The sequence below is a fragment of the Nicotiana tabacum genome, chromosome 6 (genome assembly GCF_000715075.1).
Source record: "Nicotiana tabacum cultivar K326 chromosome 6, ASM71507v2, whole genome shotgun sequence".
Classification (NCBI taxonomy): Eukaryota; Viridiplantae; Streptophyta; class Magnoliopsida; order Solanales; family Solanaceae; genus Nicotiana; species Nicotiana tabacum.
Genome location: NC_134085.1, coordinates 9541609 through 9613697, shown reverse-complemented (window position 1 = coordinate 9613697; position 72089 = coordinate 9541609). Strand labels below are relative to the sequence as shown.

Here is a 72089-nt window from a genome sequence, read left to right as displayed (position 1 = left end):
GAAGACATGGAAGAAATATAGAGTACATGACTCAACCTGTAAGTCTGGACAACTCTATAAATCATGAAATACTTATAGTGTCATGCATATGCATATGAATATCATGTCGTGCATAGGTACATGTGTTCATAATATCATCAAGCCTCTGAGGGCATCACATCATATCATCTCGGCCACTGTGAGCAACATCATCAACGTGTACGAGCTGATCAGGTGGTGGTATGTATATAACGTCGCAACCTTTTCACATATCCCATATACATATATATATACATATATATGCATATATAACGTCATCTGGTCGTGGGTCAATGTACATGTATAAATGAATGCAATGCATGAGAAGTACATCAACAAAATCTTTTGAAGTTTCATAAGACAATTTTGCCTTTGATTAATATCATAAAATCATTTTACGTATTTTCTGAGACCCATAAACATATAATGGAATTATAGGACATATGGGAATTCAAGAACATAGGAACTTCAAACACTTCAATGAATAGAGTCATTTATGAAAGTTGTGCATTTGCTCGTTTAATTTGTATTGGATGGATTATTCCAAAAGAAAGAAGGGATAGACTTAACATACCTGAGCCATTTCTCTTAACAATGTCTCTAACATACGTCAATTGTGACAAAACACGTAACAGCAGATTGAAGTACGGAAAAATACGTATGATATTTGTTTACCTAAAAAAATGTGAGTAACAATTAAAGGTGTTTACTGGTTTTAAAGATATGTGATATATTCTAATACTAGTGATTATACAAGTAATATTGAGCTTATGTAAGAAGAAATTGTAAAGCCCTCGTGATGTCGGGTATGCTAACTATATTTTTTTGTGTGCGGACGAGGACTAATAATATATTATCGTGTATGAGGCATATTATAAGTGATTTGGGGTCTAAGGAGAGGCCTAAGTCTAAGCCAAGTTGAAAAATTACATGATAGACAAAACAATTCCAAATGAGTACGCACAAGACTACACTTTGGATGAGCATATCTTCATTTAAAGAGTTATGTGATGCACAACCTATCAAATTAAATCTCTTTGAGTCTAGTTTCCAATGCATCAAACCATTACTCATTTAGATATATATATATAGAGAGAGAGAGAGAGAGAAAGTTATGGCCATTTTATTGGACCTATGTCATATGCGCGATTGCGCATATTTGAAAGTTTCTGCCTTGTGTGCGCGGCCTATGCTCAGCCCGTGCGCGGCCACGCATGTAGCAGCCCCATAAATACCCCCAAGACCGGGTATGGAGAGTCTCTAAGTCATTTTTTTGAGCTTGGGTTTGCTATATCAAGGGGAATCCATCCCATACTTCCCTCCTATGATCTAAGGTAATATTTTTGGAGTATTTTGAGTTGATTAGTACTCCTAAACACTTATATTAACAAGGATTAATCTTGAAAATCCACAGATCTCCATTCAAATCCCTAAATTGGTCAAGAATACTACAAGTGGGGATTCTCAAGATTCTTAGTTCAAAATGTATGTCTATCATCTCTAACCACTCTATGTTAATTATTTATGTATGAAATATATGTTAGGACTTATGGGATGGTGATTCGAATCCATAAGTGCCTAACCTAGGTTGTGTTGGTGTTGTAGAGATTGTGAAACGGGTTAATTAAGGATATTGATGGTTTGGGTGTGTATTGTTGGGCATGCATGTGCTAATGCAAGTTATGGATGGCCTAGAGGCGATGGTAAGGTGGATCATTAGAATGGAAGGTGGTTGTTAGGTGAAGAAGTTCCGTTGAAGGAGGTTGTAGAAAGATATGCATGATAGTTGTTTGATAAAAAATCTAAATGACTTAAAGTATAGAAATCCTACTAAAATAGTTACTATGTGTTGCATTATTGTAGATTGAAGTTGTTTAGTGTGATGGACGCGGTAGTATTATTAAGGGGCGAATTTCATGTATGTATGGCTAAACCTCTTTCTTCTTAGAATCGGACCCCTGGTGTTCGTGTAATTGGTGTAAGTTCCTAAATTTATCATACTAATATCGTTGCCCGAATGTGTTGTGTTGAAATATTTATGTTCAATTTTTATTCTAAATGTTTATCATGTCGTCATGCAATTCGATAATGTGTTTAAAATGAGGAATATATGTGTTGAGAAAGGTCAAGAATACATGTCAAGAATCGAATAAAGCTTGCTATGCTAATTTTTATGTAAAGCCTCCATGTGATTAAGATTTTCCATGTTTCCCCTTATGTACGAAATGCCTCATATGATAGGCCTTATTGATGTTAATGATAATGCTATTTGAACATTTAAGAAAGGAAACTTGAATTGTAAGATGCAGCCAAGCGCCAAGAATGACTTAATAAATGAGGCTACTCGTGCCATGCAATAAAAGATGGGGAAAGAGTGTGCATTGAGATGAACGATTGAAAAGATGATGTCTCAAGTGAGATGGCCTAGACGATCAGGCCATCGGACATCATGCCGCACACATGGTGGTAATTGTGCTGAATTGGTTGATTGAAATTGTGGAAATGGATGATGTCTCTAACGAGATGACCTAGCCGGTCAGGTCGAGATCAGACTTCGTGTAGGAACACGGTGGTATTGTGGATTGTGGCACATGGAACTGAGATTATCAAACCCAAATAAGATGGGAACTTGACCGGAAATTATGTGATCCTTACTTGATGTGTTTATATGTGTTGAAGCTCTTATTGTATATCATGAATGTCTCATTTTTGTTTTCTTTTTGTTTCATTGTTCGTTCTATTAAGATTGGTTTTTAGCTTTACATATTAGTACTATTCCACAGTACTAACGCCCCTTTTGCAGGGGGCGCTACATCTTTTAATGGATGTAGATGGTTCCATAGCCGACAATGTTGATCGCAGCTAAAGGTGCTTTCCTTCATCTTCCCAACAGTCTTGGTGAGCCCCATTTCTTCCTGGGATCATGTGATACATTTTTTGCTTATATGATTACCATGTATTGAGGTATAGTTGCGGCTTTATTGCTGGCACTTTTGTAGTACCTTCTTTTGTGTCTACTTAGAGGCTCCGTAGACATTATGTGGGTTGTATATAGGTGTTGGGAAGGTCAAAGGATGATGTTTTGTTTGGATTATTTTTTCACTAAATAATAAGGTGTATGTATTTTGAAAACCCAACTACGATGTAATTAATGAAATGTCTTAGTAATGTACTCGTATGATCTCCTAGTGTCTAATTAATGAAATCGCGTATTCTCTCAAGCGTAAGTAAGGTGGGGTAGGATGTGTCTAGTAGGATTACTCGGTGGGGTACACTCGGCTGAGCGTCGGTCGCGCCTCCTGAGCTTGGTGCGTGACAAACTTGGTATCAGAGCCTAAGGTTTTAAAGTGTCCTAGGATATCTCGGAGCCGTATCTAGTAGAGTCCTTATCGGTGTGTAGTTGACCATATCTATAAGTTTGAGACTACTTCGACATTTAGGAATAATACCCTTCTTTGTTGATCTGTATCATGCAATAGAACTAAACGTGAGGTTGTTCTCTTCTAACACATGCATTGTTATAACTTTCAGTAAATGGCACCTAAGAAGAAAGAGAGAATTGGCCAAGGAGCCAATGCCACCCCAGGAGTGGTTGTTAATTCCCGACTTAATTATGATGAAGAAGATATTTCCCCAACTATTTCACTACTTGATTCTTCTACACCAGAACAGACTGCCCCAGCCCCTACATCTACTTAGGGTGCAACTATCCCTCCCACCGATATTCCTATTCCACCTCCAGCCCCAGCTTCCGATTCTGGTACTTCTTATGGGGATCTTAGGGGAGCTATCTAGATGCTGACACAGTTAGTCACTTTTCAGGCCCAAAGGTCAAATTTTGCACCCATATCTTCTAGTCATCAAGGGGATTTTATGGGTTCTAGGTTGAAAAGATTCTTCCAGTTAGATCCGCTGGTGTTCATAGGTACTGATCCCGAGGTAGACCCTCAGTATTTCATTGATGAGATGCATAAGACTCTTTGGGTTATGCACACTACTAAGATAGAAGGAGTGTAGTTGGCCACCTATCGCCTAAAAGGGGTGGCATATTCATGGTTTGAGACGTGGGAGGATTCCCGTGATGAGGGGAGCCCCCCGACAAGGTGGAGCGAGTTTGCAGATGCTTTCATGGACCATTTCTTGCTTGACGAGACTAAGGCAGCCCGTGCTACAGAATTTGAGAATCTTAGACAGGGTAGTAGGAGTGTATGGGAGTATCACATGGAGTTCACATTCCTGTCAAAGTATGCCATTCATATGATGCCCACCATGGAGGCCAGAGTGCGTCGATTTGTGCAGGGCCTTAGCCCTTTGGTTATTAATGAGGCTACCATAGCTGCTTTAAACTCTGATATGAACTATGGAAAGATAGTGGTGTTTGCTCAAGCTACAGAGACCCGCAAGTTGAAGAACAGGATGGAGAGAGAGGGTAGCAGCAGGGCGCGATCTCCGGGCCATCGTGGTGATTCATTTGGTGGGGGAAGATTAGTCTTTAGGGGAGGATACTCAAGTCCATCTCAGTCCTATGCTCAGTCCACAACTAGTGCATTGCCAGTATGGCACAATTAGCAACAGGTTAGTCGTTTTAGACCCGATCAGGGCAGCATGGGACCCTACCAGTAGGGCTGATCAGAAGGGAGATTCCAGCAGCCGCAGAGGCCCCCATGCCCCGGGTGTGGGGAGATGCACTCAGGGACCTGCTACATGGAGTTACCCATATGCTACGGGTGTGGGATGAGGGGCCATATTTAGAGGCATTGTCGTGTATCCCGCCAGGGTGCAGGTAGGGGCACATTACAGTCATCCAGTGCTGCAGCTGCTACATCTTCAGCACCCTTTCTAGCTTGAGGTATTCCAGCACCCGCAGGGCGTGGTGCATGTTGATACCCAATTTTTTCCTATGTATTTTCATACAAAATACTTTTAAAATAGCATGTACATGCATATATAAGCAGGCCCAAGAGTTTTGGTATTTTTTCTAATTTTTAAATATTTTTTAAAATCAATTTATTGTCTATTTTAGCAGTACAAAATCCATAATTATTCCCAAAATCATCAATTTTGGTGAATAATTTATTTTATTCCCATATTTATACCGAAATATAGCTAAGGTAATTTTTGCAAATTTCTTACAAATTTATTTGGTATTTAAAAGACTAAATTGCATATAATTGCAATTATAACCTATTTTAAGATTAATAGAATTTTATAATTGTAAAATTTGTTTCAGTATTTTTAAATTAATGTTTATATATTATTAACTGGTTCAGTACTTTTAATTTGCTTTTAAAATCATTTTGTATTATTTTATAAAATAAATGGGAAAAATTGGCTATTTAACATTTAGCCTCATTTCATTTCAATTACAACCTATTTACATTTCAATTTTAGCCCTCAAATTGACCTAATCCTAACCCCCGGCTGGACCGGCCCAATTTCATCTTTTACCCAACCCATGACCCAATTAAAAAACCCTTTCGGTTCCCTTTTTGATCCAGGCTGTTGATCATTTTGATCAACGGCCATAATTCCCTCTTTTCTTTTTAATTTCCCAAACAACCCTAACCCTAATCACTTTCACCTAACTAACCGCCCTTGAATCCGTTCGACTCTCAAACTCGCTCAAAGGTTCTTCAGAACCCTAGCCGACTTCCACCCTTTTCAACCGCCACTTCACCGGAATCCATGGCTTCTCAGGTCATGGATGGCCTGTAATCACCCTCTCTCACCAGTAAACCTAAGCTGTTCAATGATTTGAAGCCCGACTCTGATGATCTTGCTCAGATCTGTAGATCTATGGCTTCTCCGGCCATGCTCCGGCATATTCAAGCACTAGAAGCCTTTTCTGACCACTTCGACTCGAGATCGGACCTTCTTCCAAGCCTTTCTCATTTTTTAGGGTTTCTCTGAAACCCTAGCTATTCGAGGTTTTTCTCTGTTTGTTTTCATAGATCCATGCCATATTTGTGTTCTACTTGAGTTTCTTAAACGTTTTCCCCGATTTCCTTTCAAAAATTACTTCTCGTCGTTTTAGGGTTTCTGAAAAAGTTTCAAAATGTTTTCTGACTCTTCTTCTTCTTTTCTTTGTGTGTATCTGCCTATGTTATGTTCTTATGTTTCCTTTTTATGCCTCGCATGATCTTCCCCTGTGTTCTTATGTTTGCCTTATTATGCATGTTCTTCTATTGTGCTCCGTTCTTTCTTTTACTGGTTTCTATATCACGTTTTCAGATGTTTATTTTATGTGTTCATTTAGCTCTGTGTTCCTTTACTGTAATTTCTACTGAGCTCTTAGTTCTTGTTGGCCTTCTTCCGGACTTTGTTTGAGTTCTTTCTAAACATGTTTCATCTGTTGTTCTCTTAAGTGCTATGCTACCTCCTTTCTCTTCTGAACCTGTTTAAGTTCCAAGATTTTCCTAAAACATGTTCTTTATGCTTCAAATCAGTTTCTTCACTATGTTTGCCTTGAACTTGTTATTGTATCTGCTTGTTTTTCTCATAAGTCTCTGAAAGAGATCCCTGAGCATGTTTCAATTACTTGCCTCCTCCTTTTTGTATCTTACTCGAGTTGGAAACCCTAGGATTTGGGGTTTTTGGGCGAGTTTTGATCTGGTATTCGGACTAGGGTTCTACTTTGGAACTCTGGGCTTTCTCAGACTCATTTTAAGTCTATGTACTGAACTTGAATTCCTTTTTTATGACTCTGAACTTTTCTATACTAAATCTTTCTAATTAGCATGATAGTTCTTTCTTGTTTGACATGTCTGTATGCTTTATATATGAAGAATTCTTCATTCAAAAAGGTTTTGCCAACTTGTGATTGATTCAAAATTCCTTTTAATAAGGCTCGATTGATTGTTACTGATTTTCTTTAATTAAACCTTTCTTTACCTTTTCCGCTTGGATTCATTCATACCAAAACTCAATTTCTGATTTTTACTGGTTGTTGATTGATTGTCTTTCCTTATTTGCACAAACTGTGTTGCCATCAAACTTTTTCCTTAAATAGTTCCTATGTATTTGCCCTTCTTGTACTACTTTGGAAAAGATTTAATCCAATTCTTTCCTTAATTGTCTTCTGCCCATTTGAAATCAAAATCTCTTAACTGAAGGGAGATTCTATGTAATTTATTGCAAACTATTCCCTTACCTTTTCGTACTTGTTTTCTGCACTATAAAAGGGGCACGACCCTTCTGCACTTAGACATCTTGAACCTTGAGTTTAACACTTTTACCCATTACTTACTTCACACCTTCAATCTTATACTCTTACACTTCACTCTCAATTCAACACTTTGCTCTCTTCTGAGATTTTTTGACTGTTTGCTTGCAATTTGCCTTTACAAGACTACTACTTTTACTTTCTTGTTTCCCTGAAACTGGTATGTTCTAATTTAGTTTTCAGCCTCATCCCAATGTGTTTATTTTATAGCTTCTATAATCCTGTCTATTGTGCTATCTATGTTTAATGTTAAATATGTATGTTGTTCTCTTTGTACCTGTTTTCTGCCATTAATCCCTGTACACCTATTCCCCTCTTTGTGTTTGAGTTAAAGTCTAAGGAATGGTAGCATCCAAATTTTTGCTCATGTCTAGGCTTGATCCTTTAAAGGATCCTAACTCCCAAACACTATGGCCAACAGGCTGGTTGGGGTGTGCCAGCACTTCTAATTGCTGGTATGACCACCAGCCTATCTTGGTTTTTCCCTAAATCCCCTTCTGCACTTACACTCTCTCTTAGATTCTAAGTTCTGCCCCCCTCCTATGAGCCTTTCTTTGGGACCTTGAGCTCCCTCTGAACTTGGACATTTGAGAGCTGGCCCTTCCACACTACACTATCTTAATTTTGCAATATATTTGGGTTGTAAGCACTGTCCGGAGTCCACTCGAGGCTTTTAGGGAACTTTGACACTTCCCAAATAAGAGAAGGCTTTGGAAATCTGATCTTGGAAGTTGGTTCACCTCATATTGTTTGACTTTGAGTCTGAATTAGGCTCCTTGGTTGTAGCTTAATTTCTGATGTAATTTTACTTTTCTTAATTCATTATGGTCTATAATATGTTTTAATAACTTATGGGGTTCTAGTGAAAAGGAAGGGTCACTTATGTATGCAAAGGGTAGACAGCATGCTCATAGGCGTTACTATTCACACGTTCTGCATTTCTGCATATCATATAAAAATCTTGGTTGTAGGCTTTTCTGTACTTCTAAATATATAGAGATCATGCTCATAGGTGTTACTATTTCTGCACTTTCGCATTTCATCAGAAAAACTGCCTATAAGTTTTTCTGCATTCATGCACGTCATATAGAAAGCCTGTCTATAAGTTTTCTGCATTCATGCACATAATATAGAAATCATGCCTATAAGTTTTCTGCATTCACGCACGTCATATAGAAATCCTGCCTATAGTTTCTGCACTTCTGCATTTTTATCTATTATTAGGCAAACATTCACAGGTTAAGTAATAATCCGTTTCATCCTAGATACCATGTCTATAAGACTCCCTACGTTTTTATAATCATCTTAAAAACCAATAATGCCTAGAAATCATGCCTATAGGAGTAATATTTAAATCTGATTCGTTTATTTCATCTGCGAGTTTAAAATTAGTTGCAATGTTTAACTTTTGTTTTCTATAAGCAGTAAGTCTTCTTTAAAATCAAAGCAATCATTGTTAGACACCATGCTTATAGGTTTCACCTAGGCAAACCATTAGGTAATTGATTAACTGCATCAGTCTTTGATAAATTACAACCAGGGAAGGCTAATTCGGACTCCTCATCTGAGAAATATGTGATGAATCAACCTATCCTACGCTTTAATTTGATTTCAGACCATAACCAGTGATTGTAAGTCATGCTAGCCAATTTGTCTCTTTAAATAAGGAGGCCTGTTTGAGCCCTTTAAACTGTTATGTGTTCTCCCCATACCTGCATTATATGTTTTGATTGTCTCCTTACAATTTTATCGTTTTAAAACTCTAAAAAGCCAAATTTCCCTTCCCTTTAGGACTAGTAGTCCCAAATGCCTCCGGGACGGATAGGATTGGGGTGGGTACTAGCATGCAACAAGTAACGACACCATTCTACGCTTTACTACCTTAATAGGGTGGGAAGGGTAGATATGGATATGATGATCTGTGCACAAATACAACGTGCAACCCCTCTTCTGAGGAGCGATTGCTGGGTATTGCATTGATGTGATCCATATTGTTTGTAAACCTAGGACCTTCTTTCTTTTAACTTGTTTTATTGTCCGAACTATTTCCTTAGAATTTCTCCTCTCTTTATCCTCTTCAAACTTTCAATTTGCTTGCAATAATATGTGAAAATTCCCCATCTATTTGAGGCCCTTAATGGCTTGTTTGATTATGTAAAGTAACAATTGTAACATGGTCGGGAACCACACTAGTGGATCTTGAGGGGTGCCTAACACCTTCCCCTTGAGATAATTTCTAGCCCTTACCCAAACTCTGGTTCTTCAAACTCAAACCCTTCTTAGTGTCCTAATGCACTTAATCATTAGGTGACGACTCTTCAAGTTCCAAAACCCAATTCCCAAAAGGGAACGAGTTGTCCTTCCAAATGTCACAAGCCCAATTTTTGCGAGAAAAAGGGGGTGCGACAGCGTGGCGACTCTGCTAGGTATTTTCTTTTAGGCCTTTACCATTTCATGTTGTTTGTGACTTTGCTGCTTCTTTATTGCCTTTATTTAATGTCTTTATTTCTCTTCTATCTTGAAACTGACATGGATCCTTGTTTATTTTCTTTAATGCTTTCCTTTAATACTGTTATAATTATGAGCAATTATTATAATCATTACTTTATGAACGTGCAAATACATGACAACTTGTTTAATTATTGTAACTGCATATTCAACATCATATTCCACTCGTGCCAAACAAAATACCATAGCAACGCTTATAATGAGTGGTTGCGCCCTTCCGATATCATTACCCCCTAAATTTGGCAAAGGCGTATTTGCGGTAAAACCAGTCGATCAACGGTGTAGTCGACGGTTCCGTGCCTTTTCCTCTTGAGTTGTCCGCTCAAGGGTACCAGTCTAATACCCTATAGAAACCCTACTCTGTTCAATTGTGCATGCATCACTGTCAAAACTTAGTCGAGTCAGTTATGTTGTCCACATAATGACTCTTTAAGATAGCCTTGTCCAAAGTCCATTGGGTTTCCTGAGAACCCAAACGGACACTACCACGTTCTATGCATTTATTTGGAGAATTAAATGCTTTTATGACAATTATTGATATTTAATAGTCGAGTCCGGTAGGGGTAGGGTCTTAATCCTTTTGTTTTGTAGAAAATGAAGAACGAGGTCCCGACTTTGGTATGGTCAACATACCCTCACTCTTGCTGACCTGGTGGAGGAGTCTTCCATCAAATTACCAAATGAACGAGTGGAAAGAGAGAGTCACCAGGGCTAGTGAGAAGCTGGAATATCTGGAATATAGCCCGCTAGAGTTGGAAGGGAAAGTGAGGAAAAGAGTCACCGACTATCAGAACGCTGAGGAAGGCAAAGGAGAACGCCTGGCGAAGGCATTTTTACTAGAAAATCTGCGCGAGCTGGAGGATCTGATCAACGAAAACATCCAACCTGAAGGTCCTTCTGGGACCAAGTAGTTAGGAGTCTTTTCTTTTGCTTTAAAATGTAATAAGGCCAACGACCATTAGTGACATTTTATTTTCTGCAATTTTAGTGTCGTTTTGGGATTTGTCTTATTTTTATCAATAAAATGAGGCATTTAGCATTATAAGTTCTCCCAATAAACTTGTCTCTAGGCCTACCTCGAGCACAACGAGGCTCCCAAATTAGGACACAGTTCATATTCTTGCACTATGTGTTTAAATATTGCAATAATTTCTTCTCATAATCCGCACTAACTTGCTACCTTTTTATTTTTGCCTTTTGTTTATTCCCCTCCCCAAAGGTTAGTTCGTGCACTCTGGAATCGTCATCGTATTCCATCAGAATCACCAGGGCCTAGAAAGCTTCGGGGTAGCAAGGCTGAACAAAGCACCATGCATTATCTTTATTTTTCGCTAGTTGACTTTCTTTCTGCATTTGTAATATTGAAATAAGAGCTCCAATGTTCAAAACAATTATAAAATTTATCAAAGCATTTCAGTTTCTTATAAATCTTTCTCTTATTACTTTTTATTGTTTATTTTATTTACACAGCATTACTATTACTTATCTTGATGAACCGACGATTGTGACGTGCGATGAGGTAACGCAACAAATGGATATGGACTTAGAAGAAGATGATATACTAGAAGAGGTTGTTAAAGAGATTGAGGATTTTGAGAACAGACTTAAGTCTAACCTGGACGAAATTGAGATTGTCAACCTGGGAGATGCAGAAAATGTCAAAGAAACACGAATCTGCGTTCATCTGTCACCATCAGAAAAGAAAGAGTACACTGAATTTCTAAGGGAATATGAGGACATATTCGCCTAGTCTTATGATGACATGACTGGTCTCAGTACATCTATTATAGCTCACAGACTACCAACCGATCCGACATGTCCACCAGTGAAACAGAAGCTCAAGAAGTTCAAACCTGACATGAGTTTGAAATCAAGGAAGAAGTCACCAACCAAGTCAAAGCCAAGGTTTTAGGGTAGTAGAGTATCCAACATGGTTAGCCAATATTGTGCAAGTGCCGAAGAAGGACGGGAAGGTTAGAGTCTGTGTCGACTACCGGGATCTCAACCAAGCCAGTCCGAAAGACGACTTCCCCTTGCCGAACATACACATTCTAATTGACAACTGTGCCAAGCATGAACTGCAGTCATTTATTGATTGTTTTGCTGGGTATCATCAGATATGGATGGATGAGGAAGACGCGGAGAAGACGACTTTCATTACGCCATGGGAGATGTATTATTACAAGATGATGCCGTTCGGGTTAAAAAACACTGGGGCTACCTACATGAGGGCCATGACTACTATTTTCCATGACATGATACACAAAAGATCGAGGTATATGTAGACGACGTCATCATCAAATCCAAGAGAGCCAATGACCACATGGAAGATCTGAGGAAGTTCTTCAATAGACTAAGAAGGTACAACTTGAAGCTGAATCCCACCAAATAGGTATTTGGGATTCCTGCAGGAAAACTACTTGGGTTCATTGTGAGTCATCGATGAATAGAACTGGATCCGTCAAAGGTCAAAGTCATCCAAGAATTGTCACCGCCGAAGAACAAGAAAGAGGTTATGAGTTTCTTGGGAAGGCTTAACTACATCAGCCGATTCATAGCTCAATCCACTGTCATTTGTGAGCCAATCTTTAAGATGTTGAAGAAGGACGCCGCTACCAAATGGACTGATGATTGTCAGAAAGCCTTCGACAGAATCAAGGAATACCTGTCAACGCCGCCAGTTTTGGTCCCGCCCGAGCCAGGTAGACCCCTATTACTCTACCTCGCAGTATTGGATGGAGCTTTCGGCTGTGTCCTGGGGCAACATGATGAAACGGGAAGAAAGAAGCAGGCCATCTATTATTTCAGCAAGAAATTCACCCCATATGAGGCCCGGTATTCTCTATTGGAATGCACCTGTTATGCCCTGACTTGGGTAGCTCAGAATTGAGGAACTATTTCTGTGCCTATACTACTTATCCCATATCAAGAATGGACCCTTTGAAGTGCATCTTTTAGAAGCCCATGCCCACTGGCAAGATAGCCAAGTGGAAGATCCTGCTGAGTGAATTTGACATTGTTTACGTAACTCAGAAGGCAATCAAAGGTCAAGTACTGGCCGATCATCTTGCTGAAAATCCCGTGGATGGAGAATACGAGCCTCTAAAGACGTATTTTCCTAATAAAGAGGTATCTTTCATAGGGGAAGATATTGCAGAACCCTATGATGGTTGGAGAAAGTTTTTCGACAGAGCAGCAAACTTCAAAGGAATTGGCATAGGAGCAGTCCTAGTATCAGAAACCAGCCAGCATTATCCGGTGTCTGCCAAACTCAAGTTCTCGTGCACCAACAATATAACGGAGTACAAAGCCTGCATCTTAGGGCTTAAGATGTCCATTGACATGAACATTCAGGAATTGCTGGTGATCGGAGATTCAGACCTGCTTATACATCATGTCCGAGAAGAATGGGCAACCAAGAACTCCATGATACTCCCTTATCTACATCGTGTACAAGAATTGAGGAAGAGGTTCATAAAGACAGAATTCCAACATGTTCCCAGAGTTCAGAATGAGTTGCCGATGCATTAGCTAACCTATCGTCCATGATACAGCACCCCGACAAGAACTTCATTGATCCTATTCCGGTAAAGATCTATGATCAACCAGCTTACTACACTCATGTAGAAGAAGAAGCAGACGGAAAACCTTGGTTTCATGATATCAAGGAATATTTGACGAAAGGAGAATATCCAGAACTCGCAAATCCTACTCAGAAATGCACACTTCGGAGATTATCTAACAACTTCTTTCATAGCGGAGGAATCCTGTATAGGAGGACTCCTGATTTGGGATTACTAAGGTGTGTCGATGCAAAGGAAGCATCTAGGCTATTGGAGGAAATTCATACAGGGACCTGCGGTCCACATATGAACGGCTTTGTCTTAACCAAGAAAATACTCTGAGCTGGTTATTTTTGGATGACTATGGAAACGGACTGCATCCAGTATATCCGAAAATGCCATCACTATCAGATACATGCAGACATGATAAAGGTTCCCCCAAACGAGCTTACTGCAACAAGCTCGCCATGGCCGTTTGGGGAATGGATGTTATCGGACCTATCGAGCCTGTCGCATCAAACGGGCACAGGTTCATTCTAGTGGCAATTGATTATTTTACCAAATGGGTTGAAGCAGCATCGTACAAAGCAGTGACTAAAAATGTGGTAGTAGATTTTGTCCGCGATCGCATTGTTTGTCAATTCGGAATTCCAGAGTCAATCATCACTGATAATGGTTCCAATCTCAACAACGACCTGATGAAATCCATGTGTGAAACCTTCAAGATCAAACACAAGAATTCTATAGCTTACAGACCTCAGATGAACAGAGCTGTAAAAGTCGCCAATAAGAATATCAAAAAGATACTGAGGAAGATGGTAGAAAAGCATAAGCAGTGGCATAAGAAGTTATCATTTGCCTTGTTGGGGTACCGCACCACAGCCCACACATCAACCGGGGCAACTCCCTATATGTTGGTTTATGGTACAGAAGCAGTCATTCCTGCCGAGGTAGAAATTCCCTCCTTGAGAATTATACAGAAAACAGAACTTGACGATGCAGAATGGGTAAGGAGTCGCTACGAGTAGCTAGCTCTTATAGACGAAAAGAGAATGAATGCAGTTTGCCATGGTTAGATCTATCAGAATAGAATGTCCAGAGCCTTCAGCAAAAGAGTCAAGCCGAGACAGTTTACACTGGGACAGCTGGTGTTAAAGAAGATTTTCCCACATCCAGAGGAGGCCAAAGGGAAGTTCTCTCTCAACTGGCAGGGTCCATACATGGTTCACCCGGTCCTCACTGGAGGAGCCCTCATACTTGCAGAAATAGACGGTGAAGTTTGGCCGAAGCCGATCAATTCAGATGCAGTGAAGCGATACTATGTGTGACTTTTATGCTTTCCTCATATGATGTAATTTGAACTATGCCTGACCTAATTCTCGTTTAAGAGGGGATACGTAGGCAACCCTGTGGGGTCGGTCATAATTCAATAAAATGTTCATTTCCCCCACTATTGGAAACTGGGGCAGAATTTTGAGGAGGACCCTCAAAATTCCGAAGTGATTTCGGCCATTCGACGCAAGTAGCCGTCGGAAGCAGTAGCCTGGTAAATTGGGGCAGAATTTTGAGGAGGACCCTCAAAATTCCAAAGCGAGAAAAGTTGAAGTATCTTGGACCACGTTGCAGTCGTCGGTTCATCTAAAGAAAATTATTCTTAATTATGCACTTATATTATGCTTTTACTAAATCATGCATGTTCATCACCAAAGTTGCTTCGTTTAGCAACACTACCCCAATGATACGCCCAATATCATCGGAATAGAGCTGAGCGGGTCAAGTAGAGCCAACGGGAGTACGAACTAACCTCCCCTCTTTACAAAACTCATGATTTTTCTTTGAATGCAGGCACTTGAGTTGCAAAATCATCAAATATACTATACACTCACGAGACTCAAATTGCTCAGAAATACAACTCTCAGAACCGTTGCACTTACTCATAGCTGCTATCCGCACGCAGTGCTCCTAGTAGACACAGTATCCCCAGCAGTCGCAATATCTCGATCTGCTATTAGCTAAGAAAATTCTATCATCATTTTGCCCTTTTACTCCATGTATAAGGCTACCTTTCTGCCTTCCGAGGTTAAGCTCTACCTCCATCTACATTCTTGCATTGCATAAGGCTACCTTTCTGCCTTCCGAGGTTAAGCTCTACCTCCATCTGCATTCCTGCATTGCATAAGGCTACCTTTCTGCCTTCCGAGGTTAAGCTCTACCTCTATCTGCATTCCTGCATTGCATAAGGCTACCTTTCTGCCTTCCAAGACTAAGCATTATCTCCATCCGCATTCCTGCATTGCATAAGGCTACATTTCTGGCTTCTAAGATAAGCATTGTCTCCATCTGCATTTCTCTGCATTGCATAAGGCTACCTTTCTGCCTTCCGAGACTAAGCATCATCTCCATCTGCATTTCCTGCATTGCATAAGGTTACCTTTCTGCCTTCCGAGACTAAGCACTGTCTCCATCCAGCATTGCTCTGTATCGCATAAGGCTACTATTCTGCCCTCTGAGACTAAGCACTGTCTCCGTCTTGCATCAGCTGAAATATCGCCACCTTTTATTTACGTCTTGCATCGGCTGAAATATCGCCACCTTTTATTTATGTCATGCACCGACTGAAATATCGCCACCTTTTATTTACGTCTTGCATTGGCTGAAATATCTCCACCTTCTACATTTCATGGGCTGAAAGATCGCCAAATTATCCAAAGGCATCATTATTCGGAGACACCATTTGCATAGCCCGAGAACGCCATGCTATGGCCTTAGGACCGCATTTTATCTCTTGCATATCATTATTCAAAGGCATCATAGTTCAGAGGCATCATTCTTATAGCCCGAGAACATCATTTCATAGCCTGCAAATTCTTTATCATACGCTTCATGGCCCAGGACGTCATGGTTCGAGGATGTCATCCTAACCGTCTGAGGATAACATTCATGGTCCAATGGGAACTTGCATCACGTTTAAATTTATGCACAATATATGCTCACTTGTAGGTAAACTGGTTAGCAATGGCCGTCTCAGCAGGAGCGATCCCGCTCTAGTTCCCGCAGCCTATCAGACTCTGACCATCCTTCTTAACCCGAACATCGTGTCCGCTCTTTGAAATCTCCATCGGCATATTCCGCCAATGGATCCTGAACTACATACGGCCTGATTCCTGTAAGACCAGGGATATGTAGGCAGCTCAGGAAGCAGAGCGCAGTCAAAATTCTTCAAATCGTTCGGTCAAAATTGGCCATCATATCTTTACCCGACAACTCTTTCATCCTTCTCAGGTAAAGAGGGGCAGCGTTGTCTATTTTAGCAGTACAAAATTCATAATTATTCCCAAAATCATCAATTTTGGTAAATAATTTATTTTATTCCCATATTTATACCGAAATATAGCTAAGGTAATTTTTGCACATTTTTTACAAATTTATTTGGTATTTTAAAGACTAAATTACATATAATTGCAATTATAACCTATTTTAAGATTAATAGCATTTTATAATTGTAAAATTTGTTCCAATATTTTTAAATTAATGTTTATATATTATTAATTGGCTCAGTACTTTTAATTTGCTTTTATAAAATGGAAGGAAAAAACTGGCTATTTAACATTTAGCCTCATTTCATTTCAATTATAGCCTATTTACATTTCAATTTTTGCCCTCAAATTGACCCAATCCTAACCCCCGGCTGGACCGGCCCAATTTCATTTTTTACCCGACCCATGACCTAATTAAAAAACCCGCCCGGTTCCCTTTTTCCATTTTAATTTCCCAAATACCCCTAACCCTAATCACTTTCACCTAACTAGCTACCTTTGAATCCCTTCGTCTCTCAAAGGTTCTTCGGAACCCTAGTCGACTTCTACCATTTTCAACCGTTACTTCATCAGAATCCATGGCTTCTCAGGCCATGGATGGCCTGTACTCACCCTCTCTCACCAGTAAACCTAAGTTGTTCAGTGATTTGAATCCCGACTCTGATTATCCTACTCAGATCTGTAGATCTATGGCTTCTCCATCCATGCTCCGGCATATTCAAGCACTAGAAGCCTTTTATGACCTCTCCGACTCGAGATCGGACCTTCTTCCAAGCCTTTCTCATTTTTTTAGGGTTTCTCTGAAACCCTAGCTATTCGAGGTTTTTATCTAGTTGTTTTCTTAGATCCATGCTATATCTATGTTCTACTTGAGTTTCTTAAACGTTTTCCCCGATTTCCTTTCAAAAATTACTTCTCGCCGTTTTAGGGTTTCTGAAAAAGTTTCAAAATGTTTTCTGACTCTTCTTCTTCTTTTCTTTGTGTGTATCTGCCTATGTTATGTTCTTATGTTTCCTTTTTATGCCTCGCATGATCTTCCCCTGTGTTCTTATGTTTGCCTTATTATGCATGTTCTTCTATTGTGTTCCGTTCTTTCTTTTACTGGTTTCTATATCACGCTTTCACATGTTTATTTTATATGTTTGTTTAGCTCTGTGTTCCTTTACTGTAATTTCTACTGTGCTCTTAGTTCTTGTTTGCCTTCTTCCGAACTTTGTTTGAGTTCTTTCTAAACGTGTTTCATCTGCTATTCTCTTAAGTGTTATGCTACCTCTTTTCTCTTCTGAACCTGTTTAAGTTCCAAGCTTTTCCTAAAACATGTTATTTATGCTTCAAATCAGTTTCTTCACTATGTTTTCCTCGAACTTGTTATTGTATCTGCTTGTTTTTCTCATAAGTCTCTGAAAGAGATCCCTGAGCATGTTTCAATTACTTGCCTACTCCTTTTTGTATCTTACTCGAGTTGGAAACCTTAGGATTTTGGGTTTTTGGGCGAGTTTTGATCTTGTGTTCAGACTAGGGTTCTACTTTGGAACTCTGGGCTTTCTCAGACTCGTTTTGAGTCTATGTACTGAACTTGAATTCCTTTGTTTATGACTCTGAACTTTTCTATACTATATCTTTTTAATTAGCATGATAGTTCTTTCTTGTTTGACATGTCTGTATGCTTTATATATGAAGAATTATTCCTTCAAAAAGGTTTTGCCAACTTGTGATTGATTCAAAATTCCTTTTAATAAGGCTCGATTGATTGTTACTGGTTTTCTTTAATTAAACCTTTCTTCACCTTTTCCGGTTGGATTCATTCATACCGAAACTCAATTTCTGATTTTTACTGGCTGTTGATTGATTGTCTTTCCTTATTTGCACAAACTGTGTTGCTATCAAACTCTTTCCTTAAATAGTTCCTATGTATTTGCCTTTCTTGTACTACTTTGGAAAAAGATTTTAATCCAATTCTTTCCTTAATTGTCTTCTGCCCGTTTGAAATCAGAATCCCTTAACTGAAGGGAGATTCTATATAATTGATTGCAAATTATTCCCTAACCTTTTCTTACTTATTTTCTGCACTATAAAAGGGGCACGACCCTTCTGCACTTAGACATCTTGAACCTTGAGCTTAACACTTTAACACATTACTTACTTCACACCTTCAATCTCATACTCTTACACTTCACCTTCAATTCAACACTCAGCTCTCTTCTGAGATTTTTTAACTATTTGCTTGCAATTTGGCTTTACAAGACTACTGCTTTTACTTTCTTGTTTCCCTGAAACTGGTACGTTCTAATTTAGTTTTTAGCCTCATCCCAATGTGTTTATTTTATAGCTTCTATAATCCTGCCTACTGTGCTATCTATGTTTAATGTTAAATATGTATGTTGTTCTCTTTGTACCTGTTTTCTGCCATGAACATTTGTACACCTATTCCCCTCTATGTGTTTGAGTTAAAGTCCAAGGCATGGCAGTATCCAAATTGTTGCTCATGTCTAGGCTTGATCCTTTAAAGGATCCTAACTCCCAAACAATGTGGCCAACATGCTGGTTGGGGTGTGCCAACACTTCTAATTGATGGTATGACCACCAACCTGTCTTGGTTTTTCCCTAATTCCCCTTCTGCACTTACACTCTCTCTTAGATTCTAAGTTCTGCCCCTTCCTATGAGCCTTGCTTTGGGACCTTGAGCTCCCTCTGAACTTGGACATTTGAGAACTAGTTAGTTATAAACAAAATAAATCTAGCTTTACGTGGTGTCGATGGTAGGGGGCGATGATGTCCATACCCCATTTCATGAATGGCCATGGGGATAGGACCAAATGGAGTTGTTCACCAGGTTGATGAATTATTGGTGTAAATCTCTGGAATTTATCACAATTCCGAAAGAACTCCTTGGTATCTTTTTCCATGCTATCCTAATAATATCCTGCTCTGATCACCTTACGAACCAGAGAGTCTACACCAGAATGGTTCCCACAAAAGCCCTCATGGATTTCCCGTAGTACATAGTCTGTATCCCGGGTCCCAAGCATACTGCTAGTGGTCCATCGAAGGTTCTTTGGTATAACGTTCCATTTTCATGGAGCGAGAATCGAGCCGCTTTGGCTTAGAGTGGTCTTGACTTCTTTGGGTCCGTAGGGAGCTTCCCATGCTTTAAATAATCGATGTACTTATTCCTCCAATCCTATGTTAAGCTTGTCGAGTTAATCTCTGCATGGCCTTCATCGATCACTGACTTTGATAACTAGATGATAGCCCCGGGGACAATATCGTCTTCTTCGACCGACGATCCCAAGTTTGCTAGTGCGTCAGCCTTGCTGTTCTATTCTCGAGGTACATGGTCTAGTGTCCATTCCTTGAAGCGGTGCAATGTTATTTTATGTTTGTCCAAGTACCTCTGCATTTGATCATCTCAAACCTCAAAGCTTGCGTTTAAATGGTATACCACCAAAAGGGAATCACACTTTGCCTCGATGACCTCTGCTCCAAGGCCCTTGGCTAGTTCAAGACCTGCGATCATGGCTTCATACTCAGCCTCATTGTTAGTCAATTTAGAAGTTTTGATAGATTTTCTAATAACACTACCTATAGGCGGTTTCAAAACTATGCCGAGCCCGGACCTTTTCACAATTGAGGCACCGTCTGTGAAGAGGGTCCGAACCCCCGCCGATGTACCTATTTTTAGCTAGAGTTCCTTTTCTACTTTGGGTATGAGGGCAGGTGCGAAGTTGACCATGAAGTCTGCCAAAATTTGAGACTTGATGGCCATCCGAGGCTGATATTCGATATCATATCCTCTAAGTTTGATGGCCCACTTGGCCAATCTGCCCGATAATTCGGGCTTATGCATGACATTTCAAAGTGGATATGTAGTTAGTACACATATAAGATGGCATTGAAAATATGGTTTTAATTTCCTTGATGCGTTTATTAATGCAAGAACTAATTTTTCCAAATGTGGATACTTGGTTTCAGCATCCCCTAGGGTCGGACTCACATAATAAACAGGAAATTGCGTACCTTGCTCTTCTCGAACCAACACGCCACTTATCACTAACTCCGACACAGACAGATACAATTAGAGTGTTTCATCCTCCTTCAGAGTATGGAGTAAAGGAGGGCTCGAGAGATACCGTTTTAATTCTTCCAGGGATCGCTGGCATTTCGGGGTCCATGCAAAGTTGTTCTTCTTTTTAAGCAGGGAGAAGAAATGATGGCTCGGATCCGATGATCTCAAGATGAATCGACCCAGCACAGTATCTGTCCGGTCAGCCATTGCACAGCTTTCACATTGTTCACCACAGTGATTTCCTCAATGGCTTTGATTTTATTGGGATTGATCTCGATGCCTCTACTCGATACCATGAAGCCCGAGAACTTTCCCAAGACGACTCCAAAAGTGCATTTCCCGAGGTTGAGCTTCATGTTATACTTTCTAAGGATGTCAAATGTTACCTGGAAATGGGTCAAATGGTCCTCTACGTGCAGGGACTTAACTAGCACATCGTCAATATAAACTTCCATGGATTTGCCTATTTGATGTTCGAACATCTTATTAACTAAACGTTGATATATGGCTCCTGCATTTTTTAGCCTGAAGGGCATTCCATTATAACAATACTTTCCATACTTGGTGATGAATGAAGTTTTCTCCTGGTCCTCCAGGTCCATTTAGATTTAGTTGTACCCGTAGTAGGCATCGAGAAAGGTAAGGATCTCGCGGCGAGCTGTATCATTGATAAAACGATCGATGTTGGGCAATGGAAAAGAATCTTTAGTCCACACTTTGTTCAAATCTTTGTAATCTACACACATTCTAAGTTTATTCCCCTTTTTAGGGACTACCACTACGTTAGTTAGCCATTCAGGATATTTTACTTCCCTGATGGATCCTATTTTGAGAAGTTTGGTTACCTCTTCCTTGATGAATGCATGTTTTACCTCAGACTGAGGTCTCCTTTTTTGCTTTACCGGTTTAAATCTGGGATCGACACTTAGTAGATGTGTAGTTATCTCCGGGGGAATCCCTGTCATATCTAAATGGGACTAAGCGAAGCAATCAATATTATCTATGAGAAATTGAATGCATTTTTTCCTGAGTTCGGGGGTTAACCCCATCCCGAGGTATACCTTTTGTTTTGGAAAATGTTCGATCAATATAACCTGTTCTAGTTCTTCGATCGTGGATTCCGTTGCATCTGATTCTTCTGGGGCAACAAAAGTATGAGGGGTGAGGAAATCTTCTTCTTTGTTCTCGGCAACTTGTTCATCGGACATTTGTCCCTCGGGCTCAACCGAGGGCATGAGTTGTGATTGTTATTTGGTTACCTGTTCGTCCTTCGAATTCTCTAATGTGGATGGAGTCATCACCGGTGCTGAGTCGTGAATAGAAAACATTTCTTTGGCTGCATGCTGCTCTCCATATACTGTTTTCACACCATTATTCGTCGGGAACTTCATCATTTGGTGGAAGGTCGATGGTACCGCCCTCATGCTATAGATCCACGGCCTTCCAAGCAAAGCATTATATGTCATGTCACCTTCGATGATGTGAAATTTGGTATCTTGTATGGTTTCATCCACATTGACTGGGAGGATGATTTCTCCCTTCATTTTTTCACTTGCCATGTTAAAGCCATTCAAGACTCGAGATGCCGGTATGATTTGGTTAAGCAGCCCGAGCTGCTCCACGACCCTGGACCTGATTATATTCGCTGAACTACCTGGATCCACAAGAACAAGTTTAACTTGAACTTTATTTAAAAAGATAGAAATTACCAGTGCATCATTGTGAGGTCAAGATAAAGCCTTGATGTCTTCCTCGCTGAATGTGAGGGTGTGCTCAGGTAAGTAATCCGGAGTCTGTTTTTCCCTTGTGATGGATACTTTGGTGCGTTTGAATATTGGTCCCTACAGGGTGTCAACTTCGCCAATTATCATATGAATGACATGTTGGGGTTGTTTTGGTTCACTCTTCTTGCCTGCATCCCTCTCTCTGAATTGATTCTTAGCCTAATCACTTAGGAATTCTCACAGGTGGCCCTCATTGAATAAGCTAGCCATTTCCTCCCTTAGCTGTCTATAGTCCTCCATTCTGTGGCCATGTGTGCCATGATACTTGCACATCAAATTCGAATTCCTTTTGGAGGGATCATTCTATATTGGCCTGGGCCACTTAGTATCTTTGATTCTCCCAATAGCCGAGACGATCCCTGATGTATCTACACCAAAATTTTACTCTGATAATCGGGGGGCTTCCGCGGGGTAGACGTGCTTATCGAACCCATCCTTGCTCATGAGTCCCCAAGAACCTGGACCTTGGTCACTTCTTCGATCGCTCTAAGAGGTAATGTGGTTCACGCCATTAGTTCTTCGATCATATGGTTGATATTATTGAATCTTGATCCCCGGTTTGTGTCCCTCGGGGGCTTAGCTGCGAACCTATTTGGGTGAACTGAGCCCGAGGGCGCTCCCTACTGGTCATCCTCGACCCTAATTTTTGACTGATATCGATTGTGCACATCTGACCATGTCACAACTGGGCACTCGATCAAGTTTTGCTTTAGCTGACGAGATGCTATCGAGCTTCTTTCATTCAAACCTTGCATAAAGGCCCGGACTGCCCAGTCATTAAGATCGAGGGTAATTCCATCCTTTCCATCCGAAATCGGGACACGAACTCCCTTAGCATCTCATCATCTCTTTGTTTTATTTTGAAGACGTCCGATTTTCTCGTGGCCACCTTTATGGCCCCGGCGTGTGCTTTTACGAAGGCATCTGCCAACATCGCAAATGAGTCAATAGAGTTAGGAGATAAGTTGTGATACCAGATCATAGCTCCTTTTGATAATGTTCCCCCAAACTTCTTTAACAATACTGACTTGATTTCATCATTGTTCAAGTCATTTCCTTTGATTCCATAAGTCTATGATGTAATATGTTCATTAGGGTCAGTTGTTTCATTGTACTTTGGTATATCGAGCATGCAAAAATTCTTGGGAATGGGCATCGGAGCCGCACTTGAGGGGAAAGATTTTTGTATGAATTTTTGGCATCTAGACCCTTCAAAACTGGAGGTGCTCCTGGTATTTGGTCCACCCGGGAGTTGTAAGTTTCCACCTTTTTATCGTTGTCTTCTATACTCTTTTCTCCTGACTCAATTCTTTTAGTCAGTTCCTTGAGCATTTTCATGATTGTGGGGTTAGTCCCCGAGCCACTTTCATCGTCGGTATTAGGAGTTCTATTCTAGCTTTAGAGTTAAGTGATGGAGACTTGTTGAGATTGCAACATCTAGAATATCACTTGGAGGCTAACTCCTCTTTCTTCCAGTCCTCGTGTTTCCTGGCCTCTGGCCTGGGCCTTCCTGTGCTCATTCCTTGCGGGGTCTATGCTTGCATCCGTGTTTAGAGTGTTGCGTGAGCTGATATCAACCGGCTCCATGTTAGGCACTCCCCTAGGGTTTATGGGTGGAACACCGACCCCTATGGCACTATTTTCTCCTAGACCTTCCTCCTCGTGAACGGGTGCATTCTGTGTGCTAGACATGATGAAGCCAGAAATCAAAGAATCTTTGACAAGAAAAATTGTGAAGAATAACGTGTGTTATCAAAAAACTAGCACTAAAATAATCACTATTATCTTTAGCCCCACGGTGGGCGCCAAGCTATTTAACTCGAAAAATCAGAGTAACAATTAAAGATGTTTAGTGGTTTTAAAGATATGTTATATATTCTAATACTAGTGATTATACAAGTAATATTGATCTTATGTAAGAGGAAAGAATAGACCAAATCAATATTATTGAAATAGTAGGGGCCTCGAGCTCGTCTATCCAGGGACCTTGAGCTTAGCTAAGACCAATAAAGTATGAACAATAAAGTAAAGGCAATAAAGTTGAAGAATAATTGTTAAGCACGTTCAACAAGAGAAGAATAAGAATGTTCTATTGTAGTGAATAATCTGATCTTTACAAAATGATTGGGGTCCCCTTTATATAAGAAGAGAAAACCCCAATATAGTACCTTGTTCATAAAGGTAAAGAATTCTACTAGTACAGGTGTATAACGACCTAGTACAGACCTGTACCATTTTCGTACAACTCTTATCCTATAATTAATGTCTGGGTCCATGTGTCCTTGAGAAATTTCTGCTCTTTCTTGATTGACTTCGAGATTATGCTGTCCTTGATGCATGTCGTGCCAGGCCTTTAATCAACTTCCTCAAGGTAGGTGTCCTTTAGCCGGATTTGATCCCCACTTCGAGTCTTGTGGGCTCAGACCTATAGCCCGATTTAAGCTTTCAAAATCATGCTCCTCGATTTTGACCGCATACAGATAATATTCTTGAGAAAGATTGCACTGTACTCCCTTAATATTGCCAAGTCTCACGTTGCTACAGTTTTGTACGAAATGTCGAGCTCCATTCTTTACTTAGAAAGCCTTAGAATCCTATTTTTAATAAGATAAGAGACTTCGTAAATTGAAAGTTCCTTCTGTTGCTTGCATCTTGATATGAGCATCTCATTTTGTAATTTGATATGCCTTTTATTTAAGTGGGTCTGGGAGCCACACTTTGTAATGACTAAGACACTAAATGTGACACCTTATCATAAGAATTATGAGTCATTAATTTGGACAAGGTTGGCTTCAACGTTAGGTTCCTTAGTCTTTATCAAAAGTTTCCCCCCTTCTCCTTAATTAACTCATATAATTATCCAAACTTATCCACTAATCGAATAATTAACCAATTACCCTCATAATTAAGAATCATATCAAATTAATTAAAATACCACTCACTTTTAACACACTTTATACATCTTATAATCACAGTCACGTGGTACCTTATATGACACTAGTCCATAAATACGGAGTATTATAGCTTGGAGCGTATTTTATCCCCAAATGACAAACTTTGACGAAATTCATTTTCTTCGATTTACTTACCCTCTTACCTTCACGAATTTACTCATCACTTGTTTGATATAGCATAATACTTATAATCCAAAAATAATCTCATTCTCGAACTTATGTCGATTAACTTACAACGAAACTTGAACGTACGAAAACATGGGGTGTAACAGCAATTTCTTTATTTCTCAGCTTACAGACTTGCCTATCAAGAATGGCAACTAGAATTTCCTCGTAAATCAATTCCTTATTTACCTCAATAGTCTCAACCGGAAAAATGAGCGATGGATCTCCGACCACCTTCTTCAACATGGATACATGAAACCCCGCATGCACTAAAGACATCTCTGGAGGTAGTTCAAGCTTGTAAGCCACCTGACCAATTCTCTGAAATATTCTATACGGTCCAATGTACCTCGAACTTAATTTCTCTTTCTTACCAAACCGCATTATACCTTTCATAGGGGAAACCTTCAAGAATACCCAATCATCATCTTTGAACTCCAAATCCCTGCAACGCACATCCGAATAGGACTTCTGATGACTCTAAGTAGTTTTCAATTATTATGTAATGATTTAAACCTTCTCCATAGCCGGATGCACGAGGTCTGGCCCTATTAATTCTGCTACCCCAATCTCAAACCATCTAATGGGAGATCTACATCTCCTACCATATAAAGCCTCGAACAATTCCATCTGAATGCTAGCATGATAACTATTATTGTAGGCAAATTCTATGAGTGGCAAATGATCATCCCAACTACCATTGAAGTCAAGAACACAAGTGCATAACATATCCTCAAGCGTCTGAATGATTCGCTCTGTCTTCCCTTCGATCTGTGGATGAAAGGTTGTACTAAGATTCACCTAAGTACCCAATCCTTGTTGAAATTTCTTCCAAAAATTAGCCATGAATTTTGCCTCTCGATCAGAGATAATGGAAACGGGAGTGCCATGCAACCTAGCTATTTCCTGATGTACAACTAGTCATATTGTTCTGTTGTGTCGATAGCCTTAACCTGTAGGAAGTGAGATGATTTCATATGTCGATCCACAATCACCCAAATTGAGTCGAACTTGTGAGGTGTGTGAGGTAGTCCCACCACAAATTCCCTATTCATCATCTGCCATTTCCACATTATAATTTCCATGCTCTGTGCCAATCCACCTGGTTGTTGGTCTTCATCCTTCACTTTCTGACAATTTGGACACCTCGACACAAAGTCCACTACATTCCTCTTCATAGAATTCCACCAGTAGTCTTCCTTAAGATCATGATAAATCTTTGAAGATCCCGGGTGCACAAAATATCTAGAAGTATGAGCCTCGATCATGATTCTTTCCCGGAGACCATCGACATTTGGACTACATACCCGCCCTTGGTACCTTAGTGTAACATCATCCATGCCAAGAGAAAAAGCTGTGGTCTTATGTTTATGAATCCCCTCATTCAATTTTACCATCAATGGAGCGTTGTATTGCTTCTCCTTGGCCTCCAACAAAATTGATGATTCAGCCCTATTTTGCACAATCACCCCTCCTTCACTAGAGTCCGCAAGACAAACTCCCAAACTAGCCAATCAATGAACCTCCTTGGCCAACGACCTTTGATATGCCTCCAAGTGAGCCAAACAGCCCATAGATTTCCAGCTAAGAGCATCCGCTACAACATTATCTTGGATGATACATAATATCGATGTCGCAGTCCTTGAGTAACACAAGCCATCTTCTTTGTCTCAGATTCAATTCCTTCTCTTTGAAAATGTATTAAAGGCTTTTATGGTCTATGGATATATTCACATGGACCCCATACAGATAATGATGCCAAATCTTCAATGCAAATACCACCGCCGCAAGTTCTAAATCATGTGTTGGACAGTTCTTCTCATGACTCTTGAGTTGCGCAGAAGCATAAGCGATCACCTTGACTTGTTGCATTAATACACACCCAAGTCCGATTCTTGAAGCATCATAATATTCAACAAACCCATCTGTACCCTTTGGTAGGGTCAACACTGGTGCCGTAGTCAATCTTGATTTTAACTCCTGGGAACTCCTTTCACAAGCACCTTCTGCTTCAATTTAGTCAACGGAGAGGCAAGAGTAGAGGACCCCTCCACAAACTTCCTGTAATATCTAGCTAAACCCAAGAAACTGCGAATCTCTGTTCGGGTTGTAGGTCTAGGCCAATTCTTTACCGCTGCAATCTTCTGAGGGTCAATCTTAATTCATTCTCTAGAGATAACATAACCGAAGATTGTCAGATTCAAGCCAACATTCATATTTCAAAAACTTCACATGCAATTAGTGCTGATACAGGGTCTCTAAAACTGCCTTAGATGATCAACATGGTCTTCTCGACTGCGTGAAGATACCAAAACATCATCAATGAACAATATTGCAAAGGAGTCAAGAAAAGTCTTGAAGACAGGATTCATAAGATCCATGAAAGTTGCCATGGCTTTTCTTAGCCCAAAAGACATTACCAGAAATTCAAAGTGTCCATATCGGGTCCTAAAATCTATTTTAGAATATCCTGCTCCTTGAAATTTTAATTGGTGATAGCCGGATCTTAAATTATTCTTGGAGAAATACTTAGAACCCTGAAATTGGTCAAACAAGTCATTTATCCTTGGCAGTGGGTACCTGTTCTTAATTGAGACCTTGTTGAGCTGCCGATAGTCAATACAAATCCTCAATGATCCATCTTTCTTCTTTACAAAGAGAATGGTGCGTCCCAAGGTGACACACTTGGCCGGATGAATCCCTTCTATAGCAAAGCCTTCTACTGTTCCTTTAGCTCCTCCAATTCTACTGATGTCATTCTATAAGGTGGAATAGATATGGGCTGCGTGCCTGGCATCACATCACTCCCAAAATTAATCTCCCTATCTGCTAGGATCCCAGGGAGCTTATCTGGAAAGACCTCTGGAAGTTCATTCACAACTATTACAGACTCAAGTGTAGGTGCCTTAGCACCAGTATCCGTAACCCGGCCAAATGGTAAATACACCTCTTGTTGATCATCTTGGTGGTCTTAAGGTAAGAAATAAACCTACCTTTCGGTACCACATCATCCCCCTTCTCTTCAATAACCAGCTTATATGGAAATTTAAGTCTAATGGTTCTGGTTCGGCAGTCAAGCTTAGCAAAACATGAATAAAGCCAACACATCCCCATGATTACATTTAAATCAACCCTTCCCAATTCAATGTGGTCGGCCATGTGATGTGCCGTAGAATTTTGGCACATTTTATACCAATTACTTATACCATTTTTAGTTAATTTTATCAAGTTTGGTTGTTTTGTAATACATGAGACTTGAAGACCCAAAAACATGGAAAAGAAGTCAAAAAGTCACAAAAAGATAGAAATGATGCAAGTATGTGACCGCATAAATGAAATGCAGACCGCATAATCCACATGATTACCGCAAACTAAAGCAGAGTGGCTGGCCAAATGAAGAGAAAAATATGCGGCCCATTATGCGGTCGCATAACACTTTTGCGAGCCGCATAATGACCACACAATTTAAATTGAAGAAGCTGCTCAACATATCTGCGATGGGAAAATGTGGTCGAATAACAGATATGCGGACCGCATAATTCATATGGTGTGAACTCCTGGTACATCTGATCTACATATCTGCGACGCAAACGAAGATTATGCGGACCACATACATGGTCTGCGGCCATTATGCGGTCACAGAAGTCGTCTGCAGGGGCAATTTTGTCCTATTTTGACCACGACTTTTGGTCCGCTATAAAACGAATAACTAGGGTTTTTGTGGGTCATCAAGTCAAAAAAAGGGCCTACATTGAGAGCATTGAATATTGCATTAATTTTGAAGCTTGTGAAGAGAGAATCTTGCACTTTTGTAAGCTTTATGACTTTATTAATTGCTTTATTCTTGTTTTCTAGCATGAGTAGCTAGTTTTAAATAATATGGTTGTGGACCCTAAATGGGTGTAATATTAATGGATATTTAACATTGAATATATATATAATGGTTGGTTGATATTTATTCATTTCTTGTGTTTTATTTATGGTTGGTGGTTGCAAACATTAACTTATTCCATTTTACTCTTTCTTTACTTGGAAAAGTGGGTTAGGGTTTGGTATAAATAAATATCAAGAACTCAAGACTTTAAATCTTGTTTAATAGAATCACTTAGGAAAAAGTGAGTTCTACTTTGCATAAATTGGTTCTTCTTAAATTGCAACTCTTTTATATTAGGAAAAATCATAAAGAGAAAATACTACCCAACCATTGAAAAATATTGGGTAGTCATTTAGAAACCATTTGTATATCAAAGGACCTTCCATTAGATATATATTATATTAACACTGATAGCATTACAAATCATTTATGGGGACAAAACTTTGGTTTCCTTAATCAAATTATTCACATTCTCATAACAAAATTAGTCATCTTATTAAATCACAACAATATCATTCTCTTGTTAAGCTAAAGGAATAGAATTATGACCTAAGTCAAGTTTACACTACTCAAGTAATCTTTTAACACCTATTCCCTGTAGGATTCGACCCCAACCTTGTTGGTTTATTATATTTGACAACGACTGCCTTACACTATTTAATTAAAGTGTAATTTGAGCATATTAAATTTTGGCGCTGTTGCCGGGGAATATGATTTTGAAATTACTAATTAGTGTGTGCTTTACTTTACGTCTTCTTCTATTCCATCACACTTTGCTTGTTTTGCTTGGTGTTGATAGGAAAACATGGACGAATATGAAGAAGAAAAAAAGAAAATCCTTTTACGGACATAGATGAGTACATTGAGGATATAAATGCTATTGTACCTCCGAGAGTTGACGCTGCCACTTTCAAGGTGGAACACGGTTTAATCCTAATGCTCAAAGCATAGGGGTTTTCATAAATTCCACCGATGATGATCCGACACAACATCTCAGAAACTTCTTGGGTATGTGTGTTATGCACAAGCAGAACAACATCTCAGATAATGCCCTAAGATTAAGGGTGTTTAAGTACTCACTGACTGGAGAGGAAAGGAAATGGATTCAAAATCTACCACCAAATTCCATCCATTCTTGGCCTGAACTTGTCCGAGCTTTCCTAGCTAAATAGTTCCCGCAAAGCAAGAAATCTAAGCTCCGGGATAAAATTTTCTTTTTCAAGTAATTATCAGGAGAACATCTACATGAGGCATGGGATTGATTCAAGTTATATTTGGTGAGGTCGCCGAATCATGGTTTTACGAATTCTATCTTGTTAGAGAAATTTTACATGGGTTTGGATGCTATGAACCAATCTATAGCCAAGAATGCAGCTGATGGATCTTTTATGGATAAAACATTTGCGAGGATCACACAAATCCTTGACAAAATGACAAAACATAACCAAGCTTGGCACTCAGAGGACACCACGGGTGGAATTGCATATGGTACTCCTTCCTTGGCCAACATGATTAAGGAGAACCAAGAAAGAGACCAAGTAATTGTCGGGCTTGCCACCAACATCAATGTGTTGACAAAGATGTTCACTGAAAGCCAAACAAAAAAGGTGAATATGGTGGAAAATGTTCAACCCATATCAAATGAAGATTATGAGGAAGCAAATTATGTCAACAACTCTCAGGGAGGTTATCAAAGGCAACAATACCAAGGTTCAGGACAACAAAACCAATGGAGGCCTAACCCGTAAGGGCAAGGCAACCAATAGTGGAGGAATGACCAAGGTAGTTCAAATCAAGGGAATTGGAGTAATAACAACAACAAGTTCTCAATTCGGAGTTCAAATCCTTATGTCCCACCGAAAGGGCAATATTCAAATTCTCCGCAGTGGAAGGAAGGTTCTTCAAGTGATTCCAAGATGGAAAACATGCTTGAGAGAATATTGCAAAATCAAGATAGGTCCGACACTTCAATAAGGAATATGACCGAGCTTGTTGGTTCTTATACCGCATCTATTCAAATGTTGCAGATGCAAATGAGAGACCTTTCAAGAGAGCAAAATGCGAAGCAAAAGAGCACAATCCCAAGTGACACAATTACAAACCCAAAAGGTAGTGGGAGTAGTCCAACTTCTCATTGCATGGCAATTACATCTCAGAGTGGGAAAGTACTTCAAACAGAGAATGAACAAGTGGTCGAAGTGGAAGATTTCGAACAAGAAGTGGAGGCACAAGTTGAAGTGCCAATTATTGTTGAAGCTAAAAAGATCCCGGAAGAGTTGAAAATTCAAGAAGTGAGCCAGAAAGAGGTTAAGGAAAAGGTGAAAGAGACACCAAAAACTCTAGCACCAATTCCTAGACCTCCTCCTCCTTTCCCTTAAAGACTTGCTAGGAGGGTTGATGAAAGCAAACTCGAGAAGTTCTATAACATTCTCAAGCAATTACTGGTGAATATTCTATTTGTGGAAGCATTTCAAGAGATGCCGGGTTTTGGTAAGTATTTGAAAGACTTGATCACCAAGAAGAAAACCACCAAGAATGAAGTGGTGAATGTGACTCACCGGGTTAGTTCCATCATTGCAACAACCACCGTTCAAAAGAAAAAAGACCCGAAAGATTTTATCATTCCATGCACTATTCGGGTGCGCGATTTTGCAAGAGCTCTTTGTGATAATGGGGCTAGAATCAACTTAATGCCTCTTGCTATTTACAAGCAAGTGGGTTTAGGTATGCCGAGGCCTACAAGTATGAGGTTGCAAATGGTCGATCGTTCAATAAAAAGATCAGTGGGAATTGTTGATGATGTTCTTGTGAAAGGGGGAAAGTTCTTCCTCCCCGCCGACTTTGTGATCTTTGATTGTACCATTGACAAAGAGATCCCTATCATATTGGGGAGACAATTTCTTGCTATCGGAAGAGCACTTATGGATTCAAAACAAATGAGATCAACTTCCGAGTTAATGATGAAGAGGTTACATTCCAAGTGAGGAAGGATATGAAGTTGCCACATAGATATGAAAACATCTCAATCATTGATGTCGTTGATGAGGTAGAAGACGCAATTGAGATAAAGATGGAAGAACAATGCCTTGGTGAGGCGTTGGGGAAGTTTTGGTAAATTTTGATGGTGAAGACATGGAGGGATACATGGAATCGGTGCATGCATTAGAAGGACTTGGGTCCTACACTTATGCTCCAAAGAAACTTTCTCGTAACTTAGAGATTAGAGTCACTCCTCCTGCCAAGCCTTCAATTATTGAGCCGATATAACTTGAGCTCAAACCACTTCCAACGCACTTAAGGTATAAATTTCTTGGCTCTAATGACATTCTACTAGTAATTGTTTCTTCTTTGTTGAATGATGTGCAGGTAGAACAACTGTTGAATGTCTTAAGGGAGCACAAGCAAGCTATTGGGTGGACAATAGCGGACATCCGAGGGATTCCCGCCATAATTTGTGAACACAAGATACAATTGTAGCAAGAGAGCAAGCCAAGTGTGGAACATCAATGAAGGTTAAACCCTTCCATGCAATAAGTGTTAAAGAAAGAAATCATCAAGTGGTTAGATGCCGGAGTGGTCTACCCTATTGCCGATAGTTCTTGGGCGAGTCCTGTAATATGTGCTGAAGAAAAGAGGCATGACCGTGATTGAAAATGATAGAAATGAGTTCATACCTATAAGAACAGTGATTGGAGGGAGAATTTGCATGGACTACCGGAAGCTAAACAGTGCTACGTGCAAGGACCATTTCCCTATGCTTTTAATTAATCAAATGCTTGATCGTCTAGCGGGAAGGTCATTCCATTTCTTTTTGGATGGATATCCCAACTATAACCAAATCAATATCACATTGGAATATCAAGAGAAGATAATATTCACATGCCCATATGGGACGTTTGCCTTTAATCGTATGCCATTTGGGCTATGCAACACCCCGGCTACTTTCCAATGTGCATGATGTCAATCTTATCGCACATGGTGGAAGATTCCTTAGAGGTGTTTACGGATGACTTCTCTATAGTGGGTGATTCCTTTGAGAATTTTCTTAACAACTTTAGACAAGTGCTCAAAAGATGTAAAGAAACAAACCTTCTGCTAAACTGGGAGAAATGCCACTTCATGGTGGACGAGGGAATTGTTTTGGGCCACAAAATTTCCAGTCAAAGCATAAAGGTTGACCGGGAAAAGATCGAAATCATTTCCAAGCTTCCTCCACCCACTTCAATAAAAGGTGTCCGACGCTTTTTGGGGAACTCCAGCCTCTATAGGCGTTTTATCAAGGACTTCTAAAAAATTGAAAATCCCATGTGCAAACTCCTTGAAAAAGATGCAAAGTTCATATATGATGAGAAGTGTCTCAAAGCTTTTGAGGAATTGAAAGAAAGACTCACCACGGCACCTATTATTGTCACACCCGATTGGTCTCTTCCATTTGAACTCATATGTGACGCTAGTAGTGTAGCTATTGGGGAGGTGCTTGGTCAACGACATAACAAAATCCTTCACCCTGTCTACTATGCAAGAAAGACACTTAATGGTGCTCAAATGAATTACATTGTGACTGAGCAAGAACTTCTTACCATTGTCTGTGCTTTTGAAAAGTTTCGAGCTTATTTGTTGGGGTCCAAATTGATAGTTTACACCGATCATGCTGCTCTTTGCTATCTTATAGCGAATAAGGATGCCCAACAAAGATTTATTCGGTAGGTCCTTTTATTGCAATAGTTTGACATTGAAGTCAAGGATCGGAAAGGGACAGAAAAACAAGTTGTGAATCACCTATCTAGACTTGAAGAGGTAGGGAGACCAAAAGAAGACCTTGAGATCAATGATGCCTTTCCAAATGAGCACATATTGGCATTGTCTAGCACATTCGCTCCTTGGTATGCCGACATCGCTAACTTCTTGGTTAGTGATCTTATTCCTGATGGATTGGAGACTTATCAAAAGATAGAGTTCTTGCGGGAATGTAAGCAATACTACTGGGAGGAACCCTTCTTGTTCCGAATTTGTGCTAACAACATCATTCGGCGGTGTGTTCCGGAAGATTAGGTAATGCCAATTCTCAAAGCATGCCATGATTCTCCTGTTGGGGGTCATCATGGAGGAAACTGGACAGCTGCAAAGGTGCTTAAATGTGGCTACTATTGGCCATCTATCTACCAAGACATAAATCAAATAGTCAAAGCATGCTATCAATGTTAAAGATAAGGGTTAATATCCAAAAGACATGAGATGCCTATGAATTTGGTACTGGAGGTCGAGATCTTTAATGTGTGGGGAATAGACTTTTTGGGCCCTTTCGTGAGCTCTTATGGCATGACCTATATCTTGGTGGTTGTGGACTACGTCTCCAAATGGGTCGAGGCAATCGCCTTGCATAACAATGAAGAAAGGAGTGTGACCGCATTCTTGAAGAAGAACATATTCACGTGATTTGGTACTCCAAGGGCCATCCTGAGTGATGGGGGTTCTCATTTCTGCAACAAGGTTTTCGCCAGGCTGCTTGAAAAGTATGGTGTAAAGCACAAGGTGGATACACCCTATCATCCTCAGTCGAGTGGTCAGGTTGAAGTTTCTAACAGGGAAATCAAAAACATCCTAGCAAAAACTATCAATGCAAACAGGACCGACTGGTCAAGGAAGCTAGATGATGCGTTGTGGGCATATCACACGACATTTAAGACTCCTATTGGCACTTCACCGTATCGGTTGATTTTTGGCAAAGCATGTCACTTGCTAGTGGAGCTTGAACACAAAGCCATGTGGGAATTGAAGAAGTTGAATCTTGACTGGGCCGAAGCTACTAATTTGAGAATGACACAACTCAATGAAGTGGAGGAATTCTGTCTCCATGCCTATGACAGTGAAGCCATGCACAAGGAGAGAATGAAGTTTGTCCATGATAAGAAGATCTTGAAGCGAGAGTTCAATTCTGGTGACTTGGTCTTACTCTTCAATTCAAGACTCAAGTTATTTTTGGGAAAACTCAAGTCCAAATGGTCTGGCCCGGTCAAGTAGAGGAAATGGGAATTCTTCACTAAGGTCCCCGATGAATATAATGAGAAACTTGTGAGGGAATTCTATGCTTCATATGGTGCATCAAGAACTGTTGAGCATAAAAGAAACAGGAAATTTGCACAATCTGTCCTAGTTCGAGGGGTCCAAGTTCTCTGTGATGACACAACTATTAAAGACCTGTAATTTGAGGAGTGGAGGCCAGGCACAACTAAGTATGAGGGTAAGTTAGCTAACAAGAACAACGAGCGTGCCTGGATTGCCTCTGTCATAGCAAAGGGGACACCAGCCTGGATTGACCCTAAATACAAGATCTCATACAGGAGGGTCGATATTGGCTCAGCTTTGTCACATGCCATCTGATGCCGTCTAGGAATGAAACTGGCATCAACATTGAGAAGGCAATCCTCATTGCGTCCATCATGACAGCCATAAAGATTGTTGTGGGAGAGATTATATTCAGGGAGCTGAGAATCAAAGCAAACCAGAAACAAACATAACTTCCCTTCCCATGTTTTATCACTGGTCTCTGCAAAGCTGTAAATGTGCCTCATATGCCAAAGCATGATAAACTTGAGAAAGCTCTCAAGGAAAGTGACACGTGTATTAGTGACGTAGTAGACAAGGAAACTACAAATCAACTAGAGACTTCAATTCCTCCTCCAGCAGACTCAGCAGCACCAGAGGTCCCAGCACTGCCTGACACCTCTCAGGCCCCAGCTACCTCCACAACTACTCCACAACATACCACTGCACAGCCACAGTTCCCCTTACCAGCTCTTTCCAAGATGGGTTTACTAGCTCAGCATGCTAATGCTAAGGTAGACCGGCTAATAAAAGAAATCCAAAACCTCATCCGGCATGCATTGATCCATGTTCAATCCTCAGTGAGTGTTCTTCAACAACAACGTAAAACTTATGAGGATCGCCTAAAGCACTTTAAAGAGCGTCTTGAGAAGGTCGAGCGGGGTAAGGTTGGAGGTATGCCTCGGCTCAGGAAGGATGTTGATGAATTGAAAGCAGAGCTGCAGAAGATGCAAAATTTGGAGTTTGACTTGACACCCTTCCTTCCGAAGGAAGGTGAGCAGGGTGCTTGCACTTCCATTCCAGAAATGGACTTTGATTTCACAAACTTAATGGTAGCTCCAAAGTCACATAGTGTTGAGACCTCAAAGGCTCCAGCTCCTACTGTACACATTGACGTTCCATCAGAGGCGGGATCTGGAGATACTGAGGAATCTAATGAAAGGGATTCAGAAGATGAGGATTCACTGGTATAGGACACTAAGGGTCACTGGGACAAGGGTAAACAAGTTGCTATTTTTACAATTGCACAGGATGAAGAGAAAGCATCTGTGCAGATAGCAATTGCACATTCTTTAGAGGATATGGTCGCCAAGGAACTTTCAACGACCACTCAGCCATCACTAGGTGAGGATAGCAGCTCCCAAGCCCTGGACCCAGCCTTACAGCAGGTAGAGCTTCCTGCTCCAGCCTCACAGTAGGTGAAGCTTCCTGCTCCATCCTCACAGCAGTTGGAGCCTCTTGCTCCAGCCGTGGAGGCCACCACCCAGTTCAAGGTTCCCCCAGTTGCAGCTTCAGTACCAGCAGATGACCCCACAGCTGCCCCAGATGCTTCAGCTCCTCCGAGCGCCTAGTGCGCCCTAGGAAGTCCCTGATATTCCTTTATACATTATCTATGCATTGGGGACAAGGCATGATTTTCGGTTGGGGGTGGGGTAGTCATGTTTTGTACCCCATGTTTTGTGTTAATATTGTACATAAACTCTTTACTCTCGTAGTATAGCTTCATAGTTACTAATGAATTCCCCTTGGTTTTTCTTCGCCGAGTTCTTTTCCAAGGGTGTAATAGTAGAACCACGGCAGTAACATGAAATGTTTTGACTTATTTGGTATTGATTGTTCTAGCTTCAAGCATGTGATAAATTGTGTAAATACATGGTACCCTTCATTATTTTGCGTATATATATAAAAAAAATATTTCTGGTTAGTCATTCTTATATATAAAATATTTTTGGTTAGTCATTCTTGTGAATTTGAGGCTCGCTCTTTGACTTTATGCTTATTCAGAATCTTACATATCTTGAGATGAAAGTTTTGAGTTGTCTTGTATTCACTTGAGCGCTGAAACTATGTTGAGTTGAACAATTCATGCGTTGTGAGTAAGTGAGAATTTTTATAAATAATGCATATGCTTAACTTGTGATGTCTAGAACTTGCCCGGTTGGTTTCTTAGTGCAACTCTCAGGTTAATGATTGGATGCTAAAATGATCTTAGGCCATGTTTGTGACTACTAGCTAGTTTTGCCCAAATTGACCTCCTTGGTACATTAATTACCCTAGTTACCCCCGTTGAGCCTTTAACCTTTCATTGGCTACCACATTACAAACATTTACCCCTTATGTTAAATAATTCCTTCTTTTGAACCCATCCCTCCTTGAATGGGTAAGAATGAGGCTAAAAGCCTATGTTGGGGGTGCCGTTACAAAGTGGAAATTGGTAAGGTTTACTACTGTATGTAGAGAAAAAAAAACACAATAAAATCAAAGTTGTGGCAAGTTGTTCGCAGAAGATGAGACATCCCTGATGCTTTCAAGCATGTACTGACGTACCCAGGCAAACTAGTTGATAGTTATCCTATTTACCAAACAATACAAGACAAACACATCTCTTAGAGACAGAGTACTAAGTGAACCAATACGGGATAACAAAGTGGTAGCGATAATGCGGGCTAGAACACGGTGTTCAAATTTCAAATTTTTTGGACCAATATCAGGAGGGTTTTCAGACAACACTCTTTTGGCTTCCTCAAATGACACTTCAAAATTATCTGTCCAGGAGTGTTATAAAAAGAAATTGTACCCAACAAACTTTGTTGCAAAGATTTTCTCAAACTGATAAAAGTCAAGCATAATACGAGTTCCTAAAACCATGGATTCTAGATCATCTTTATCATTCACAAAGAGATTTGCATAAAACATATGCACATGCTCTTCATAGACAGTATCACCAACAGAGCAAAAAGAGAGACAAGTTTCTGAGTTTTGAAAACAAAAAATGACATCACAGTGAGAGTTTTGCATTGATTTTAAATTTACAATGCGGCCAAAAGCAATCGACTTTCCTTTGAAAGCAACAAACGTAGCCTTCTCTTTTGGGCCCTAGAATTTCATCTTGTCTTCAGGGCCAAACTCCACACTTTCAGTTTTCCCCTTGTTTATGAGAAGATTGTTTGGGTATGGACTCCATTGGACGTTTTCCCGCCCTATTTTGGGAGATGAGAATGTCTTCTTGAGAACTACTGGAATCTTCCTTGGTCAGTAGATGGTCTGTGCTTTCTGAGGATTCTATATCAACAGGATCATCTTTGGTTTTTTGAAGTGATGACTTCTTCTGGGTATGGAGGAGGAAAGAGAGGGTTTGGTTTTGACCATGAGTAAAAGAGAACAGAGAGATAGAGATTGAGTTTCTTTGAGAGAATGTGAGATATGATCGAGGGAGAAGGGGTTAAAAGGGTTTGAGAGGATGCCTCGATTCTCGGAGAGACGTGTGAAGGGCAACTGAAACGTTGTATTCTGCAAGCCCGCCATCAATTCACAATTAATGAATGTACAGACTAATCAAGTACTAAAAGATTTTTGGGGAAAAAATTACAAGAAAATATATGGACCAAAACTAAACTTAGACAATTATAGAAAACATTAAGCAAGTTTATACGAGAATCGTACAAATAAAAATTTTGTTACGAAGGAAATAGAATCTTTCTTCAAGCAAAGGTTTTGTACAAATATCCGCTAACTAATTTTCAGTATTTATGAATTCTAACATAATATCACCTTTAGTAACGTCATCACATATAAAATGATGCTCAATCTCAATATGCTTAGCCCTAGAATGATGCACAAAATTTTTTGATAGACAAATTGCACTAGTGATGATGTAATAGTGCATAATAGGAACACAGTTAAAACGTAAATGATAATCTAATAGTTGATGCATAATCCATAGTACTTGTGTGCAGCAGTTGCCTACTGCCAAATATTCCACTTCAGTAGTGGATAGGACTACACAACTTTGTGTCACGACAGGGATTTTCTGCCCTCAGGATTCGTGATGGCGCCTATTCGTGAAAGCTAGGCAAGCCAACTATTAAGGTTTTAACCCACTAGCCATCAACCCAAACAGATATAAACATACTAAAGTTAAACAGATGAAAAGTTCGGAAGAGTTATAACATATTCAAATAATCCACTACATGTCTACCCACGGATCTGGTGTCACAAATTCACGAACATCTAGGAATTTCTATGAACACTGGTCTAGAAAGAAAAGTACAATTGTTCTCGGAATGAAAAGAGACAACAGAAAGCTAAAACAAGGAAGGGGGACTTCAGGCTATGCGGATGCTAACAGATCTACCTTGGTTTCCCTGTACTGAAGCCAGCTACCTCAGCTACTCACCGGGTCCAGTACCGAAATCTGCACAAAAGAGTACAGGGTGTAGTATCAGTACAAACGACCCCATGTACTGGTAAGTGTCGAGGTAACCTCGGCAAAGTAGTTACAAGTCTAGGACACGACAACCGTATAAACCTGTGCAGTTAAATCATATACAAACAGAATCATAATAACAAGAATCAACAGAATAAGGTGGTAAGAGGACATGTTGCGGGGAATATCAGATTATAAAGATAAACCAATAAAGAAGCATCAATAAAGAAGCATAATGAACATCATATCTATATCAACAAGAATAATGAAATGGTAACACGTGCACGACATCACCCTTCGTGCTTTTACTCTCGTCCTCACCATATGAAACAACAGAAACGGCATGGCATCACCCTTCGTGCATTACCTTTCATAATCATGGCACAGCATCACCCTTCGTGCATTATTCCTCACAATATCGACACGGCATCACCCTTCGTGCATTAACACTCATAATATCGGCAAGGCATCACCCTTTGTGTATTTCACTTACTCACAATATCATGCACGTCATCACCATTCGTGCTTTACACTCCTCCTCCCCCAAACAATATAAATAATACGTCCCGGCAAGGGAATCGACAATATCAACAATAACATCCCGGCAAGGGAATCAATAATATCAACAATAACATCCCGACAAGGGAATCAATTATAATCAATTTTGTTTTCAACAGTTAACTTTACAAAATAAGTCTCAACTGAGCCAGTACTCAACAATGGTCAATTACCAAGAAATTATCATAAGCCTTGTCCAACATCGATAATTATCAATTTAAACATGGACAGTGCATAATAGAGTCATAACAATCATAGTATAAGACTCATGGGAATGCTTAACACCAACGTATAGGTACTCGTCACCACACCAATACGTCGTACTCAATACTAACACATAGAAAATAAGACCACAACTCCTATTCCCTCAAGCTAAGGTTAGGCCAAACATTTTCCTCAATTTCAGGGACAAGATTAAGCCTCAATTACCACTTTACCTCTCGGTTCCACTTCCAATCCGCTTGTATCTAGTCATAATTTACTTAATAACATTAATAAATGCTAAATAAACCAATTCTAATGCATGAAAATAGGTTTCCCATTGTTTTCCCCAAAAAGTCAAAAACTGACCCCCGGCCCGCTGGGTCAAAACCCGAAGTTCGAACCAAAACTCGATTACCCATTCCCTTACGTACTCAAATATGCAATTAGTTTTGAAATTCGACCTCAAATTGAGGTCCAAATCCTCAAAATCTGAAAATCCTAATTTCTACCCAAAAACACCCAATTTTCTCATGAAAACATTAGATTTTGAAGTGAAATTATGTAAAAAGATAGATTAGATGGAAAAAGATGAGTTAGAAATCACTTACTTATGATTTGGAGAAGTTTGAGCCTTTGAAAAACGATGTTTAGGGTTTGACAAAATTGTAAAATGATAAAAAATCCCGACAGAAATCTCACTTAATAGGTGCAATTATCGCAATTGCGATCAGGGGTTCGCAATTGCGAACCCTTTGAAATCTTGCTATCTTCGCATTTGCAAAGGAAACGTTGCAATTGTGATGTGAGGGCCTTCACATTTTCCAGCCCTGAGGTCGCATTTGCGATGAGGGCCTGCCCAGGCCTAGTTCGCAATTGCGACACTTTGGTCGCATTTCCCCCTGACCACTTCACAATTGTGAGATCAGAGGCCTGTGCAAAAATACCAGATGCATAGCTGCATTTTCCTAAGTCCAAATTACCCCGTGGCCTATCCAAAACTCACTGAAGCCCTCGAGGCTCCAAACAAAACTTGCACACAAGTCTAAAAATATTATACGGACTTGTTTGTGAGACCAAATCATCAAAATAACATCAACAACTATGAATTTAACCTCAAATTCATGAAATTCTTTAAGAACATTGAAATTTTCATTTTCTCAACTAAAGGTACGATTTATACCAAATCAACTCCGATTCTTACCAAATTTTGCAGATTCAACTTAATTATTATTTTAAACCTGTACCGGGCTCCGAAACCAAAATACGAGCCCGATACACTCAAGAACACACATCATTTCATTTCAAAAAATCTTTATATTTTCCAGTAAATAATTTTCTTTAAAAATTCTTTTCTCAGGCTTGGGACTTCGGAATTCGATTTCGGGTATATGCCCGAGTCCCATATTTTGCTACGGACCCTACGGGACCGTTAGATCATGGGTCCGGGTCCGTTTACAAAGAATGTTGACCAAAGTCAACTTTAATCAATTTCAAAGGCCAAATTCATTATTTTTCTTAAATTTCACATAAAAGCTTTCCGGAAACATGCTCAGACTGTGCACGTAAATTAAGGTGACACAAAAGGAGGTTTTTAAGACCTCGGAACACAGTTTTGACTTCTAAAACAAGAGATGACCCTTTTGGGCATCATATTCTCCACTTCTAAAATAACTGTTCGTCCTCGAACGGACATAGAAAAGTGTTTGAGTCAGTGAAAAGATGAGGATATTGGCTCCGCATATTAGACTCGGACTCCCAGGTCACTGCCTCAACTAGCTGACCTCTTCACTACACACAAACTAAAGGGAAATTCTTCGATCTCAGCTGACAAACCTACCGATCTAGAATGGCTGCCGGCTCCTCCTCATAGGTCAAGTCCTTGTCCAACTGGACAGTGTTGAAGTCTAACACGTGGGATGGATCGCCGTGATACTTCCGAAGCATGGACACATGAAACACTAGGTGCACAGCTAATAAACTCAGCGGCAACACAAGTCCGTAAGCCGCCTTTCCCACTCGATCAAAAATCTCAAAAGGACCGATGAATCTAGGGCTTAGCTTGCCCTTCTCCTCAAATCTCATCACGCCCTTCATGGGCGAAACCCAAAGCAATACTCGCTCTCCGACCATGAATGCCACATCACGAACCTTACGGTCGGCATAACTCTTTTGCCTGGACTGACCTGTACGAAACCTATCTTGAATGATCCTAACCTTGTCCAAGGCATCCTGTAGTAGATCTGTACCAAACAACCAAGCCTCCCCCGGCTCAAACCACAAAACTAGCGATCGACACCTTCTACGATATAATGCCTCATAGGGAGCCATCTGGATGCTCAATTGATAGTTATTGTTATAGGAAAACTCTGCTAATGGAAAGAACTGATCCCAAGAACCTCCAAATTCGATAAAAATGCTCAGAGCATATCCTCCAAAATTTGAAAAGTACGCTCGGATTGCTCGTCCGTCTGAGGAGTAAATGTTGTACTCAACTCGACCTGTGTACCCAACTCATGATGCACTGCCCTCTAGAAATGCGAGGTAAACTGTGTACCTCGATCATAAATCATAGACACAAGCACACCATGAAGGCGAACAATCTCACGGATATAAATCTCTGCCAACCACTCAGAAGAATAGGAAACTGCCACAGGAATGAAATGCGCTGACTTAGTCAGCCTATCCACAATAACCCACACTGCGTCAAACTTCCTCTGAGTCTGTGGGAGTCCAACAAAGAAGTCCATAGTGATATGCCCCCACTTCCACTCCGGAATATCGATCTTCTAGAACAAACCACCAGGTCTCTAATGCTCGTACTTTACCTGTTGACAATTCAAACACCGAGCTACATACGCAACAATATCCTTCTTCATCTTTCTCCACCAATAATGCTGCCGCAAATCCTGATACATCTTAGCGGCATCCAGATGACTGGAATACCGGGAACTATGGTCCTCTTCTAGAATCAACTCATGAAGTCTGTCCACATTAGGCACACAAATACGACCCTGCATCCTTAAAACTAAATCATCTCCAACTGCAACTTGCTCGGCACCCCTGTGTCGCACTGTGTCCCTAAGGACAAGCAAATGAAGATTATCATACTGCCAATCTCGTATACGCTCAGATAATGATGAACGAGTGACTGTGCAAGCTAGCACACGGCTGGGCTCGGAAACATCCAACTTCACGAACTGATTTGCTAAAGCCTGAACATCCAAAGCAAGCAGTCTCTCACCGACCGGAATATATGCAAGGCTGCCCATACTGGCTGACTTCCTACTCAAAGCATCGGCCACTACATTGGCCTTCCCCGGATGATACAAGATGGTGATATCATAGTCTTTCATTAGCTCCAACCACCTCTTCTGCCTCAAATTTTGCTCCTTTTGCTTGAACAAGTATTGCAAACTTTTGTGATCCGTGAACACCTCACACGACACGCTATATAAATAATGCCTCCAAATCTTCAGCGCGTGAACAATGGGTGCTAGCTCCAAATCATGAACCCGATAATTCTTCTCAATGATCTTCAACTGTCGCAAAGCATATTCAATAACCTTGCCATTCTGCATCAACACTGCACCAAGTCCAATACGTGATGCGTCATAATACACGGTATATGGCCTTGAACCTGTGGGCAAAACCAACATCAGCGTCATGGTCAAAGTTGTCTTAAGCTTCTGAAAACTCGCCTCACACTCGTCTGACCACCTGAATTGGGCACCCATCTGGGTCAACTTAGTCATCGGGGCTGCAATAGATGAAAACCTCTCCACAAACTGATGGTAATAGCTCACCAAACCTAAAAAACTCCAGATCTCTATGGCTGATGTGGGTCTAGGCCAGTCTTTTACTACTACAATCTTCTTAGAATCTACCTGAATACCCACTGCTGATACAACATGACCCAAGAATACAACTGAACTCAACCAAAACTCATATTTTGAAAACTTAGCATATAACTAACTGTCTCTTAGAGTCTGAAGAACGACTTGAAGATGTTGCTCGTGCTCCTATCAGCTACGAGTAAATCAAAATATCATCAATAAAGACAATCATAAAGGAATCCAGATAAGGCTTGAACACCCGATTCATTAGCTCCATAAAAGTTGCTGGGGCATTTGTCAACTCAAATGACATCACTAAGAACTCATAATGCCCGTACCGAGTGCGAAAAGCTGTCTTAGGGCCATCGGATGCCCTAATCCTCAACTGATGGTAGCCAGATCTCAAATCAATCTTCGAAAACACTTTGGCACCCTGAAACTGATCAAATAAATCATCAATCCTTGGCAATGGTTACTTGTTCTTTATGGTGACTTTGTTCAACTGCCGATAATCTATGCACATCCTCAACGATCCATCCTTCTTCTTAACAAACAACACCGGTGTACCCCAGGGCAAGACACTAGGTCTGATGAAGCCCTTATCAAGCAAGTCTTACAGATGCTCCTTCAATTCATTCAGCTCTGATGGGGCCATACGATATGGCGGAATAGAAATGGGCTAAGTGCCCAGAGCCAAATCAATGCAAAAGTCAATATCCCTATCGGGTGGCATCCCCGGCAGGTTTGAAGGAAATACGTCTGAAAACTCACGAACGTGCAAAGAATCTATAGAAGGAACCTCAGTACTAAAATTACAAATATACGCCAAATAGGCCAAACATCCCTTATCAACCATACACCGAGCCTTCATATATGAGATAACCCTGCTGGTAGAATGACCAGGAGTCCCTCTCCACTCCAAACGAGGTAACCCCGGCAATGCTAAGGTCACGGTCTTGGCATGATAGTCCAATATAGCATGATAAGGGGATAACCAATCCATCCCCAAAATGAAGTCGAAGTCTACCATGTCGAGAAGTAGGAGATCTACATGGGTCTCAATACCCCCAGTAACAACCACGCAAGCACGATAAATAAGATCTACCACAATAAAATCACCCACCGGTGTAGACACATATACAAGAGCACTCAAAGAATCACGAGGTACAACCAGATAAGGGGCAAAATAAGATGACACGTAGGAATATGTAGACTCCGGATCAAATAGAACTGAAGCATCTCTACTGCAAACTGAAACTGTACCTGTGATAACTGCATCGGATGCCTCAGCCTTAGGTCTGGCTGGAATAGCATAACATCGAGGCTGGGCCCCACCACTCTGAACTACATCCCAAGGACAGCCTCTTGCTGTATAGCCTCCACCTCGAGCTGCCTGACCCCCACCTCTAACGGCCTGACCTCTACTTTTAATCGCCTGACCTCTACCTTTAACACCTCGACCCCTACCTCTAGCTGGCTGAGCGGGCGGTGGAACACTCGGTGCCTGAAACATGGCATAGGAACCCTAACGCTGAGAGCTGTTCAGTGCTCGAGGGAAAAATTTATTAATATGCCTCGTATCGCCACAAGTATAACAAGCCATCGGCTGCTGGGACTGCTGACCCTGACGGCCTGAGTAACCATTCTGAAAACTTTGGAGCAGAGGTGCACTGATAGGAGCTAGTGATGCACTGTAAGGTAGCTTATCCGAATATTGCATATGAGAACCACGGCCACTGGAGCACCATGAGAAACCTGAAGTGCTGAATGAAACTGCTTGGGAAGATGGCCCTTACCAAAAGAATCCCTACCTCCAAACGAGGCATCACTGAACCTGCTAGAATGATGAGGCCTCTTGTCAGACCCCTGACCGCTCCCCTGAGCTAGAACCATCTTAACTCTCCTAGCCACATTGGTCGCATCCTGAAACGAAATCTCGCTCCTTGTCACCTTGGCCATCTGCAGTCGAATGGGCTGAGCGAGTCCCTCAATGAACTTTCTCACCCTCTCTCTCTCTCGGTGGGAAGTATAATAAGAGCATGATGGGTCAAGGCAACCAATCTGGTCTCGTACTGAGTAACAGTCATAGATACCTGCTGGAGACGCTCAAACTGCCTCCGATAGTTCTCCCTCTGAGTGATAGATACAAGCTTCTACAGAAATATTTGAGAGAACTGATCCCAAGTCAAAGCCGGTGACCTAGTTGGTCTAGCCAAACAATAATCTCTCCACCAAGTCTTGGCGGAACCTGGCAGATGGAAAGCAGCAAAGTCAACCTCATTGGTCTCCACTATCCCCATGTTCTATAAAACCTCATGACAGCTGTCTAACTAGTCCTGGGGATCCATCACCGGTCTGAGCTTCCACACTCGGCGAAACTACGCCAATTGGCTGAGCTACTAGAATCTGAAACTCAGGAGCCATTTGCTCCGAAGTGCGAGTAGCGGGAGTCTGTGCTCCTCCCCTAGCCTGAGAGACAGCTGGTGCTACAGGAAGTAAGCCTGCCTGGGAGACACTCTCCATAAGGCCTATTAGACGGACCAGAGTATCCTGGAGTACCGGTGTAGCGATGAACCTCTCTAGGACCTAAGCTAGCCCTGCTGGAACAGTCTGGGCTAGAGCCTCCTCCTCAACTCTTCCTGAGGCTCCGCCGCTGGTGCTGTTACTCTGGGCTGAGCCCTGCCCCTACCTCAGCCTCTAGCAGAGCCTTGGCCTCGGCCTCTGCCCCTCGTAGGAGCAGCCATTGGGGGCTTGGGCTGCTGATCAGTGGATGAAGAAGCACGTGTTCTCGCCATCTACAAAAGAACAGAGTAGAAGTTCAATTAGCATTGGAAAGTCAAATCGCATGACAGAGAAGAATAGATGTGAAGTTATTCCTAAACTCTGTAGCCTCTTGGGGATAAGCACAGATGTCTTTGTACCGGTCCCTAAGACTTTACCTAGCTTGTTCATGAATTGTGAGACCTAAGCAACCTAGAGCTCTAATACCAACTTGTCACGACCCGGATTTCCCGCCCTCGGGAGTCGTGATGGCGCCTACTCGTGAAAGCTAGGCAAGCCAACTATTAAGGTTTAAGCCCATTAGCAATCAACCAAAATAGATATAAACAACAACTAAAGTTAAACAGATGAAAAGTGCGGAAGAGTTATAACATATTCAAATAATCCAATACATGTCTACCCATGGATTTGGTGTCACAAATTCACGAACATCTATGAATTTCTACAAACACTAGTCAAGAAAGTAAAGTACAATTGTCCTCGGAATGAAAAGAGGCAGCGGAAAGCTAAAATAGGGAAGGGGGACTTCAGGTTCTGCGGGCGCCAGCAGATCTACCTTGGTCTCCCTGGACTAAAGGCAGCTACCTCAGCTACTCATTGGGTCTAGTACCGAAATCTGCACAAAAGAGTACAGAGTGTAGCATCAGTACAACTGACCCCATGTACTAATAAATGTTGAGCAAAACCTCGGCGAAGTAGTGACGAGGCTAGGACACGACAACCATATAAACATGTGCAGTTAAATCATATACAAAGAGAATCATAATAACAGGAATCAACAGAATAAGGTGGGAAGTGGACATGCTGCGGGGAATATCAGATTCTAACAATAAACCAATAAAGAAGCATAATAAACATCATATCTATATCAACAAGAATAATGACATGGTAACACGTGCACGACATCACCCTTCGTACTTTTACTCTCGTCCTCACCATATGAAACAACAGAAACGGCACGGCATCACCCTTCGTGCATTACCTCTCATAATCATGGCACGGTATTACCCTTTGTGCATTAACACTCATAATATCGCAAGGCATCACCCTTCGTGCATTACACTCATTCACAATATCATGCATGGCATCACCCTTCGTGTTTTACACTCTTCCTCACCCAAATAATAGAAACAATACATCCCAGCAAGGGAATCAACAATAACATCCCGGCAAGGGAATCAATAATATCAACAATAACATCCCAGCAAGGGAATCAGTTATAACCAATTTCATTGTCAACAGTTAACTTCACAAAATATCTCAACTTGAGTCAATACTCAACAATGGTCACTTACAAAGAAATTATCATAAGCCTTGTCCAACATCGATAATTATCAATTTAAACATGGACAGTGCATAATAGAGTCATAACAATCATAGGATATAAGACTCACGGGCATGCTTGACACCAACATATAGGTACTCGTCACCACACCTATACGTCGTACTCAATACTAACACATAGCAAATAAGACCACAACTCATATTCCTTCAAGCTAAGGTTAGGCCAAACACTTACCTTAATTCCACCGACAAGATTAAGCCTTAATTACCGTTTTACCTCTCGGTTCCACTTACAATCCACTTGTATCTAGTTATAATTTACTTAATAACATTAATAAATGCTAAATAAACCAATTCTAATGTATGAAAATAGGTTTCCCATTGTTTTTCCCAAAAAGTCAAAAATCAACCCCCAGTCCGCTTGGTCAAAACCCGAAGTTCGAACCTAAACCCGATTACCCATTCACTTATGAACTCAAATATGCAATTAGTTTTGAAATCCGACCTTAAATTAAGGTCCAAGTTTCCAATATTTGAAAATCCTAATTTCTACCCAAAAATACCCAATTTTCCCATCAAAATCTAAGATTTTGAAGTGAAATTATGTAAAAAGATAGATTAGATTGAAGAAGATGAGTTAGAAACCACTTACTTATGATTCGGAGAAGTTTGAGCCTTTGAAAAACCTTCTAAGGATGTTTAGGGTTTGAGAAAGTTGTAAAATGATGAAAAATCCCGTCTGAAATCTCACTTAACAGGTACAGTTATCGCAATTGTGATCAGGGGTTCGCAATTGTGAACCTTTTGAAATCCTGCTATCTTCGAATTTGTGAAGGATACGTCGCAATTGCAATGTGACGGCCTTCGCATTTTCCAGCCCTGAGCTCGCATTTGCGATGAGGGCCTGCCCAGGCTTGGTTCGCAATTGCGACATTTTGATCGCATTTCCCAGGCCTGACCACTTCGGAATTGCGAAGCCTGATCTCGCAATTGCAAGATCAGAGGCCTGCGCAAAAATACCAGATGCACAGCTGCATTTTCCTACGTCCAAATCACCCCGTGGCCTATCCAAAACTCACCCGAGCCCTCGGGGATCCAAACCAAACTTGCACACAAGCCTAATAATATCATACGGACTTGCTTGTGCGATCAAATCATCAAAATAATATCAACAATTACGAATTTAACCTCAAATTTATGAAATTCTTTAAGAACATTGAAATTTTCATTTTCTCAACTAAAGGTCCGATTTATACCAAATTAACTCCGATTCTTATCAAATTTCACAGATTCGACTTAATTATTATTTTAAACCTGTACGGGGGTCCAAAACCAAAATTAGGGGCCCGATACCCTCAAGAACATGCATCATTTCATTTGAAAAAATCTTTATATTTTCCAGCAAATAATTTTCTTTAAAAATTCTTTTCTCGAGCTAGGGACTTCAGAATTCGATTTTGGGCATACGCCCGAGTCCTATATTTTACTACGGACCCTACAGGATCGTCAGATCACGGGTCTGGGTCCATTTACCAAGAATGTTGACCAAGGTCAACTTTAATCAATTTTGAAGGCTAAATTCATTATTTTTCTTAAATTTCACATAAAAGCTTTCCGGAAACGCGCCCGGACTGTGCAAGCAAATCGAGGTAAAATAAAATTAGGTTTTTAAGACCTCGGAACACAGTTTTGACTTCTAAAATAAGAGATGGCAGGGTCATCACACTTTGTTTCTTGTTGTGCCAGGATATAAGAGATTTTCCAAGTAATTGGCACGTTCCACTTGTGCTTTTCCTGTCAATTTTATCTCCTACAAAATCTACATCTGAAAAACTTTTGAGATCAAAAGTATCTAAACTTTCGCACCATAATCAATAGTCAACTGTCCCTATCATATATCTGATGATACGTTTAACATTAGTCAAGTGAGATTCTTTAGGAGTTGACTGATATCTTGCACATTTGCAAACGCTAAACATAATGTCTGGTCAACTAGCAATAAGATAGAGCAGAGAGCCAATCATACCTTGATACATTGTTTCATCAAACACTCTTACCGTCTTTATCTTTATCCAAGGTAGTTGACGGACTCATAGGTATTCCTACGGCCTTGCGTTGGACATGCCAAATTTTTTGATGAGTTTTTTTATATATTTTGTTTGACTATGCCTTGTCATATTGGATGCCTTGTCACAATTAGGAAGGATTTATCTCTGTTCACAATTATTAGAACATAATGATCAAAGCTTAACAATAAGATTAGTCACGGAAAGAACTCCCTGATGACTAGACAAAGCTAGCTACCCGACTTGGAGAATTGAATCTCTATCCTCAGAAGATTTATTGCTAGTCTAGATGATGAGGATGTTCTGTTTTGATTTTCGACTGCTAGGAGCTCTATGTCCAAGCTTTCTTTTATCTTTCTTTTTTGAGAGTTTTACTTGGTAATTACATTTTTTTAATTACGGAAAAAATACCATCATAAAACCTCAATAACCTTTTATGTCACTTTGGAATATCACATTGAAACTAGATTTGTAGGGGTACTCAAAGAAGAGAACCCCTCCAAAAATTAGCGTATGCCACTAAGTTCAGCCTGCACACGGTATTCTTTAGTAAAAGGCGAAAGAATAGTTCGCTTTGTGCTCACTGCGTGGCTGCGTGAGTTTGTCACACTACTTGTGCTAACATTTTATATGTAACAAAAAGTTTGGGTTTATTCTTTTTATTTCGATGTGGGAGACTCTGCACTCTTTTCTTTTGCCAAGTCCTATTGAACTTTGTTAGCATCAAAGTATAGGTCTGCTTATTCTTTTTCTTCTTCAATCTCCTCTAACATTTCCTTCACTTAATGATGTGGTTGAAAGTCTGCATCTCAAATAGAAGCGGCTTTCTTATTCTGTCTCCTTCATCATTTGATTCATTTGCATAGTATTTAAGCTTTGATTTGTTTTGGTTTCTTGTTGATTTAGAAGAAATAGATGCTCATAACCTGATTATGATGAAATGTTGCATAGGATACCTATAAATCAGAGGGTGTGTCGTGTTATATTACTGGATTCATCTGAATCTAGTAGTTAAATTCACTAAAATTGCAACTGAATCCATAACTTTAAAATAAAATAGGTTCAATACTAAGAACTTTAAACGTTGAACTTATAAAGTTTTTATTTATGAATTCGAACAAATAGATGATCATCAACTGAAATGTCGCAGAACTATGTAGAACTACGAATCTCAAATACCATTGAGTAGAAAAACTTTAGGTGAAGAATTGGGTAGGGGCCGCGCGAACGCAGGCCCCCGCTAGCACAAATTATGACGTAGGCTCGACCACTTGGGTCGACCAGGCAAGTACCCCTCCAAAGTGCAATGGAGGTCACCAACCTAGGTCATGAGTCTTATTGATCGCCCATTGACCCCGTCCACGTAAGTATGTTTAACGTAGCTCCTTGCCATGGTTCTATACCCCTCCAACTACCTGTTTTTTTATTTTGCCAGCCGATGAGGGATATCTAGTGCTTAATCTATCCTTCTTATATTCTTTCCGAAACATTTTTTTTGGGTCAATCTTCAAAACAATTTATTGTTACTGAATGTTGTTTATTTCAAGTATAATTAAGATGCTTGTCCATATAATAATTTTATGTACAAACATATAACCCCTTGCTTTCCTTTTTCCCTTCAATTTAATATCACACGAAGATATGAAAAAGGGCAGAATGAAATTAGTTGGAGATTAATGTGGTTTTGTTTATAGGTAGAAGTTAACTTTAAGAGAAAACTTTTTGTAAGATTGTATTATAGTACTTAACATTGCATACAAAAGCCTAATTTAACTCTTGTTGCTTCTGAATGCTTTCCTTCTATTAAACAAATACAGTGATAACTTATCATTTTCATTCAAAAAAGATTAACATAGAAAAACAAACAAAGTCTTCCAATTAATGCAACTTACAACCCTATGTATCATCAAAGATTAAAACTGGAGTTGTAGGGGGCACTCAATTTGAGAACCCCACCAAAAATTGGCGTATGCCACTGAATGCAGCGCGCGCACGGTATTCTTTAGTAAAAGGCGAAAGAATAGTTCGCTTTGTGCTCACTGCGTGGCTGCGTGAGTTTTGTAGTCTACTTAAGTAAACTTTTATATCTAACAAGAAGTTTGGCTTAATCTTTCTTTTACGATGTGGGAGTCAGACAGTCTCTTCTTCTTCATTCGAATAGTTCTTTTGTTCATTTCAGGTTCTTGATGACTAGGAAGAAAGCTGAATGTATGCTAATATCTTGATTATCCCATGCAGGTTTTGCTTTGAAGTATATAATGGAGGATCCAATTGACTGAATCAGAAAACAAAGCAGCTGCCTCCTGCCACTTAATACGAATCAGTATTTCCACTCACGCGCGAAAATAGGTATAGGCTACTCAAATTATGAACTATTACAAAAATAGATATTTGAAATCGACTAAACCGACCAAACCGTACTGTACCAAACAGATTTTTATGTTTCTATTAATAAAATCGTATGCTTTTATATAAATTTACAACTGGACCGATAATTCGGGTAGATTTTTATTTTATGAAAATAAATCGAAAAAATACCAAACCATACCGAATAAATTTACATGTGGAAAATATATATGTTACGTTTAAAAATAATAATTAAATTTTCCCTTGGGCTTAGGAATTATGAAAAATGTTACAAGCCAACAAGTAATTAAAATCAGAACACTAATTCCCAAATCTAATATGCTACTCCTACTGCAATTAAATTATTTCTAACATATTCACTAGCAAGACACAAAGTATTCTAGCAGTTATGAGTAGCAAACTACTATGTATTGAATATGTTTCCTTTCGTATAATTTAGATTTATCTTTTTGAATATTATAGACTTTATTCATGAGTCACACCTTAGCTAAAAAAAATTTACTCGTGTGATTTATCTTTTCTTTGTCTTTACTTAGTTTCTTTTACACTGTTATAGAGTAGTTGATGGATCTATACTTTGGTCATCTTTTATATTTTCTTAATTCATCACCATTTAAACAGTAAAATTATCTAGAGAGTTTTGCTAAGTCCTATAAAAATATGTATGTTATGACATTTTACTTTTACTAGTGATTTTTACATGATATTTAAAAAAATACGAAATATTAACTGAGTTGTACCGATACCGAAGAGAAACCGACATGATTGGACGGTTTCAAAAAGTCTAATTTTGGTTATACATAATAGAACAACCGAAAAATTAGTATAGTACAAATTTTATAAAATAACCGACCGAAAAATTAGTATAGTACAAATTTCAAGGTATAAATACATACATATACAAGATTTTTACTGAAGCTTACGGGTCCAGTGACCCCTCGTATATATTGTTACAAGTAGGTTCGCCTCTGATTGTAATTGAAAGAATCTTTCCATGTAATACCCTTTTAACCTGTATGTAACTTCATCAATATAGCCAAACAGAAGTTATAAGTGTCACACCTCCCTTTTACATACCGTCGAAAGAGATATAAGGGAGTTTTTTCAATATAAGTGACATTATTCGAAATGGGATTATTTATTTATCAGAGCCGCCACTTGCAATATTTTAATTGGTGTCCCAAATCACCGATTTATTTTAAATCCCAAATGCTGTCACACCCCTTTTTTTACCCCTCCAAAAGAGATATGCGTGTTATAGATTGTGGGTTAAAGAGCTTTTCCAATTAAAGTGACAAATTTGAAATAGGGATTATTTTATTTACAGAATCGCCACTTGGAACTGATTTTTGCCGGTGTTCCAAGTCACCTTTTATTTGAATCGGGGAAGGTTTGACTCTATTATTATTGGTCTGCGAAAACAAAGTCCGGATAAGGAATTCTGCTGACCGGGGAGAAGGTGTAAGGCATTCCCCGAGTCCCGTGGTTCTAGCACAGTCGCTTTATTGACTACATTGGCTTGAATTAATTCTTTAATTGCTCATCTTAGAACCTATGTACATTTTTACCTTTTACTGCTTTTTACTTGCTTGATTATTCGTGATTATGGAATTATCTTGAAACGAGTCACGCGTACATGTACTCATTTTGTTTGGTATGTCAAAGTCATGTCACGCGTACGTGTACACAACTAATAACACTTAATTATTTAAGGTTACTTGGCCAAATTTGCACGGACGCATACCTTAATTTTAATTTTTGGGAATCGTAATTATGTTATGCGAACGTGTACACAATCGCGATAATTGATTAAAGGTGTGCCTAAAGCATGCTATGATATTCAAAAGTTAGTTATTCTTTAAACTAGTTTGAGATTCATTGTGTGGTTATTAATTATAAATATAGAATTATTGCGAAGATGTATGACTTCAGCTACCATGAAATTATTTATAAAAAATGATACTTGAAGTCGAAGCTAATGTTACAATCCGACCTTCAAGAATTTGATAAACAATCTATAAATTAAATTAAATAAAACAATTCCCTACATTAAACTTATCGACTATTCCTACCAACTTAAGATATCAAACCAACGAAAAAGGCAAGGAAAGACAAATATAATTACTATATTACAAGGACATGCTTACCGTAATTGATAAAGAAACAAAAGTTGAGGCATTGAACTTATAGAAATAGGCAGAGGTGGGCAGCAAATAAATTAGAATTAACTGGGCTTTGCAATACTAGCTCAATCGCATGGGGTAAAGGTTCATTTTCCTCACATTCACATACAGGCTTTCCCCAAATGAGAGAGTAATCTGCCACCATATATCATGCCTCAAGCACAGGCGTCCAAACTCAACATAACTGAGTATGAGATTACAACAATTGACTACTCATTAAGTTTGCATAAATGATCAAAGTGAACAATTAATCACATAAATGAGTTCATTTACATATCATATTATTGTTAAGTTGTTGCACACTAATTACCAACGGATTAAAATGAACCAAATAGCACCATAAAACATGTATGACCACATAGCAAAGGATGAACTCCAATTGACCAAATAAAGCAATATTGTTCACAACTCAAGAGTAAACAGGGAACCAACAATATGCAAATCTCATGAAAGAACTCGCTAAACAAATGGAAAAAGAAGTAATAAAGAAATAACAAAACATGTAAAAAAACAATTCCAACCAAAACAACAAATTAAGAATTCAAACATTTACATCAAATCTGAAACAAGATCGAACCTTTACAGTTGTAAGTGTTATCGAATCGTCAAGCAAACGAGAACCTCGAACAGGAAACCAAATGCCTTGTCGGAACCTCAAGGAACCTCGACTAAACCGCCTTGAACTCAGCTTGTTTGTAGTGATTGACAGAGTAGAAAGGAGCTGCTGGTTTTGGATGAAAGACTACAGCTATCGTGATGGTTTTCAGACTATTTTCTGAGGGGAAGAAGTGGCGATTTCACTGCTGTTATGGGGGTCATTTTTGGCATGATTATGCAGTTGCTTGGAGCTGTTTTTGGCAGAAACTTCAGCTGCTGTTTTGGCTCTATTTCGGGAGGGTTTGGTGGCTGAATTGTCGTGTTTTTGGTCACTTCTTTAGAGCTGTTTTTATGGGAGTTTCAGCTGATTGTCTATGGCTTTTTGGAGCTCTTTTGGACTGTTTTTGTGCAGATTTTTTCGGGTTGTTTTTCAGTGAGTTGCTGGAGTTTCATTTGGCTGATTTTTACAGCTGATTGCAGGAGAAAGAGTTGCTAGTTTTAATCTAGAAAATGGTGATGTTTCCTCGCCGCTTGTGTGCATTTTTTATAGAGTTTTTTTTTGGGGGGATGTGAATTGGAGAGCAAGAGTCAAAAAAATGTGTGTTGTGCGTTATCTTTTTGTGCCAATTCAAAGAATCACAATAATATGGTGCCTCTAGTAAAAAAACGTGATGGGGAGCGAGTAAATTCAAAAGTTGTTAAAGTCCAAATGGTCCCACTAAATTGAAAAATATATCCCATAATTTGTTATGGAAAAGATTCTCTTCTATAAAATGGTAGAAATGAATTGAAGAGATTATTTTATTTTTTTGGAAATTTTAAAGAACAAGAGACAAAATAGGGTAGTAGACCACGTGAGAGAGTGTAGGATTTGGAATTATGTAATCAATAAATAAAATAAAATACTACTACTATTACTAAATTAAAAATGATAAAATAGATATAGTAACTGTTCAATATTTATTTGGTTGAAATTTCTAACGTAGAAATCGACTAAACTAAATGGAAACAATATTTTTTTTCAAACTTTTCGTTCTTTTGCGAGAATAAAGCTGCTACTTAGAAAAATATAACTCTTTTTGTAATTTTTGATTTTCTTAGGTAAAACCTGTAAAGGTGAAATAAAGATTAAATATATAAATTAGACTTTAAAATATTTATACTAAAAAAAGTATAAAAATTCAAATATCGTCAAAAATTAGGTGCTCACAATAAGAATAGCTAGATAGATATACTGTGCTCATTACTGCCTAAAGGGAATATAATTAAGTAATATAATAATAATTGAGCAAGAAAACAAATCAGAAAATTAATATTAACACTTAATTGGCTTGTACATGCACAGCTGAACTGCTAGGACTGCCACTCATTCCAGCATACACAGAAGCTTCAGCAGATACTTCAGGAGATAAAATGCGCTATGGAGTGAACTATGCTTCTGCTGCTGCTGGGATTCTTGATATTACTGGCAGAAACTTTGTAAGTTCTTAATTATTGCATTTGCTAATTAATATACTCATATTTATTTCGATACGATGACAATATTGCAGTTGTTATTGATCAAGAAGAAAATCCAACAAGGAACTTAAATTAATAATTATTTGAGTTTTGTTAATTTTGGATATTATATTCCATGTTGGGAGAATTCCATTCAATCGGTAAATCAAGAACTTTGAGAACACACTTGATCAAATCACAGATAATCTTGGTGCACCAGATGTAGCACAAGCATTAGCCAAATGCATGTTCTTTGTTGGAATGGGAAGCAATGACTACCTCAACAATTATCTAATGCCTAATTATGATACTAAGAATCGTTATAATCCTCAGCAATATGCCAATCTCTTGGTTCAACAATATAGCCAACAGCTTACTGTAAGATATATATATTTCTTCCTTTATTTATTTTTTATCCTTTAACGGGAGCTTTGGAGGCAACAGTAAAGTTGTCTCCACGTGACCTATATAGGTCACGGGCAGTGGCGGAGCCAGAATTTTCGTTAAGGGGTGTCAAAATATATAAAAGTAAACATACAAGGAAATTAAGCAGAGTCAATACAATGTATATATACATATAATTTATTTTTTTACCTAACTACACAGTGTATTTTTCCCACGAAGGGGTGTCATTTGACACCTCTTCCTATAAGGTGGCTCCGCCACTGGTCACGGGTACGAGCCATAGAAGCAGTCATTAGTACTTGTATTAGGGTTTTGAGGGGAGTTTTGAAACAACGGTAAAGTTGTCTCAGTATGACCGATAGGTCATGGGTTCAAGTCATGGAAAAAGCTCTACCGTTTACATCACCCCTTGGGGTCTGGCTTTTTCGCGGACCCTGCATAAATGTAGGATGCTTCGTGCACTGTGCTGTCTGTCCTTTTTTTTATTATTCTTTTTTTTCTTCATAGATACCTCGGAGCAATGGTAAAATTGTCTTTGTGTGACCAATAGATCATGGTTTTCGAGCAACGGAAGCAGACATTTATGCTTGCATTAGGATAGGTTGTCTGCATCAATCCTTTTTTTTAATGCTTTTTTTCTTTATGAATACCTTCTTTTACTATCTAATTAATGTTATTATATTATTTATTTATTTTAAATTGCAGAGATTGTATAATTTGGGAGCAAGAAAATTTGTGATTGGTGGAGTAGGACTAATGGGTTGTATTCCAAGTATTCTTGCACAGGGTAATGGTAATGTGTGCTCAGAGGAAGTGAATCAGCTTGTTTTGCCATTCAGTAACAATGTTAAGTCAATGCTTAGCAACTTAAATACCAATCTTCCTGGTTCAAAATTCATCTACGCTGACATTAAGAATATGTTCCAAGATCTCCTTACCAATTACAGACGATATGGTAAGTAAATATTTACAACTTTCCTTATCTAATTATTTCTTCTTATGATATTGAACTCATGAGAAGCCCTTTGGATAGTTCATTTCCGTTATCTCTGATGTTACTATTTGGTACTACTTATTCTTTTCTCCCTCCTTTTCTTTCTTTTTCTTCTTCTTCTTCCTCTCCTTCTCACCTTTTCTGAGCCAAGCGACTATTGGAAACAACTTCTCTAAGTTCACTCGGTAGGGCTAAGGTCTGCATATACACTACTCTCCCTAGACCCCACCTGTAGGAATATAATGGGTCTGTTGTTATTGTTGTTGTTGTTGTTGAGAAGCCTTTTGGAGTAACATGAATATTTAGAATTTATATAGCCGACTCAGACTTGTTTGTAATTGCAGGATTTAGTATGATAAACAGAGGGTGCTGCGGAATAGGGAGAAACAGAGGGCAAATAACATGTTTACCATTGCAAACACCATGTCCAAACAGAGATCAATACATATTTTGGGATGCATTTCACCCAACTGAAGCAGTGAATATCTTATTTGGAAGGAGAGCTTTTAATGGTGGTCCTGAGCTTGTTTATCCTATCAACATTCAGCAGCTTGCTGCTCTTTAATTTAAGCTTAATTCCATATATTTTGTCTCTCTGTCTGTGTGTGTATTTTGCTATATTTAGTTGAGAAAATATTCTGACTGTGTAGAGCTGGAAATTGCAGCAAAACCTGAGGCAGTTTCTCTTGTACTAAACTACTAATGGGATGTGTTAGGATTGGAAAATATGTTTTTTTGTCTCTGCACATTTAAATGCTCAGTCTTTGCTGCCTATTACCAACAACACCCCCCAGGGCCTCAAATCATAAACTTCAAATCTTTGCTCCGTCTCTAAACACATACAACCAGGGGCGTACGCAAAAATTTTTATAAGCGGTGTCGACATTTAAAGACATGATCAACTGAACGAATTATTGTAATGATATCGTATTAAAAATTCAAAAACACAAATTATAATATATGAATAAAACAAAATTCATGTACATTACAATTCTACTTGACAAGTTTTCAATATTTTAAATGTATTATAATAGTCTTGTTAGAATTAATACTAAATACTTTTTTATATAATGCATCAAACATCACTCAAAAACACGCCATTCATTTGATTCTGCAAATAGCATGCCCAATTCTCAAAATCGCAACTTGCACCTAATAGCTAAAATAATTACCTTTAAAATAATTTATTGTGGCTCAAATATTATAAGCATATCATGAGTTAGTGGTTTTGTTTTCCTTTTATCTTTTTAGCCGTGATTAAAAATTCTAAAATTACTAAGAACTATCACAACTGGGGAATCGAACTCCAGATCTTTCTAAGAAAGGAACATCGCCCGACCAACTGAGCTAGGACATATTCTGTTAGGCAGTGTCACTTTATTTTATTTGTAAGCACTTATCTTTGCATATCAGTTAGTACTCATATATTGTCACGACTCGGATTTTCCACCCTCGAGAGTCGTGATCACGCCGACTATTAGGAGATAGGCAAGACGATTATTTATTACCTCTTTTAGCAAACATCGACATTATTAAAAACAACGAAACATTTAATAGAAAAGCGGAAGTCTTGAATATAAATAAACTGAAAGCAATGCGGAAGTCCAATACAACTCTACCCAAGAACTGGAGTCACAAACTCACGAACGTCTAGGAAATGCTAAATACAATGTCTGAATAAAAGCATAGTTCGGTTTGCCCCGGTACAAAGGATAACAAACTAAAATTAAGATAGAAGAAACTCCGGGCCTGCGGACGTCAGCAAGGCTACCTCGATGTCTCTGGACTAAAGTCAACTCCCAAATCCACTACTGCTATCCAAAAGCTGCTCCGGCATCGTGATCTATGCAAAAAGATGCACAAAGTGTAATATCAGTACAACCGACCTCATGTGCTGGTAAGTGCCTGGCTTAACCCTGGCAAAGTAATGACGAGGCTAGGACCGGACTACCGATCAACCTGTGCAGTTCTATATATATATGCAATAGAGTAGAAACACAGAAATTAACCAGTCAAGGGGGGGAGCATGCTGTAGGGGCTATAACAGTTCAGATATAAAATCAATAAATAAGGAATGAAACTGTACAACTACAATATCAACGAGAATAAGAAATCGATAGAAGCACGGCACCACCCTTTGTGCTTTTACTCTCGTTCTCACCAAATCAATCATATAAAGTACACGGCATCACCCTTCGTGATTTACCTCACAAAATGATGGCACGGAATGATCCTTCGTGCATAAACACTCATATCATGGCACGGAATGATCCTTCGTGCATTAGTATTCATATCATGGCACGGAATGTTCCTTCGTGCATTAGTATTCATATCACAATCGTGCACGACATCACCCTTCGTGCTTTATCACTCTTCCTCACCCAAACAACAATCACAAACAATGGGGCGAGGGAATAAACAAACAGAGATAGGGATCCCGGCAAGGGAAACAATAACAACACTTTTAATATCCCGGCAAGGGAGAAAAGTCAACCAAACAGCAAAACATCCCAGCAAAGGAATAATCAATAACTCATTAGCTTTCTTTCATTTCTTACTTCATATCTCACCTTATCCCCTGAGCCAATGCTCCAAAGAATTCATAATCTCGTATACCTTTTCAATTCGTATCACAACCGAGCCAATACTCCACGAAATCAAATGATCATAATGTCTTTCACATGTTCTTTACAATATATAGAAATCCTCAATTAAACATGGAATTCACAACAAAATCATGATAATCACATTTTAAGAACTCACGGTCTTGCTAGGCACCAATGTATAGATACTCGTCACCATGCCTATACACCGTATTCGACAATTAGCAAGTAGCAAACAAGACTCAACTCCTATTCCCTCAAGCTAAGGTTAGACCGAACACTTACCTCGATGCTTCAAACTCAACTCAAGCCTCTAGTATAGCTTTGCCCCTCGAATCCACCACAAAATCGCTCGAATCTAGTCATAAATTACTTGAATGTATCAACAAATGCTAATCGAATCAATTTGAATGCATAAAAATGAATTTTCCAAAGTTTTACTCAAAAAATCCCAAAATTCCCCCGGGACCACGTGGTCAAAACCCGAGGTTCGAACCAAAACCCGATTACCCATTCCCCCACAATTCCATATCTATGATTTATTTTGAAATCGGACCTCAAATTGAGGTCCAAATCTCCAATTTTAAGAAAACCTAAGTTCTACCCAAAATCCCCATTTTCACCCATGAAAATCCTTGATTTTAAGATGAAAACATGTTTAATGATGTAAATGATTGAAGAAATTAAGTAAAAATCGACTTACCAATGATTTGGAAGAAGTTTGGTCCTTGAAAAATCACCTATGGGGTTTGGGTCTTGAAAAATTGTGAAAAATAAAGTTTAAAATCGTCTAAGTATGAAAAATACAGGCCTCAGATGTGGGAAATGCGAACATGGGTTCGCAATTGCGAACCATGCAGGTCTAGGAAATGCGAAGATGAGTTTGCATTTGCGAACTCTGAAGAACTCTGGGAAGTTCGCATTTGCGGAAATAATGTCGCATTTGCGACGACCCAGTAGCGCATTTGCGGACAATTGTTCGCATTTGCGAATGCTGAGCTCATAGGCAGGCATTGCATTTGCGATGAATTCTTCGCATTTGCGAAGATTGCTGCCCAGGTGAAGTCTCGCTTTTGCGATGAAAATCTCGCAATTGCGAGTTCCCATTTGCGAATGCTGGCTTCGCAAATGCGAAGCTTGCAGAACTGAAAAACACCAGATTTTACAAAGGTTCAAAATACAACTCGACACCTATCCAAATCTCACCCGAGCCCTCGGGGCTCCAAACCAAACATACACACAACCTCAAAAATATCCTACGGACTTACTCGTGCGATCAAATCGCCAAAACAACATCGTATACATAGAATCAAGCCTCAAAACTCAAGATCTCTTTCAATTTTTCATAAAAACACTAAATTTCCATTTTTAAGTTCGAAATACGTCAAATGACGTCCGTTTTCAACCAAATTCTACAGAAAGCGCTTAATCATATATAAGACTTGTACCGGGCACCGGAACCAAAATACGGGCCCGATACCATCGTCTTCTAATCACTTTTCATTTTCCTTAATTAATTCCAGAAAATAATTTTACACAAAAATTTATTTCTCGGGCTTGGGACATCGAAATTCGATTCCGGGCATACGCCCAGGTCCCATATTTTCCTACGGACTCCGGGACCGTCGAATCATGGGTCCGGGTTCGTTTACCCAAATGTTGACCGAAGTCTAAATTAATCATATTACTATCAAAATTTATCATTTTTCTCACAGAATTCATATTTGAGCCTTTCGGCTACGCGTCCGGACTGCGCACGCAAATCGAGACAACCCTAAATGAGATTTTCGAGGCCTCAGAGACACGGAATGCATAAGGAAACAAGTGATGACCCTTTGGGCCGTCACATATATTTAGTAAAATTTTCCGACCAAGCGGTGTCGGATGACACCGCTTAAGTCAAGGTGCGTCCGCCCCTGCATACAACCAGTCAACCACACCCCACCAGTTCCCACTGGCCACTGCTCACCCGAAGAAAATTTAAAATAACTCTACTATCTTAGAATATCCCAAAAAGAAAAAGTAAAAAAATAAATAAAATCATTATGTAGTTCAAGACACGATTAATTAAGATGATGATAATTGACAAGACCACTAATATTTACCCCATTAGTCACAAGGACAACTTTCTCTGATTAATTGACGATGTTCGAGAACGTAACACAGGTTTGTACATTCTTTACTACTATTATACTAGTGAGAAGCATAGAGAAAATGAAGTTGTTCATGTCAATAAGTATTTTGGTGTACCTTAAACTTAGTTACCCGAGCTAGGTGGGCAAAGTAACCTGATACATATTAACCGAGGAGTGCACAAACTGATTCAGACATCACCATTATAAACGAGTGTTTGAAAGAATAACAAAGACTACAAACAAAAACAATGTACAATTTTATTGTTAGCAGCACTAGCATTATGTTTTGCAGCAGAGAGCTCTAACAGCAATAGCAAACTCCAATTACTTCCGTCTATCAAAGATCACTCAACAACATACCTTCGGAGGTTTCCTATGATAATATCTATTTGACTCGACATCTTTTGCTTCACGAAAAGGATAATGTAGAGATTATAAGGTAGAGGTGTCAATATGGGCTGGGCCGGGCTAGCCCAGCCTAGCCCATGTGGGCTTTAGCAATTGACGGGCTGGGCTGGGCTAGCCCACCATTTTGACGGGCCTTATGATGGTCAGCCTACCCCAGCCCTATGTGGTCCGCGGGCCCCCACGGGCCAACCCATTATTTTTAAAACTATAATTTTATATTTTTTCTTTAAGTTCTAACCTAAAAAACGATAATTATTTAAAAGTTAAAAAATACTTGTTGGAAAAAATTCACAAAACTTAATAACTTTTTATATTGTTCCAATATATCACAATAAATACTAAAAAAAGTAAAAGATAAGACTATATTTCATTCACTAAAAGTCAAAACTTAAAACAAACTATTCAAGCGAACGTTCATGATGCTTATGAGATACCCAACACATCATCTATCAAACACATTTGAATCCGTTTGTGGCAAGGTTGTCTTAACATCTTCACTTTCATCTACAATTCATATGCAATATTAATTAATTAAATATTAAAAATAATAAAATTTTAAAAATTAATAATATTTAAATTCACATTAAAAAAATATTACCAGTTTGAGTTTGAAAAAAAGTCTGTGCAGCCAATTTCGAGTAGTAACAAGTGTTTGGACATTTTCATAATAAATGCAACTTCTATACTTTGTAAGAACACGCCACCAATGCTAAATATTGATTCCGATGCTACAATGGTAATAAGAATACTAAGTACATCACGCACCATCATTGAAAGATCGGGATATTTTCTAGAATGGTCCTTCCAATACATGACAACATCCATCTCTTGAAACTTCTCAAGATCACGTTTTAGTTCCTCTTAGTAAAGATCCAATTCTGACTTTCCATCTCTAACGGCATTATACTTTTTATTTTATATATATATATTTTAAATAAATATTTTATTAGGCCCACGGGCCGGCCCGGCCCAGCCCCAATCAAGCCTCACGGGCCACGAGCTTACTCGGGCCGGGCTTAAAAGCCTCATTTTTAAACGGGCTCCAAATATTCTAGCCCAGCCCTACTAAATTACGGGCTGGGCTGGCCTAACGGGCCAAGCCCATATTGACGTCTCTATTATAAGGGGTATTCAAATCAAATCAAAAGATGGAGCTAAATATATTACTACGTAATATAAATAATATTTTATTTATGGTGAATGTCTATTTTTTAGAAAGATTCTATGGATTGTTACTTTGTGGCTAAGTTACTTTTTACCTATAAATAGAAGGTTCTACTGCAGTGTAATTCATCCCAAAATCAATAAGAATTCTCTCTCTACTTTTCTCTGCAATATTCTTCTTCTTTTATTGTTTCATAACACGTTATCAACACGAGACTCCAACCAATTGAGTAGAGCCTTTGGGATATGTGCATGGTGCTCAACTTATACATAATATTTAGCATAATGATTGTTAATTGTTCCATGAACTTCCCTCAAGAATAAATTCTGAATTTAAGGTAAGTATTTTACCTTATTTTTCTCTTTTAAATTCTTGACATTCTATAATTTGATTTTAAATACAAGCAAAGACAATAATTTTTGATTACAACTCTAATGGAGTTTGGAAGAACTTATAACCACCCGAAATGGTAAAAAGTCTATGCATTGCCATGATCAAATTCATGTATGATTCTGGGCACAAGAAGGAAACCGTCACATTGAATTTGCTTCATTATCATTCCCTTAAGATAATGTGGTAGCAATATGCAATAAATCGGAAAGAAGAGAAAATTATTACCATGAAGGTATCAATGGATGTGGACGTTGCAATAAACAAAATTATAATCGTCATTATTGTGGTAATGAGAATAATAAGGATTCTCAAAATAAACCTTCACTTTGTGAAATTTATCATCGATTTGACATGAGATTTTGTAAAGCACATATATATGATTATAGTCCATTCATGATGTGAATGTGACAACATCTGATTTATGAATATATATTCATTCTTGGAAGAATATGAATGTGCTAGTGGCAGTGGATATACAACACTAAGCTCTAGAAAGAGGTTTGAGATGAAATAAGAAAATAGTTTCATTATTATGGATTGAATGATCACTGATCACGTACCCATTTTGATTATGCCAAAATATTCTGGCAATGTAATTATTACAGGACAAAAGTAATAGAAGCAACATATCTTGCCTATAATGATTTTGACCATGACTACAATGGTATAACTTTCTCCTTGAAAGAGATATTCACCGTATGGATGATGATGAATATTCGGTAGAAAAAATTAATCGAAAGCACTAGAAGAATCAATTATACTACTTTGGAGAAATAAAATTGATTATCAAAAAGGTATGGTGCCTTAGCAAGTCTCAAAGAAACTCATTGAGTTTTTAAAGTATTCGCGAAAGCGGTTGGTTATATTGAGACTATAAATAATCAGAAGATTTAATATCTTTATATTATTACAATTGTAGTGGGATAATATGTATATGAAAACTACTCGCTTTATTGCCTGAATTGTACTACACAAATAAAAAATATGATAAAATTACATGACGTAGTAAACTGGAAGTTTATTGATATAAAAACCCATATCATAATAAACTTAGACTTTATTCATAATTGCACACGTCATGGCGTAAACCTAAAGTTTATCAATATTGATAATTTATCCAGCTGACATAATTGGTTTAGCCATGTTAATTTAAGTATGATGTGCAAAAATAAAAGAGAATTCACATGGGTAAATATTAAAGAACTAGAAAGTTCTTTATGAATTCTCTTATGTTGCTTGTTCTCATTAATTAATAAACCAACTAAAATTGGGATTGAATCTCATGAATGCTGGAAATATGAAAGGTGAATATGGGCTCATTCACCTGCCATGTATACCACATAAGATGCATCTATGAGATGGTTACATGTGCGATTATTAGTAACCTGCAACCTGATGTTTGCGAGGTAACTTGCTCAATAATTTAACTTCGAGCATAATTTCCATATTTTCTATTCAAGACAGTTTATCTTGATATGTTGGTTTACATCACAGTTGATTTAGCAAAATAATTTATTAAGTGCCTCAACTTAATAGTTAAACGATTGCTTATAAGAACAAAGTTATCTATATCAGTTTGATATACGTTATATACCAAAGTATATTATATTCTCCCCTCACAAGTGGTTCATGGTCAGGAATCAAATAGCTCCATTTTTTTATTATTATTATTATTTATGTGCGGTGTATATTTTGATTAACATCATAATGCACAAAGATGGATTTCTAAAATTGAGGAAGCAAGTTAGTTCTTCTAACATGAGGGAGAGACATGATAAAAGTTGAAAAAAGGTTACGTGGAATGAATTATCATTTGTACATCTAGATCCTCGAATAAGATACTATGAACTTGAAGTTCATAAAAAGATAATTCATCTGCAATATATTGCAAAGCATGCCAGACGCATTTGCTGACACAAAGAAAGTAACTATATTCTCATTGCAAATACTCATATTAGAATAAGTTCTAGAAGGATAAAGTCTATGGTACGCTTAAAGCTTATAGACACATCGGTTTCGAATAAAATTCTTGATTAAGAAGATGAGCAAATGATCAAAGTGATCATAATAAGGAGGCAAGTTACATAGAAGATCACATGACATAACACGTCATAAAATCTCAGGAGAGGTTCAAGTACCTGAAAATATAAATGAGGAGATCTCCATGTCATGTCTTTATGAAAAATGAAAGTTGGAACCGATATAAAATATTCGTTGACTACATCTATGTTAATTCCAAATATATATATATATATATATATATGAGGATCTTAAATCTGGAGAAGCAATTGGTTTCATATGAAAGACAAGTAGTTTTGGACCTATAATTCAAACACTTGAAAGTGTAAAGTCAATGGTGTGTGCAATCACTTTTATCTATCTTATATGTCTATCATGACATAAAAACTTGATATGCACCTAAACTCTATTTTTATGGCTTATATGACAATCCCTCAAGGATTTAAATTGCTTAAGGCATATACAATTTTTAGTCCTGAAGTATCACATCATAAGTATAATTTGTGTACATATGTATCTTGCTATAACTATAAGCATGATTACCTGTATGGAGATATTGAAAAGGCCATTCCACAATATTATATGAAGACATTACATATCTATCAAGAATGATGATTTCAAGGTGCAACATATTCGTTAAAGTTAATATGGCTGATTTGTTTATCGAATCTCTGTCAACCAATTGTGAACATGTCATGACGGCACCTAGTCTTCGCGACTAGGTAAGCCTAACACATAGAGGAATTAACACTTTTTACGAAAAAAACAATAGTAGAATTCCGAATAACATAAAAGAAATGTATAAGTTTGCCGCCTGGCACATACACTTTGATACAGAATACCGAATAACCACCAAGACCCGGAAACCCACGGGCAACACAGGCTAAAAGAAGTCATACACTGTTCTAATCACCAGAGTAGTCTAATACAAAAGGGATTGAAATGACAGCTAACATCTAAGGATATAATGAGAAGGAGACTTTGCGGATCTGCGGACGTAGCAGATGTATACCTCAAGTCTTCAATATGCTCCCTGACAGCTAATGGCGGTATGCCTGCTCAGAAGTACCTGGATCTGCACATGAAAAACATGCGCAGAAGAGGCGTGAGTACACCACAGCGGTACTCAGTAAGTGTCAAGCCTAACCTCGGTTGGGTAGTGACGAGGAAGGTCGAGGCCCTACTGAGATAAACATAAAAATAAATATGAAATGAATAAATAGTAAGAGTACAGTAAATCTCGAGTATCTAGCAAGAATAATAAGTAGAGCGGAAACAAGCTACAATTACAATCTACTAATACAAGAACAACCACTACAAGCTATCTATCATCGGGGATCTCCTGGTATCCAGAGGATCTCCTGGTATCCTCTTTATATACACAAGGGATCTCCAAGTATCCCGAGGATCTCCTAGTATCCTCCATTCAATCACAAGGGATCTCCAAGTATCCTCCATTCAATCACAAGGGATCTCCAAGTATCCCGAGGATCTCCTAGTATCCTCCATTTAATCAATCATGTGCCGGAGATCTCTTAGTATCCCACACTTCCAATCTCAGAACATAATACGTACAAGGGGAACTCCCAGGATGTCGTCCCGTAGACCCAATCGTAAACACATCGCAGCAATTCAACATTTGAACAAAAAGAAGCTAAGTGCAGACACGGGTAGAATCTAGAGTCTAGCATGGTTCAAGAAAAAGGCAGATATTGCAATTTAGTCAAATAGAGCAAATAAGTTACTAACATGCTTTACCTAAGCTAAAATAAGTGAAATTGCATTTTTAACAGTTAAACACGTGAAGAAACACAGTCTAAATAAGTCAAGTAAGGTGAATTTTCAACAGTTAGCACAAGTACACGCTCGTCACCTCGCGCACAAGGCATTTAAACAACATTCAAGATATCCTAAGGGGAGAGGTCCCCCCCCCCCCCACAAAGTTAGACAAGTCACTTACCTCGAACCGGTACAAAAATCACTAAGAAACGATGCCCTTGCCACGAGTATCCGACTTCGAGTGGCCCAAATCTATTCAAACCAATTACATATTGTAAATAACATCGCAAGTAACTAATTCCACTATTAAAATTAAACCTAAGGCTCGAAAATAGGTAAAATAACCAAAAATGCCCCTCAGTCCAACGTCTCGGAATCGGATAATTTTTATATTTTCAGAAACCTCGCACTCTCACGAGTCTAACCATATAAAATTCTCCCAAATCGGAGGTCAAATGCCCCTTCAAATCATCACAATTAGGTCTAAGAACTTTACCCCAAATTTCATTCAAAATCCGAAATTAAAGCTTGAATTCACGATTAGATTAGTGGGTTTAGTCATAGATGAGTAGAGAATCGTTACCCAGTGATTGCCTTTGAAAAACCTTCAAAATTTCTCCGAAATCCGAGCTCCCAAGCTTTTGTTTTTGTTAAAAATGGCAAAACTCCCGTTTTGAAATATTAATAACTGTTCTGAAACTTTGTTCAATGCGATCGCAGGAACACGTCTGCGATCGCGGAGAGTAAAATTGAAGGAACACGTCTGCGACCCGCAAAGATTAAGTGTGTAGTTGAAAATTCGACTCAAATTCAAGGTGGTACTTATGTATTTTTTCATCGGTTAAACTCGATTTTTCCGACCTCAGTACCGAGGAAAATCAAATTAAATGCATATCTGTTATGAAACAATAAAAGAAGAAGAAGAATATTGCAGAGAAAAGTAGATAGGGAGAGAGAGAGAATTATTATTGATTTTGGGATGAATTACAATGGAATAGAACCCCTCTATTTATATGGAAAGATTGACTTAGCCACAAAGTAACAATCCCTAGAATCTCTCTAAAAGATAGACATTCATCATAAATAAAATATTATTTATAACACTCTCTCTTAAATGTCTATTCAACAGATAATGTGTCTCGTTAAAACCTTAATTAAAATAAAATCCAGTGGGAAAAAAATTATAGAGAAGGAAAAGAGTACACATGTTTAGAAATACGCCTTTTTTGTCTCGTTAAAAACCTTGCAAAGAAAACCCAGTGGGACAAAACCTTGTAAGAAAAAAAAAGTAAAACGCGTATTAATTCCCCTTGATGAGAACATCAATTCAGATATCTGAGTCTTTGCATTCCAATCATGTGCACCATCAAGCTTTCCCATTAGTATTAGAAATCATGGCTATTCAACTTGAAAAAGAAATCTATTGGGTACGACAATGCCGATGAATGAGAGATTTGAAGAGAATATTGAGCACGTTATGGTGTAGAGAGGATGGATGTGAGGTGGGTATGGGTGGTTGGTAAGGTGGTAGATCCGAGGAGAATTTTCGGAGCGAGTGATTAGCTTAAACTCACCGGAGTTCTCTAAATATGGACTCTATTTTTTCCAGTATCGAGAATTTTCTCGAGAACCCATTTAATTTAAGGTAGATGACTTTTAAAATAAAGATGATTTTATTTTGTTACATAAAAATTGAAAAAAGAAGTTATGTTACATAAATAAATCCAGATCTGCGATTGCAAAGAGCTTGATACAAAGCACTGAGAGTTGCATTTGTTAAATGGAGGAGGTGATGAATGGGAGGAATCATGACATTGATCGACCATAATTAGTACTATTGTTAACAGAAGACAAATAATCTAAATCACAGATGTTGCGTCGTCTCTTCTTCTGTCTTAACCGACGAGGAGTTATGGTCAGAGAAAGATATATGTTGCTCCAGATTCTTTTTTATGGTGAAGGTGCTTAAGATAATATGATAGTTTAGTTAATTATTAATTATAATTAATTACAAAGCATCCAATTAAAAAATACCATGTGTATAAATGTAATGATCCGGCCGGTCGTTTTTGGATTTTACGCTCCGTTTCCCCATTAACTATTTCCCCTAAGTTCATGTATGCTATTTTGGTTTGCCGGGACGTTCGGTGTTAGGATTCGGAGTGTTTTGGGACACTTAGTCCCTAAATGAAAGCTTAAGAGTTGAAAAGTGGCCCGTAATCGGAACAGTGTGAAGACGGCTTCGGAATGGAAATCTGATGGTTCCGTTAGCTCCGTTAGGTAATTTCGGGGTTAGGAGCATGTTCGGAATGTATTTTGAAAGTCTGTAGCTCATTTAGGCTTGGAATGCCGAAGTTTGTACTTTTTGAAGTTTCAGGTCCGATAGTGAGTTTTTGATCCGAGGGTCGGAATGGAATTCCGGAAGTTGCAGTAGTTCCGTCATGTCATTTGGGATGTGTGTGCAAAATTTCAGGTCATTCGGATGTGTTTTGGTTAGGTTTTTGATCGAAAGCGTATTTTGAAGAAATTTGAAGTTCTTAGGCTTGAATCATTGATTAAATCGGGTTTTCGGTATTTTTTTTAGGTGTTTTAAGGATTGGTACAAATTTGAATAAGGTATTAGGTAGTATTAGTGCTTTTGGTTGAGGTCCCGGGGGCCTCGGGATGATTTTGGGTGGTTGGCGGAAGATTTTGGAGTTGAAAGAACTGATGAAGGCTTCTGTATACTATCATAACCACACCTGCGGTTTGGGTTCCGCATGTGCGGAGCCGCATAAGCGGCCAGGCCATCACAGATGCAGCTTTTTGGGCTCCTT

The 72089-nt window shown here is 39.0% G+C and overlaps 3 protein-coding genes and 3 non-coding genes across 6 annotated transcripts; 3 read left to right on the top strand and 3 right to left on the bottom strand.

Annotated features, from left to right (window-relative positions):
- Positions 1 to 31948: 31948 nt before the first annotated feature.
- On the top strand, positions 31949 to 32455 carry LOC142181687 (uncharacterized). The gene has a single exon (XM_075255091.1). The coding sequence runs from the start codon at positions 31949 to 31951 to the stop codon at positions 32453 to 32455; it is 507 nt and encodes a 168-aa protein (XP_075111192.1).
- Positions 32456 to 34526: 2071 nt separating this feature from the next.
- LOC142181685 (uncharacterized) lies at positions 34527 to 35492 on the top strand. Its single transcript, XM_075255090.1, has 3 exons — positions 34527 to 34598; positions 34962 to 35135; positions 35250 to 35492. The coding sequence occupies exons 1-3, from the start codon at positions 34527 to 34529 to the stop codon at positions 35490 to 35492; spliced, it is 489 nt and encodes a 162-aa protein (XP_075111191.1).
- Positions 35493 to 51204: 15712 nt separating this feature from the next.
- Positions 51205 to 51321, bottom strand: LOC142182453 (U5 spliceosomal RNA). The gene has a single exon (XR_012711274.1). It is a non-coding gene; the product is annotated as a U5 spliceosomal RNA (small nuclear RNA).
- A 619-nt stretch (positions 51322 to 51940) lies between these two features.
- Positions 51941 to 52099, bottom strand: LOC142182413 (U1 spliceosomal RNA). The gene has a single exon (XR_012711248.1). It is a non-coding gene; the product is annotated as a U1 spliceosomal RNA (small nuclear RNA).
- A 562-nt stretch (positions 52100 to 52661) lies between these two features.
- LOC142182454 (U5 spliceosomal RNA) lies at positions 52662 to 52777 on the bottom strand. Its single transcript, XR_012711275.1, has one exon. It is a non-coding gene; the product is annotated as a U5 spliceosomal RNA (small nuclear RNA).
- A 4511-nt stretch (positions 52778 to 57288) lies between these two features.
- LOC107768450 (GDSL esterase/lipase At1g71691-like) lies at positions 57289 to 59336 on the top strand. The gene is made up of 4 exons (XM_075255089.1): positions 57289 to 57354; positions 57538 to 57750; positions 58483 to 58732; positions 59116 to 59336. Exons 1-4 carry the CDS (start codon positions 57289 to 57291, stop codon positions 59334 to 59336), a joined length of 750 nt encoding a protein of 249 aa, XP_075111190.1.
- The last annotated feature ends 12753 nt before the right edge of the window (positions 59337 to 72089 follow it).

What these genes read in the sequence shown, in the direction of transcription:
- LOC142181687 (XM_075255091.1), top strand. Translation starts at nt 31,949, where the DNA reads ATGCCGGGTTTTGGTAAGTATTTGAAAGACTTGATCACCAAGAAGAAA.
- LOC142181685 (XM_075255090.1), top strand. Translation starts at nt 34,527, where the DNA reads ATGCCAATTCTCAAAGCATGCCATGATTCTCCTGTTGGGGGTCATCAT. An exon ending in GAAACTGGACAGCTGCAAAG is followed by an intron (nt 34,599 to 34,961) that starts GTGCTTAAATGT and finishes TTCTGCAACAAG; the next exon opens with GTTTTCGCCAGGCTGCTTGA. An exon ending in AGCTAGATGATGCGTTGTGG is followed by an intron (nt 35,136 to 35,249) that starts GCATATCACACG and finishes TGGGAATTGAAG; the next exon opens with AAGTTGAATCTTGACTGGGC.
- LOC107768450 (XM_075255089.1), top strand. Translation starts at nt 57,289, where the DNA reads ATGCGCTATGGAGTGAACTATGCTTCTGCTGCTGCTGGGATTCTTGAT. An exon ending in AATATAGCCAACAGCTTACT is followed by an intron (nt 57,751 to 58,482) that starts GTAAGATATATA and finishes TTTAAATTGCAG; the next exon opens with AGATTGTATAATTTGGGAGC. An exon ending in TACCAATTACAGACGATATG is followed by an intron (nt 58,733 to 59,115) that starts GTAAGTAAATAT and finishes TTGTAATTGCAG; the next exon opens with GATTTAGTATGATAAACAGA.